At 41.5% G+C, this 71,818-nt stretch overlaps 3 protein-coding genes and 1 long non-coding RNA gene across 7 annotated transcripts in view; 1 reads left to right on the forward strand and 3 right to left on the reverse strand.

Moving 5' to 3' along the window:
- Nucleotides 1-1,276, reverse strand: part of LOC128609325 (protein NYNRIN-like) — a 2,145-nt gene extending 869 nt beyond the window's left edge. The window contains exons 1-2 of the mRNA XM_053627858.1: nucleotides 967-1,276; nucleotides 1-858 (exon numbers count right to left, since the gene is read on the reverse strand). The exon at nucleotides 1-858 is cut by the window's left edge and continues 869 nt beyond it. Coding sequence (XP_053483833.1) covers nucleotides 1-858; nucleotides 967-970 — 862 coding nt within the window. The 5' untranslated portion in view covers nucleotides 971-1,276. The remainder of the gene's footprint in view (nucleotides 859-966) is intronic.
- An 18,262-nt stretch (nucleotides 1,277-19,538) lies between these two features.
- Nucleotides 19,539-28,231, forward strand: LOC128608438 (uncharacterized). Of its 4 annotated transcripts, XR_008386071.1 has the most exons (5): nucleotides 19,539-19,690; nucleotides 24,076-24,211; nucleotides 24,654-24,992; nucleotides 25,137-25,556; nucleotides 27,069-28,231. It is a non-coding gene; the product is annotated as an uncharacterized LOC128608438 (long non-coding RNA). The 4 variants fall into 4 exon arrangements; XR_008386070.1 differs by having other exon boundaries at nucleotides 24,076-24,347; nucleotides 24,654-25,556; XR_008386069.1 differs by having other exon boundaries at nucleotides 24,654-25,556.
- A 138-nt stretch (nucleotides 28,232-28,369) lies between these two features.
- On the reverse strand, nucleotides 28,370-48,720 carry dars1 (aspartyl-tRNA synthetase 1). The gene is made up of 18 exons (XM_053626131.1): nucleotides 48,579-48,720; nucleotides 46,699-46,810; nucleotides 46,198-46,227; nucleotides 46,023-46,080; nucleotides 45,602-45,694; nucleotides 43,652-43,754; nucleotides 39,708-39,810; nucleotides 37,458-37,538; nucleotides 37,211-37,270; nucleotides 34,955-35,066; nucleotides 33,669-33,803; nucleotides 31,858-32,005; nucleotides 31,196-31,342; nucleotides 31,076-31,118; nucleotides 30,727-30,807; nucleotides 30,522-30,633; nucleotides 30,184-30,255; nucleotides 28,370-29,222 (listed from the first exon to the last, which is right to left on the reverse strand). The coding sequence occupies exons 1-18, from the start codon at nucleotides 48,599-48,601 to the stop codon at nucleotides 29,131-29,133; spliced, it is 1,605 nt and encodes a 534-aa protein (XP_053482106.1). The 5' UTR covers nucleotides 48,602-48,720; the 3' UTR covers nucleotides 28,370-29,130.
- An 8,132-nt stretch (nucleotides 48,721-56,852) lies between these two features.
- cxcr4b (chemokine (C-X-C motif), receptor 4b) lies at nucleotides 56,853-59,198 on the reverse strand. The gene is made up of 2 exons (XM_053626133.1): nucleotides 59,105-59,198; nucleotides 56,853-58,744 (listed from the first exon to the last, which is right to left on the reverse strand). Exons 1-2 carry the CDS (start codon nucleotides 59,117-59,119, stop codon nucleotides 57,686-57,688), a joined length of 1,074 nt encoding a protein of 357 aa, XP_053482108.1. The 5' UTR covers nucleotides 59,120-59,198; the 3' UTR covers nucleotides 56,853-57,685.
- Between the last annotated feature and the right edge of the window lie 12,620 nt (nucleotides 59,199-71,818).

Below are 71,818 nucleotides of genomic sequence, written 5' to 3' on the forward strand. Positions count from 1 at the left end.
AGTGCGTCATACGATTGGTCTGTGATCGTATCTTCATCAATGCCAGTGGTAAGGCTTGGACCCAGTTTAGGTGTGAGTCATCGCATATTTTTGCCAATTTATTAGTTAGGGTGCGGTACCCTTGATCCATCGTGCTTTGGGACTCAGGATGATATACACATCCTAGCTTATGATCAATCTTCAAGACCGATGCAACATTCTTGCGGACGTTATTTACGAAGTGGATGCCATTGTCTGAACTCAAAAAATCAGGGATACCGAATCGAGGTATGAACTCACAACATAAAAATTTAGCTGCGGACTCCGCATCCTCCTCAGAAGTAGCAGTCGCCTCCACCCACCGGCTGAAGCGGTCCACTATCACCAGAAGGTAGCGTTTCCCATCTACCTGGAAGTCCACTCCCATGTCTATATGACTCATCATTAGATGCCGAAACGGTCCCGTCGGCGGGGAAATATGTCCTAAGGGGGTAGTAAGGTTCTTTCGCACGTTGTGGTTGATGCACACAGCACATGCGTTCAACACTTCGTCCACCTGAGAGGCCAGCTGAGGGGACCACCACTCCTGACGGATTTTCCGGATCATTTCGGCCTTATTGACATGATCCACGCCATTGGCTTCTTTGATCAAGCGTGGGAGGAGGCTGACTGGGGCTATACACAACCCTTCTACACTGCACCATATCCCCGTACCCACCTCTTTTTGAGCCCCCCGTTTTATCCAGGTTAAAATTTCACTTACTCCTGCAGAGTTTTGCATCTCTTTCACGCGGGCTCCATTGTGTCCCTGTGGATGCCGCAGCCGGCTGCTTTCCCCGTCCTGAGTTGGGGACCTCACCTGTGCAGGCCTTGTGGCAGCTTTCGCAAAAAACAGTATATTATTATTGTCATTTTTGGGGCTTTTACCTAGACATCACATTAGTAATTTATAGAATAAAAATAAAAGGTCCAAATGGACTAACTCACTCATTTCTCAATAATGGCCCGACAATATACACTTTTCTCCCACCTTCAGTTTTCCTGTTCCTGGATCACACAATCTGGGGATATGTTGTTATATATTACAGGTCTAGTAATTCCTATTTACTAATGGGCAGTCAGACAGATGTCTAAAATATTTACCATGTTCATGCATGCTCCCCAATTTTTTTTAAAACACTCATACAGCAGTTATTGATACCAAATTAATTATAACACACACAGTCTCGCCGACTCACCGAAAGTATGTACCGGATTCAAAACATTCGAAGACCGCAAGATATCTCACAATGCCCTGCATTACCAAGCTCACTCTGAAGAGCACACACACACAGAATTGTCTTTCTTGCATTATTTTATTTATTTTTTCCCTTTTTTTCTTTTTTTTTTCCTTTTCCCTTTTCCTTCCTCCCTACTTCCACACAGACGCACAGATAAGAACAGACAGGAACACACACACATACACCCCTTTCTATCAACAACGCCGGCAAGCTCACATACACACATTGTATTCCACATTATTACACTATTTCACCTATGTATTTTATTACATAAAATAAAGCACCTCCACACCAACTCCGTATGTCTGAAGCTTACAGTCATACAAATTAAACCCAACTCTCCCCGACACTAATTTTTGTTTTAAGCTTATCCAACACACATATCTCTTTAGGTATGGAGCTCATGTTCAGAGCACTAATAAAATTTTTCCCTGTCTCCAAAACTTACACGCTCTCACACCGCTCTCATATTATAAGCACTCATATTATAAGCACACACATTTGTTAGTACACATTCCATTCACACACCGGGCACGCTGTATTGCGCGACCCGGACCTGGGCCCCAGGATTTATTTCCCCTGGAGATATCCAGCCCTGGAATCTATCTATCTATCTATCTTTTACCTATCTTTTTCCAGCGGTATAGGGGTCCGCACCAATGCAGCCGCCACTACTCTGCTAGTCTAGTCTAGTAGCCGGTATCTGGGGTCTGAGGCCTCATTTTCCACCTGCTTTCTATCCCAGCCCTGGAGTATTTCTCTTCTCTTTTTTCTACCTTTTTTCCCTTCCTCCAGCGGTACTGCAGGACTTTCACTCACACAACACATATACAATTTCATTACACAGTCTTATGAACCTTATACAATTACAAAATGTACAATCTTCTACAATCTACACTTCTCTTACCTCTTCTCACTCACTCAAGGTTCTTTTGGAGACCCACTTAGTCTTTCTTCCCACCCCGGGGCTTCCCAATCGTAACAACAGACCACTAAAACAGAGCTTTGAAATAACAGGCGTCTGCAATGCCTTCTTCCTACACGGCCTGTCTGTTGCTTAGAGAGCGAAGTCCCACGGGAGAGATTCCAGACATATAGATCTTAGCCCAGTCCCATCTGGGGTGCCAAATGTTGGCTCAAATTTAGCCTATTACCCAAAAACATTTAAAATTCAACTTAGAAGCCAATACTCACATCTACCTCTGAGCCCAGTTGGAGATAGAAAAAAATACACCAGCCGTGAGTGAGAAGAAGCAAGGGTCCAGCTTTATTGTTCCGTTCCACCACACGAGATCCACACTGATGAGAATTCTCAGAGGTGATCCCAATACCCTGAGCTTAAGCTCCAGTATTTATACTGTACTTACACACTAAATAACCCATATGTTTCAAGAAGACTATGATTTCACTACCAATAGGGTTAAAAAAGAGCTCATTTACCTTACTCTTATGTTCCAGAAAAGGGCTATTTCACTTACACATAGAATTGAAACCAGGGGTTTTAATTTACACATAAAATCAGAACCCAGGCATTTCTAATAACCCAGAAAATAAAAACCCAGAGTTTTGAATTACACAGAGAATCAGAAACCAGAGTTTTGAATTACACAGAGAATCAGAAACCAGAGTTTTGAATTACCCAGAGAATCGAAACCAGAGAATTTGAATAACCCGTAAAATAGAAAGTGGACAAGACTAAACAATCTAGAGTGACCTTGGTCTTATTGTTATCTCGCGGGGGGGCAGCTTGACTCAGCCACCCTTATAAATGGCTCCTCATGGTTCTTTCTTAAAATTAAGGCCTTCCTTGCGAGACAAGAACCTTCATCATTTGAGTCATGAGTAAGTTTACATTTTCCTGTATTTCTAGTTTATAATTTATTTTCATATTTGCTCTATATTTCTTATTTTATATATATATTTATACTACTTGAAAAGCGGTTTACTGTACTTCCGACTTCTTAATATCATTACAGTTCTACTGTCCTGCATATCCTACTATTCTGTTTTGTTATAGAGAATTTCTCTATTACTATAAGATATTATAATATCTTATTACTCCTTTTTCATTATTCTTATAAAGTTATTCATGTGTGTGTATGAGAAAGAGAGAGTGTGTGTGTATGCTGTGTCTACTTGCCCGCCCTTGACTGTACGAGTGTGTGTGTGTGTGTGTGTGTGTGAGTGTATTAGCACTCCTCAGCTCAGCTCGTATACCTCTTTTTGACTTTTTTGACTACTACTGCTCTTAAAGATCTTTAAAGTGTAATTCCAATTTGTCAATGTCCGCCTAATACCGCTTCTATGTGTCTAGGTGCCCGTCGTCAGTCCTTCCTCACCCCTTTGCTGGATGCTAGGTCTCCCTTATGTTTATTTTATGACATTTTTTATCCACAACAGTACTATTAGCAGTAGTAGTAGTAGTTGTAGTAGTAGTATTGGTGGTGGTGGTAGAGGTAGTAGTAGTGGTGGTGACAGTGGTAGTAGTTCTGATGGTGGTGGTAGTAGTAGTGGTGGCAGTAGTGGTAGTAGTAGTGGTGGCGGTGGTGGTAGTAGTAGTGATGGTAGTAGTAGTAGTTTGGTGGTGGTAGTAGTGGTGTTCGTAGTAGTGGTGTTTGTAGTAGTAGTAGTAGCAGTGGTGGTAAGCAGTAGTAGTAGTGTTGGTGGGGCGGTAGTTGTAGTGGTGGTTGTAGTGGCAGTTGTGTTTGTGGTGGAGTTAGTAGTGGTGGTGGTAGTATTAGTAGTGGGGTGGTGGTAGTAGTAGCAGTGGTAGTAGTAGTAGTGGTGGTACTGGTAGAATTAGTAGTGGTGGTGGTGGTGGTACAAGTAGTAGTAGTGGTGGTAGAAGTAGTAGTAGTGGTGGTGGTAGTGGTAGTAGTGGTGGTAGTAGTAATAGTGGTGGTGGTGGTAGTAGTAATTGTAGTAGTGGTAGTGGTGCTGGTAGTAGTGGTAATGGTGGCGGTGGTGGTAGTAGTGGTGGTGGTAGTAGAAGTAGTGGTGGTAGTAGTAGTAGTGGAAGTAGTAGTACAGGTAGTGGTGGTGGTAGTAGTAGTAGCAGTGGTAGTGGTAATAGTGGTAGTGATGGCGGTGGTGGTTGTGGTAGTTGTACTATTAGTAGTAGTAGTAGTAGTGGTAGAGAAAGTCTTATTTGTGGTGGTAGTAGTAGTAGTAGTAGTAGAAGTAGTAGTAACAAAGGTGGTTATAGTATTAGAGGAGGTAGTGGTAGTAGTAGTAGTGGTGGCGGAGGTGGTTGTAGTTGTAGTGGTAGTGGTGGTGGTGATAGTGGTGGTGGTAGTAGTAGTGGCAGTAGTGGTAGTAGAAGAAGTAGTGTTAATGGTGGTGGTGGTAGTGGTAGTAGTAATGGTAGTAGTGGTGGTAGGAGTGGTGGTGGTGGAGGTAGTAGTAGTGGTGGTTGTAGTGGTTGTAGTGCTGATGGGGCTGGTAGCAGTAGTGATGTTGGTAGTGGTTGTAGTAGTGGTGGTAGTAGTGTTGGTGGGCCTGGTAGTAGTAGTGGTGGTGGTAGTAGTAGTAGTGGTGGCGGTGGTGGTAGGAGGAGTGGTGGTGGTAGTAGTAGTGGAGTGGTGGCAGTAGTGGTGTTCGTAGTAGTAGTAGTAGTAGTGGTGGCGGTGGTGGTAGGAGGAGTGGTAGTAGTAGTAGTAGTGGTAGTGGTGGTCGTGGTAGTAGTAGTAGTAGTAGTAGTAGGGGGTGTTGGTGGTAGAAGTAGAAGTAGTAGTGGTGTTGGTGGTAGTGGTCGTAGTAGTGGTGTTATTAGTAGTAGTTGTGGTGGTGGTAGTAGTAGTAGACGTGGTAGTGGGAGTAGTAGTGGTGGTGGTTTTAGTGGTAATAGTAGTAGTGGTGGCAGTGGTGGTACTAGTAGTGGTGGTAGTAGTAATGGTGGTGGTGGTAGTAGTAGTAGTAGTAGTAGAGGTGGTGATATTGGTGGTAGTAGTAGAAGTTATGTTGCTGGGGCTGGTAGTAGTAGTGGTGGTGGTGTTGGTAGTAGTAGTGGTGGTAGTAGTAGTAGTGGGGTGGTGGTAGTAGTGGTGGTGGTACTAGTAGTAGTAGTAGTGGTAACAGTGGTGGTAGTAGTAGTGGTGGTAGAAGTTGTAGAGGAGGTGGTGCTTGTAGTTGTACTGGTGGTAGTGGTAGTAGTATTGGTGATGCTAGTCGTAGTAGAAGTGGTGATGGTGGTAGTAGTAGTGGTGGTGGTGGTAGTAGTAGTGGTAGTAGTAGTGGTAGTGGGGTGGTGGTAGTAGTGGTATTAGTAGTAGTAGTGTTGGTGGGGCTGGTAGTAGTAGTGGTGGGGGTAGTAGTAGTGGTAGTGGTGGTAGTAGTAGTGGTGGTGGTCATAGTAGTAGGGTTAGTAGTAGTGGTGGTGGTGGTACTGGAAGAAGTGGTAGTAGTAGTGGTAGTAGTATTGGTGGTGGTGGGAGTTGTAGTAGCAGTGCTGTTGGGGCTGTTAGTAGTAGTGGTGGTGGTATTGTAGTAGTAGTGGTGGTGGTGGTAGTAGTAGTAGTGGGATGTTGGTAGTAGTAGTAGTGGGATGTTGGTAGTAGTCATGGTTGTAGTAGTGGTAGTAGAGGTTGTAGTAGTGGTGGTGGTTGTGGTGGAACTAGTACTACTAGTAGTAGTAGTAGTAGTGATGGTGGTAGTGGTAGTGCTGGTATTAGTAGTGGTAGTGGTAGTGGTGGTGGTAGTAGTTGTAGTAGTAGTGGTGGTGGTGGTGGTAGTGGTAGTAGTAGCAGTGGTGGTGGTGGCAGTAGTAGTAGTAGTGGTGGTGGTATTGTAGTAGCAGTGGTGGTGGTTGTAGTAGTAGTGGTGTTAGTAGTAGTAGTGTGGTCGTGGTGGTGGTAGTAGTAGTAGTAGTGGTAGTGGTTGTGGTGGAGGTAGTAGTGGTGGTGGTCGTAGTTGTGGTATTATCAGTAGTAGTGGTGGTGGTGGTAGTAGTAGTAGTAGTGGTGGTATTAGTAGCAGGGGTGGTGGTGGTAGTAGTAGTGGTAGTGGTGGTGGTAGGAGTGGTGGTGATGAAGGTAGTAGCAGTGGTGGTTGTGGTGATAGAAATAGTTGTAGTGCTGGTGGGGCTGGTAGTAGTAGTGGTGGTGGTAGTAGTAGTAGTAGTGGTGGTGGTGGTGGTGGTAGTAGTAGTGGTGGTGGTAGTAGTGGTGGCGGTGGTGGAAGTAGTAGTGGTGGCATTCGTAGTAGTGGTAGTAGTAGTAGTAGAAGTGTTGGTGGGGCTGGTAGTAGTAGTTGTGGTGGTATTGGTAGTGGTGGTGATGTTAGTGTAGTAGTAGTAGTGAAAGCGATGGTGGTGGTGATAGTAGAAGTGGTGGTAGTATTACTAGTGATGTTGGTAGTAGTAGTAGAAGTAGTAGTAGTGGTGGTGGTGGTAGTAGTAGTGGTAGCAGTAGTGGTGGTGGTAGCAGTGGTAGTATTAGTGCTTGTGTTGGTAATGGTAGTAGTAGTAGTGGTGGTGGTAGTGGTGGTGGTGGCGGTAGTAGTTGTGGTGGTGGTGGTGGCGGTGGTGGTAGTAGTAGTGGTGGTGGTGGTGGTGGTAGAAGTAGTAGTGTTAGTGGGGCTGGTAGTAGTAGTGGTGGTGGTAGTGGTAGTAGTGGTGGTGGTGGTGGTAGCAGTAGTGGTGGTAGTAGTAGTAGTGGTGTTGGTGGGGCTGGTAGTTGTAATGGTGGTGGAAGTGGTAGTAGTACTGGTGGTGGTAGTGGTAGTAGTAGTAGTGGTGGCAGTGGTGCTACTAGTAGTTGTAGTAGTAGTAGTGGTGGTAGTAGTAGTAGTGTTGGTCATTCAAATCATTTGAAGCAGAGTCGAATCACTTGACTCACGTTTATAGCTGCTATACATTTCACACATTAATCTTAATAATGTCAGAAAAACAAAATAGAGTTCTCCATAGTGTGTGTGTGTGAGAGAGAGAGAGAGAGATTACCAATCCCGTGATGAAGTGCTCTCTCTGTGAGCAACTGAGTGTCGTGGACTCTCTGAGCTCCAGATAGGATCTCCTCTCCCCTCATAAACATGTCGTATGAGTTGGAGTATTTCTGACACACACACACACACACACACACATTAGCCATGCTGTAGAGGATCAGATAAGCAGTGTAAAGTAGACAGAGACTCACCGGGTTGTGGGGATCGGGCATGGTGTAGAACGGCCTCACCTTCAGAGGATATTTATCCAGGACGTGGAAATCTGTATCATACTGCAGCACACGTGAACACATCGACACGTTACCGTATTCTGCACAATATACAACAGCCCACACTCCACACTCAACACCCAACACCCAAAACTCCACACTCAACACCCAACACTCCACACCCAACACCCCACACTCCACACCCAACACCCAACACCCCTCACCCCACACTCCACATCCAACACCCAACACTCCACACCCCACACTCCACACCCAACACTCCAGTGGTGGTGATGGTATTAGTAGTGGTGGTAGTAGTAGAGGTGGTGGTAGAAGTGATGGTGGTAGGAGTAGTAGTAGTAGTGGTGGTGGGGGTAGTGGTAGTAGTCTTGTTGATGCAAGTAGTAGTGGTAGTAGAAGTGGTGGTGGTGATAGTAGTAGTGGTGGTAGTAGTGTGGTGGTCGTAGTGGTACTAGTAGTAGTGGTGGTGGTGGTGGTAGTAGTAGTGTTGGTGTGGCTGGTAGTAGTAGTGGTGGTAGTAGTAGTAGTGGTAGTAGTAATGGTGGTGGTGGTAGTGGTAGTAGTAGTAGAGGAGGTAGTGATGGTAATAGTAATAGTAGTGTTGGTAGTAGTACAAGTAGTGTTGGAGGGGCTGGTAGTAGAAGTGGTAGTGGTAGTGGTGGAAGTAGTAGTCGTAGTAGTAGTGGTGGTGTTGGTAGTATTGGTGGTGGTGGTAGTGGTAGTAGAAGTGGTTGGGGTGGTAGTAGTAGTTGTGGTAGTAGAAGTGGTTTGGGTGGTGGTAGTACTTTTGGAAGTAGAAGTAATGGTGGTGGTGGTGGTACTAGTAGTAGTACTAGTAGAAGTAGCAGTAGTGGTGGCAGTGGTGGTCGTAGTATTCGTGGTAGTAGCAGTAGTGGTGGTGGTGGTTGTGGAAGTAGTAGTAGTGGTGGTATTGGTAGTAATAATAGTTGTGGTACTAGTAGTAGTAGTGGTGGTGCTAGTGGTAGAAGTAGTAGTGGTGGTGGTGGTGATACAAGTAGTAGTAGTGGTGGTAGTAGAAGTAGTGGTGATGATGGCATTAGTAGTTATAGTAGTGGTAGTGGTGGTGGTGGAAGTGGTAGTAGTAGTAGTAGTAGTGGTGGTGGTGATATTGGTACTAGTAGTTGTTGTAGTGGTGGTGGTAGTAGTGGCAGTGGTGGCGGTGGTGCTAATAATAGAGGTGGTATTAGTAGTAGTTGTGGTGGTGGTGGTGGTAATGGTAGTGGTCGTGGTGGTGGTGGTAGTTGTAGTAGTGGTGGTGGTTGTAGTAGTAGTGTTGGAGGGGCTGGTAGTAGTAGTTGTGGTTGTATTGGTAGTAGTAGTGGTGGTGTTAGTGGTAGTAGTGGTGGTGGTAGTAGTAGTGGTCGTAGTAGTAGTAGTAGTGGGGGTAGTATTAGTAGTAGAGGTGGTGGTGGTAGTAGTAGTGGGGTGGAGGTGGTAGTAGTAGAAGTAGTAGAAGTGGTAGTGATGGTAGTCGTAGTAGTAGTAGTAGAATTGGTGAAGTAGTAGTAGTAGTAGTTGGAGGTGGTGCTAGTAGTAGTAATAATAGTAGTGGTGGAAGTTGTGGTAGTAGTAGTGGTGGTAGTAGTGGTAGTGGTGGTGGTAGTATTAGTGGAGGTAGTAGAAGTAGTGTTGGTGGTGGTAGAAGTAGTAGTGGTGGTGGTTGTAGTAGTAGTAGTGGTTGTGGTGGTAGTACTAGTAGTGGTTGAGGGAGTAGTAGTAGTAGTGATGGTAGGGCTGGTAGTAGTAGTTGTGGTGGTATGGGTTGCAGTAGTGGTGGTGGTAGTGGTGGAAGTAGTTGTGGTAGTAGTAGTGGTGGTGGTGGTAGTGGAGATGGTGGTGGTAGTAGTAGTAGTAGTGTTTGTTGGGCTGGTAGTAGGAGTGGTGGTGATAGTCGTAGTAGTAGTGTTGGTGGTGGTAGTAGTAGTGGTAGTAGTAGTGGTGGTGGTAGTAGTAGTGGTGATACTAGTAGTAGAAGTGGTGTTGGTCATGGTGGTACAAGTAGAAGAAGTCGTGGAAGTAGTAGTATTGGTGGTGGTGGTGGTAGTGGTAGTGGTGGTGGTAGTGGTATTAGCAGTTGTTGAAGTAGTGGTGGTGTTTGTAGTGGTAGTGGTGGTGGTGGAAGTAGTGGAGGTAGTGTAGTAGTATTGGTGATGGTAGTGGTAGTAGTAGTAGTAGTAGTGTTGCTTGAAGTAATAGTGTTGGTGTGGCTGGTTGAAGTAGTGGTGATGGTAGAGGTAGTAGTATTAGTGATGGTGGTAGTAGTAGTGGAAGCAGTAATGGTGGTGGTGGTAGTAGTAGTGGTAGTAGTAGTGGTGGGGTTGGAATGGTAGTAGTGGTAATGGTGGCGGTGGTGGTAGTAGAAGTGATGGTAGTAGTAATAGTGGTGGTGTTGGTGGTTTTAGTAGTAGTAGTAGTAGTTCGGGTGGCGGTTGTGGTAGTGGTAGTAGTGGTAGTAGTGTTGGTGGGGCTGGAAGTAGTAGTGATGGTCGTAGTGGTAATAGTAGTGGTGGTGGCAGTGGTAGTAGTGGTGGTGGTGGTAATAGTAGTGGCGGTAGTAGTAGTAGTGGGGTGGTGGTGGTAGGAGTAGTAGCAGTGGTCGCAGTGGTGGTGGTAGTAGTAGTAGTAGTGGTGCTGATGATGATGGTGGTAGTAGTAGTAGTAGTGGTGGTAGTAGTAGTAGTGGTTGCTGTGGAAGTAGTAATGGTGGTAGTAGAAGTGATGGAGGTAGTGGTAATAATACTATTAGTGGAGATAGTAGTGGTGGTGGTGGTAGTGGTAGTAGTAGTGTTGATGGGGCTGGTAGAAGTAGTGGTGGTGGTAGTGGTATTAGTAGTGGTGGTGATGGTAGTAGTAGTGGTGGTAGTAGCAAAAGTAGTAGTGGTGGTGGTACTAATAGTAGTAGTAGTAATAGTAGTAGTAGTAGTGGTGGAAGTGGTGGTAGTAGTAGTGTTTGTAGTAGTAGTAGTGGTGTCAGTCTTGGTAGTAGTAGTGGTGGTGGGGGTAGAAGTAGTAATAGTAGTAGTGGTGGTAGTGGTGGTAGTAGTGGTGTTGGTGTTAGTAGTATAGTGTTAGTAGTAGTGGTCGTGGTAGTGGTAGTAGTAGTGGTGGTGGTAGTGGTGGTTCTAGTGGTGGTGGTAGTAGTAGTAGTGGGGTGGTGGTAGTAGTAGTGTTCGTAGTAATAGTAGTAGTAGTGGTGGAAGTAGTAGTAGTAGTAGTAGTAGTAGAAGTTGTCGCGGTGGTGGTAGTTGTAGAGGTGGTATTAGTAGTAGTGGTGGTGGTGGTAGTATTAGTAGTGGTGGTGGTAGTAGTAATATTGGTGGTAGTTGTAGTAATAGTAGTAGTGGTGGTGGTAGTGGTAGTAGTAGTGGTGGTGGTGTTAGTAGTAGTAGTGGTGATGGTGGTAGTAGTAGTAGTAGTGTTGGTGGTGCTGTCCGTAGTAGTGGTGGTGGTAGTGGTAGTAGTAGTGGTGGTGGTGGTAGTAGTAGTGGAGGTAGTAGTAGTAGTAGTGTTGGAGGGGCTGGTTGTAGAAGTGGTAGTAATAGTGATAGTAGTAGTGATGGAAGTAGTAGTAGTAGAGTTGTTGGTGCTCGTAGTAGAATTGGTGGTGGTAGTTGTTGTAGAAGTAGTGGTAGTAGTAGTGGTGGTGGTGGTGGTAGTGGTAGTAGTAGTAGTAGTGGTTGTGGTGGTAGTGGTAGTAGTAGCAGTGGTGGTGGTGGTGGTAGTAGTAGTAGTAGCAGTGGTGGTGGTGTTGGTAGTAGTAGTAGTAGTTTTTTAGAAGTTTTAGTAGTGTTGTTGGGGGTGGTAGTAGTAGTCGTGGTAGAAGTAGTAGTGAGGTGGTGGCAGTAGTGGTGTTGTCATAGTAGTTGTCATAGTAGTGGTGTAGGTGGTAGTAATAGTGGTAGTAGTAGTAGTGGTGGAGGAGGTGGTAGTAATAGTGGTGGTGGTAGTAGTATTGTTGGTGGTAGTATTGGTGGTGGTACTAGTAGTGGTAGTAGGGGTGGTGGTAGTAGCAGTGCTGGTGGTGGTAGTAGTAGTGGTGGTGGTGGTAGTAGTAGTGGTGGCGGTGGTGGTAGCAGCAGTGGTGGTAGTAGTAGTGGTGGTGGTACTAGGTGTAGTAGTACTGGTGGTGGTAGTAGTGGTGGCGGTATTAGTAGTAATGTTGATGGTGGTTGTAGTGGTGGTGGTGGTGATGGTAGTAGTAGTAGTGGTGGTGGTAGTAGTAGTGTTGGTGGGGCTGGTAGTAGTAGTTGGGGTGGTATTGGTAGTAGTAGTAGTTGTTGCGGTGGTGGAGGTAGTAGTAGTGGTGGTGGTGGTGGTAGTAGTAGTAATAGTGCTGGTGGTAGTAGTAATGGTAGTGGTAGTAGTAGTAGTGTTGGTGGTGGTGGTGGTAGTAGTAGTTGTCGTAGTAGTGGTGTAGGTGGTAGTAGTAGTGGTAGTAGTAGTGGTGGCGGAGCTGGTAGTAATCGTGGTGGTAGTAGTAGTAGTGGGGTGGTGGAAGAAGTGGTGTTCGTAGTAGTGGTGGAAGTGGTGGTAGTAGTAGTAGTGGTGGTGGTGGTGGTAGTAGAAGTAGTGGTGGTGGAAGTAGTAGTGGTGGTGGTGGTGGTGGTAGTAGTAGAGGTGGTGGTGGTAGTAGTAGTGGTGGTGGTGGTAGTGGTAGTAGTAGTGCTGGTTGTGGTAGTAGTATTGGTGGTGGTGGTAGTGGTAGTAGTATTGTTGGTGGTAGTATTGGTGGTGGTACTAGTAGTGGTAGTAGTGGTGGTGGTAGTGGTAGTAGTAGTGCTGGTGGTGGTAGTAGTAGAGGTGTTGGTGGTGTTAGTGGTAGTAGTAATAGTGGTGGCGGTGGTGGTAGCAGTAGTGGTGGTAGTAGTAGTGGTGGTGGTACTAGGTGTAGTAGTACTGGTGGTGGTAGTAGTGGTGGCGGTATTAGTAGTAATGTTGATGGTGGTTGTAGTGGTGGTGGTGGTGATGGTAGTAGTAGTAGTGGTGGTGGTAGTAGTAGTAGTAGTAGTGGTGGTGGTAGTAGTAGTGTTGGTGGGGCTGGTAGTAGTAGTTGGGGTGGTATTGGTAGTAGTAGTGGTGGTGGTAGTGGTAGTAGTAGTAGTTGTTGCGGTGGTGGAGGTGGTAGTAGTAGTGGTGGTGGTGGTGGTAGTAGTAGTAATAGTGGTCGTGGTAGTAGTAATGGTAGTGGTAGTAGTTGTTGTGGTGGTGGTAGTAGTAGTAGTGGTGGTAGTGTTGGTGGTGGTGGTGGTAGTAGTAGTTGTCGTAGTAGTGGTGTAGGTGGTAGTAGTAGTGGTGGCGGAGCTGGTAGTAATCGTGGTGGTAGTAGTAGTAGTGGGGTGGCGGAAGAAGTGGTGTTCGTAGTAGTGGTGGAAGTGGTGGTAGTAGTAGTAGTGGTGGTGGTGGTGGTAGTAGAAGTAGTGGTGGTGGAAGTAGTAGTGTTGGTGGTGGTAGTAGTAGAGGTGGTGGTGGTAGTAGTAGTGGTGGTGGTGGTAGTGCTAGTAGTAGTGCTGTTTGTGGTAGTAGTAGTGGTGGTGGTGGTAGTGGTAGTAGTATTGTTGGTGGTACTAGTAGTGGTAGTAGTTGTGGTGGTAGTGGTAGTAGTAGTGCTGGTGGTGGTAGTAGTAGTGGTGGCGGTGGTGGTAGTAGAAGTGGTGGTGGTACTAGGTGTAGTAGTACTGGTGGTGGTAGTAGTGCTGGCGGTATTAGTAGTAATGTTGGTGGTGGTTGTAGTGGTGGTGGTGGTGATGGTAGTAGTAGTAGTGGTGGTGGTAGTAGTAGTAGTGTTGGTGGGGCTGGTAGTAGTAGTTGGGGTGGTATTGGTTGTGGTAGTGGTAGTTGTGGTTGTAGTAGTGGTAGTGGTGGTGGTGGAAGTTGTAGTAGTAGCGTTGGTAGCAGTAGTGGTGTTGGTATTAGTAGTAGCAGTGATGGTGGTGGTAGTGGTAGTGGTAGTAGTAGTGGTGGTGGTGGCAGTAGTAGTGGTGGTAGTAGTAATGGTGGTTGTGCTGGTGGTAGTAGTACAAGTGGTGGTGGTGGTGGTAGTAGTAATAGTAGTGGTGGTGGTAGTAGTAGTAGTAGTAGTGTTAGTGGGGCTGGTAGTAGTAGTGGTGATGGTAGTGGTATTAATAGTGGTGATGGTGGTAGTAGTAGTGGTAGTAGAGGTGTTGGTGGTGTTAGTGGTAGTAGTAGTAGTGGTGGTGGTGGTGGTTGTGGTAGTAGTAGTGGTGGTAGTAGTAGAAGTTGTGTTAGTGGGGCTGGTAGTAGTAGTGGTGGTGGTAGTGGTAGTAGTAGTGGTGGTGGTGGTAGTGGTAGTAGTGGTGGTGGTGGTACCAGTAGTAGTAGTAGTAGTGGTGGCAGTAGTAGTAGTAGTTGTGGCAGTAGTAGTAGTTGTAGTGGTGGTGGTAGTAGTAGTAGTAGTGTTGGTGGGGCTGGTAGTAGTGGTGGTGGTAATAGTAGTGGTGGTAGTAGTAGTAGTAGTACTGGAAGTGGTGGTAGTGGAAGTGGTAGTAATAGTAGTAGTGGTGGTGGTGGTAGTATTAGTAGTAGTGGTGGCGGTAGCAGTGGTGGTAGTAGTAGTGGTGGTAGTAGTAGTGGTGGTGGTAGTTGTGGTGGTGGTTGTAGTAGTGGTGGTGGTAGTAGTAGAAGTGGTAGTAGTAGTGGTGGTATTAGTAGTAGTAGTAGTTTTAGTGGTAGTGGTGGTGGTGGTAGTAGTTGTGGTGGTGGAAGTAGTAGTGGTGTTGTTGGTGGTAGAAGTGGTAGTAGTAGTTGTGGTGGTAGTAGTAGTGGTGCTGGTGGTAGTGGTAGTGGTGTAGTAGTAGTGTTAGTAGTAGTGGTGCCGGTGGTGGTAGTAGTAGTGGTGGTGGTAGTGGTAGTAGTAGTAGTGTTGGTGGGGCTGGTAGAAGTAGTGGTGGTGGTAGTGGTAGTAGTAGTGGTGGTGGTGGTATTAGCAGTGGTAGTAGTAGTGGTGGTAGTGGTAGTAGAAATGGTAGTAGTAGTGGTGGTGTTGGTAGTGGTAGTAGTAGTAGTTTTAGTGGTAGTGGTGGTGGTGGTAGTAGTTGTGGTGGTGGAAGTAGTAGTGGTGTTGTTGGTGGTAGAAGTGGTAGTAGTAGTTGTGGTGGTAATAGTAGTGGTGCTGGTGGTAGTGGTAGTGGTGTAGTAGTAGTGTTAGTAGTAGTGGTGCCGGTGGTGGTAGTAGTAGTAGTGGTGGTAGTGGTAGTAGTAGTAGTGTTGGTGGGGCTGGTAGAAGTAGTGGTGGTGGTAGTGGTAGTAGTAGTGGTGGTGGTGGTATTAGCAGTGGTAGTAGTAGTGGTGGTAGTGGTAGTAGAAATGGTAGTAGTAGTGGTGGTGGTGGTAATGGTAGTAGTAGCAGTGGTGGCGGTGGTTGTAGTCGTAGTAGTGGTGGTAGTGGTAGTAGTAGTAGTAGTAGTAGTGGTGGTGGTCGTAGTTGTGGTAGTATCAGTAGTAGTGGTGGTGGTAGTAGTTGTGGTCGTGGTGATAGTAGTAGTGGTGGTACCAGAAGTGGTAGTATTGGTAGTGGTTGTTGTGGTGCTAGTAGTGGTGGTGGTCGTAGTTGTGGTATTATCAGTAGTAGTGGTGGTGGTGGTAGTAGTAATGGTGGTGGTGGTGGTAGTAGTAGTGGTAGTATTGGTAGTGGTGGAGGTAGAAGTGGTAGTATCGGTAGTTCTGCTAGTATCAGTAGTGGTGGTGGTAGTTGTGGTAGTATCAGTAGAAGTAGTAGTATGCTTTACCCTTTGGATGTGCAGCTCTACATCCTGCTGAGAACAGCTCTCAATCTTCTTCTCCACCTTCTGTAACATGGCCTCCATGTCCACTATGCTCTCCTTTGTAATACTGAGAGCAAGAGAGATACAGTCAGAGACACAGAGAGAGAGAGAGAGTCAGACAGAGAGAGACTGAGAGAGAGAGGCAGATGTAAACTGACAGTAATTTTACATTTCTTTCACCAAATGTGGCTGAATCCCAAATGACTAACTCTTCACTGTGCTCACTGCACAGGGTGTGGAATAAAAACATTATAGCCCCTACCTAGGGCCCTACATAAACCACAAGAAAATCTTTGGAATTCAGCCACAGAAAACAAGCAACTAGTATTTTTATTGTCAGTTGATAACAATGCATACACTCGGTTAATGTTCAATGGGTGTGAAAATTTTAGCACCCTCGGTTTTGTTTGGATCACAAGCTCATGCCTTGAGGGAAAACGTCTCTCACTCGCTCCCTCACTTTCTCTCTCACTCACTCACACACACTAAAAGAACTATGTGGCACGGTTAGGTGACAGAAATTAGAAGCAGCTACTCGTTATTAGCGAGTGTTTTTAACACAGCCAGCCACTTCAGAAAGGTCAGGCTCTATTTTGACATGTATGTTGCGACACAACAGTGAGGATACACTCGATAGAAACCCTGAGCTCACTCTGTGGTGTAACTCCACCTTGGTCCTGCTCTCCATCTTATTTACATAGGGTTTTTCTTTAACGTTACTGCGCAATTCCTGTATTTAACCCCTGCAGTGGTTTGCTAACCACACGCACTTTCACTGTACCTGCTTTCTACACACTGCGAGCATCTCGAGACCACAAGACCAAAAATAACAGCGGATACGCTTTCCTCACCACACACCATGCCACAGAGAAACACACACACAAGTATCATCCAGTGTCTTGTTGAACTCTTCACGTGTGAAGTAATAAACGGTTACTTGCTGCCGAGCTTCCTTTTTTCTGCTTTATATCCACACAAACACGTGCTGCAATCCTAGCTGAACAGTGTTGCAAAAACGAGCTTTAGTTACCATAATAATAATAATAATAATAATAACAATAATAAACCTCAGGGTGTAAGAGTGACTTGTTACCATTTATCGCCAAGATATCAAATAAAAAAGAATAATACAATTTCTGGGGAAACGTATCTGAAATAAAGAACGATAGCACGTGAGCATAACAGCGTAATACCCATCTCTGTTTTGATCGTACACAGAGTAGTTTATTGATAATTATCAGCCACGTGATGCCAAGAAAACCAGAAAAACCAGTAGTAACCTGAACGCCACTGCTGAATAAAAACTGGACCAGGGCCTCGCTTTTAGTGCGTGGATTACCGAGCTGGATTGGATTGTTCGTGGATTCATCCGTTCTTTGAACCTGTTGCCATGACAACAAGCCAGTTAACTACTCGGTTACTAGTGCTATTACTACTTACTCATCTCTGCATTGGCAGACTTTTTAAATTAAAAGTTGTAGTATGGGTGGCAAAGGCACAATTCATTAAGGTTTAGTGAAGATATATTTAATTTATATTTCTATTATCAATCTTGCATGCATGCTTTATATATATATATATATATATATATATATATATATATATATATATATATATATATATATATATATATATATATATATATTTGAAAAGGAGCTAAGCGGGCAAAAAATTGGGATGGTATTTAAAATGCAAAAAAAAATTAATAATAAAAATCCTTTGAAAATTCAGTTCACCCTGTACAATATTGAAAACACATTATTAACATGTTGTTTGATCTTTTACTTTATATTTGAAAATATACACTCATTTAAATCTGATGACTGCAACACACTCCAAAAAAGTTTGCCAACACTAACACCCAAAAGGTCCAAGAGGGGGTTGAGGCATGAACGATTATAAAATACAGCCTTCGAACATCTTTGTTTTCCAGTATGTTTTCACCAAACTCATTTGGCTTTAGGACTCATCGGGCACCACACTATATCTTCGATGGCAAAATCACGAAATCCTTGAGGGACTGTTCTCCCTTAGACAGAATTTCAGCACATTTGTATTTCACATGAGACTAGATTAGGGTTAGACATTCGGTTTGACGGTCAAAAATTCGAACAAGTTGATCTCCCGTAATATCAGACACCGTATTTGTGAGGGTGGGACTTAGGTTTAATCCAGCGGTATTTGATCAGCTAATGTATAGCCGGCATCTTGACATGTCTTTGGTGATCTTTATATCATTTTCGAGGATTACAGCGATGTTGCTAAACCTAAGAGGCCGTTTTCGAGTTGGTAAACATCACTGCACTTTTTCGTCAGAAATTTTTTTCTGCTTCTCTATTGTGTTTCTCTGAGCTGAAGCCTGAAGGCTGAAACAGATCCACACTCACAATCACTCAGAACCGGGGAGCTGAGAACCTGGGCCTCGACATGTGATGACACGGAGGAATCTGCTTTAGTGTGTGTGTGTGTGTTATAGCTGAGGACGCAGAGAATCATCATCCTCCCACACATTCCTTCACATTTACACCCGTAACGGGATAAAAACACCCAACCAGGATCACGGTCAGCTTGTTTAAAGGTGTAATATTTTTCATCCCTCCTGATATTTTAGCACTTCTGGTTCCATCGTCCCAAAGTCAACGGGTTTTGGGATAAGTTCTCTGGTTAACGTTTTACTCTACGACATAAAATACATCAGTAATACCCCACTCGCGATTTTTTAAAGCTTTTACGTGTCTTCAATATACAATCAGCCAATCAGGTGCATCACAGTGTATAAAATCATGCAGAGGAGAACAAACAGACTGCAATAATCACTCTGTACAACCGGGGTGAGCAGAAAAGCATCTCAGAACATACAAACCTTGAGAATTCCACATCGGCTTCCACTCCTGTCAGCCAAGAGATGATGATGATAGGGGGTGTTTCCTGTAAACCTGCAGTGTTGATGTGGCTTCAGTGTAGCCACATGATCACCTATTATATCTCCATACTTTCATCTCCACCCACTCCACCTGTCTGATACTCACCACATCTCATTAGAGCGCTGAGAATGGGAGACAAACCCAGTGTACCTGGGAACACACACACACAGGCAACAACAAGAAACAGTACACAGGGGAACTCATTTACATCAGAATGAAGCAGATAATTGGCCTAATTACAGCACACACACACACACGCACACACGCACACACACACACACGCACGCACACGTTCTCTCTCTCTCGCTCTATATATATATATATATATATATATATATGTGAGATAGGCTTAAATATGCAACTTAAAATAGAATGTAATAAAATTTTGTGACTGTTTGAAAACTGAATGAGATTATGTAGAAAAATCCAATAAAAAATGTAAAAAAAAAAAAATTACATTTTAAAAGCTGAAAATTAAAGTCAATCCACCCCGTATTATCCAGTCTCAAAAAAATTATACACAAACAAAACCTGATGTACATAAAACATGTTTTCACAAAGAATACATTTTTAAAAACATGTTGTAAAATATGCATCCGTTTACATCGATATAAAAGTTAAAAAAGGATGAAAAATACAACTGAAAACATGCATAAAATATTCACTTTCATCAGGTTTTATGAAAAGAAAATCTACTTCAAAATAGTAAAAAAGAAAGGAATTATTTATCAACTTAAATCCTTAAAAACCAAAAAAAAAAAAAAAAAAAATAGAGAAACAGCAGATAAATGAAAAAGTAACATATGTAACATATATTTACACAAAAAAGAATGAATCCATAATATTTTACAAAAATATTATTCATTTATTCATCTGTAAAATAAATAAAATGTAAAGAATATAATATATAAAAGAAACAAAGCATATAATAATAAATAAAACAATTTTTTAAAATACAAATACAATAAAAAAAATATGCAGACACATATTTTCATATTTCATATTTCTCCAACGGAAAGTCACTCAGAGAGTCATTCAGAGATTCACAAACGAATATCTGAATGACGCTCTGAGTGATTCAGTGTAATAACCAACTTTTTGGACGACTCACTTAAACACATTAAAAGAGTCATGAAAGCGTTTCTGAGAGTCTTTTATTCACCCAGAGAGTCACACAGTTCAGTTCGATAACTAAAATGACTCTTTGAACGACTCTATGAATAAATTAAACGACTCTTTTAATGTCTGCATAACAAATAATTCACTGTATGACTATCTGAATGGATTAAATTAAAGACTCTCTGTATGACTCGCTGAATACTGTAATTCAAGAGACTCTTTTAATTCATTTGCGTAACAAACGATTCAATGAATGATAATCTGAATAATGTAAACGACTCACTGAATAGTCCTCTGAACTAAATGACTCTCTTAATGATTCTCTGAATCGCTGAAGAAAGGCTTACAGGCTAAAGAAAACGTTCGTTAGCATGTTGTTAACGATAACGCTTTGGCTAATCCTCAACTAATCCTTGGTAAGTACTTCCTGTTTGGGTATTTAGCATGAATTTAGTGACTTAGTAAAAGCTTTTAGACCTCGTTATGACACAAATACACAATGACAGTCCTTTATATCAGCAGAGACACTAACAATATTAGCCTAGCTCACTCTTTAGGGTTAATTGGATAGTCCCTAATGCTTATGTTTAAGAGCACTGCAGAGAAGTGTTCTTAATTAGATACTGCGGAACAAAACATTTAGCTATTGTTGCCTTCTCGGTAGCTAAGAGCCTGCATGCTAATCTGCTCATTAGCGATTCACAAGAGCCCCACAGAGGACACGGGAACAAATCTTAAATCCTAAGCGTGACGCTGAAGTTTCTCAATACGGTGGAACAAACAGGAGTTAGCAGTTTATGCTAAGTGTAACCGAAGCATCATATTAGCCACCGTGAGCCTTTTTTCACAAATTTACCAACACATCTGAGGGAAATGTTTACATTTCCAACATTTCTGTTCCAATACTCTTTTGCCAGTTGCTTAGCAACGGCCTTCTCAGTCAACTTTGTGTTTTTATTGTTCTTTGTTAACCCGTCTATCCTGAATTGCTAGCTAGCTAACTCGTGCATGATAAACAGTATAAAACACATCTGTAAAATATAGTTATGTCTAATCCAGACTTTATAGGACCTAAACATTAATTTAAAAACATCTTGCATGTTAGCCACGAATTAGCTTTATTTATTTATTTATTTATTAAAGAATTAGCTATCCGCTCTGCTTGCTAACCTGTCCGAGTAGTTTACTAGCGAGTTTGCGACTACCATTATGTAGTTATACGGTCTAATCCAGGCTTTATAGTGTCGATTTTTAATTTTACACCTCAGAGGTTGCCAGATATTTCAAAGTCTAGCGACTAAACAATTGCCTTTAAACCTGCAGATGATTCTTTAATAACGTTTAAACATCTGATTCTGAATATGAGGAACTTTCCCTGTATGCCTCTCAAGCCGGCAATTCCGAATACAGCCTCGAGCCTGCATTTTTAATTTAAATATACTATATATCAGCATTCAGGAAAGTTTCCTGGTTCTGTCATGCTAATCTCCAGAAGAAGTCTGTGTATTTTCCCCATTCAGGAACCGTCACGTGTGTTTTCTACACGTGTAACGGATGAGGGAAGAGCAATTAAAATTCACACGTTGTACTATGAGAGAGAGTGTGTGGGCGCTCACATAACAGGAAGTTGGCGTTTGAGAGAATGTACTGCATCTGCCCGGCCTCAGTGTCCTGAAATGGCTTTAGAAGAGAAAAAAAATAATAATCAGAGGTGGCATGTGAAATGGAGATAGCGAACCTCCGACGGAGAAATTTATGTCGCCACCGAGGGCCAGAAGAAACCGCAGCTCAGGGGCTCATTATTGGGTTATTTTTTTTATTTTATTTTTTTCCGAAAGGGAAGAATGTTTGTAGCTAACTTCATGATAAGTTCTGCGCTCTCGTTCCTCCTTCAGTCCGGTTCTTCTACTACTACTTCTTTTTGTTTTAATGGTGGTTGGCAAACCAGCTAAAGGTGAATTACCGCCACCTACTGGACTGGAGTGTGGGCAGTAGATTGGCAGAAAAATAAAATAAAATGGATAATAATAATAATAATAATAATAATAATAATAATAATAATAATAATAATAACAATACCAAAACAGTACTACATAAATAAAAGAAAATAAAGAGATAAATAATTATATACTAGATATTCCTACTAGATTACTAAAGTCTCTCACTTATCCCAGTATTTTTAAATAGTTCATTAGGGGGCGGTGCATTTTCCCAGATGTTTTCCCCAGCAAGTTCTCTAGTGTCATGTTTTGTTGTCCAATCTGCATCTCTAGCTCAGTTCTTTCCTCCTCATACCTTTTGCAGTCTAACAGAATGTGTTTCACTGTCTCTTGTGTACTGCAATGTGTGCAGAGTCCAGTGGGGTGTTTTCCTATTCTGTTTAATGCTAGATTTAAGCCAACATGACCTATTCTAAGACGAGTAATTATCGTCTCTACCTTTGGGTTTCTGCCCTGCCTCACACTCATGCCCACTTGTTTTTGTATAATATATAGATGTCGTCCGGTGTCAGCTATGTCCCAGTATTCCTGCCATATTTTATGTGTGTGTCCCTTTATAATGGTTTTGATCTCTGCTCTACTTAATGGTATTTGTATATCAACCGTTTCATGTTCTATCGATCTTTTTGCCAGTACATCCACAGTTTCATTTCCTTCTACCCCTACATGTGCAGGAACCCAGAAGAAGGAAACATTCAGCCCCTTATCATGAAGTATGAGAAGCAGATAAAGTATTTAGTAGACAATGTCTTGTCTGCATGATGTTTTCCCAGACTGTATGCTTGAAATTGCATATAGACCGTCGGAAGCTATAGCGACATCTTGGTTCTGATGATTTTTTTTTCTGGCTGCAGTGCCAATAGAACTCCTAATAATTCTACAGTGTACACTGATAAATGAACGGTTGCTCGTTTTTTTGATTTCTACTTCATACCGAGGAATCGGGCTGTTTTGACCCATCTGTATGTATGAGTAATTTTCCTGATACTGGTCCATATAGTTTTGAATTATTATCCCTTGTGGTGATATTTTAGAATTCTCTTTTAATAGTTGTTGTAATCTTGTATCTACAGATGGTTTTATGAATCTCCAGGGTGGTACAGTTGGTATCGCCACAATGGGGCTTACTTGTAGCTGACTGAGACCTGCATTTTGTGCCTTTGTATTTCCTAACCATCCGAAGATATTAAAGTTAGTCCTATAAAACTCTGAGCATTCTTGTAAGATGGCTTTCATGGGGTGCACCCTGCTATGCCCTTGTAGATTTACCCAATATGCCAGCATGATCTTAACCCTCCTGCAGTGTCAGAGGCACCTCCTCACGATGAGGCGGCCCAGCCTACGCCACTCCATCCGAACCTGTCGGAACTGAGCCACCAACCCCCGCCGAACTATGCTCCAGCCGTCCTATCCTCACCTGTGGCGTTACACACGAGATCCCAAGTGAAGGGACCAAAACGTTGCTGCCTGAGGGCTTCAGACCAACAAAATCGGACAGAGAAGGGACAGTGCACGAAGTGGCCAGGGAAGGAGGCCCTATGCTACTTCACAGACCCTGGACATTGGAAGACATCAGGATGACGCATCTGCTGGTGCTCCGCGAAGCAGGAGGACGAAAGTTTGGGGATGAACTTCAGATATTCCGCAGAGAATTCAGACCCACCACTCATGAACTACGACGACTGCTCATGGCAAACCCCTAGAGACACACCCACAAATGAAGAAGGTGCCTCTCGGGCTGTGGGCCCAAGGGAAACATGATGTAGGCCTGATTAGAAGTGCACTACCAGTCGTGATCACGCCCAAATCTGACTTTAGGCCCAGACAATCTCAATACCCTTTTAAATCAGAAGCTTTTGAGGGCATTGGACCAGATTTCTATTCATTATTGAAGACAGGGGTCATTGTTCGCTGTCCTGATTAGTCAGTGCGCACTCCAATATTTAAACTCCAATATTTAAACAGAGAGCTCCAGACGTGCCAAATCCTTACACTATATTACACCAGGTTCCAGCAAATAGCGAATGGTTTTCAGTCATAGATTTAGCTAATGCATTTTTTAAAGTATATCTCTTGAAAAAATACAATCAGTTTGCATTCATATTTGACGGACATCCTTACACTTTCACTCGCTTGTGTTAAGGGTATTGAGAGTCACTAACGATATACAACCAAATGCTAAAGGACAGCTTAGCACCTCTACCACTCTCTCCAGGGCACAGTGTGAAACTGACACCATTAAATTGTTGCAGCATCTTGCCAAAGAGGGACATAAAGTTAGTCTCGCCAAATTATAGTATGAACAACAAGAAGTGAGATTTCTTGGGTCATGACATTTTTGCAAAGGGAAAGAAACTCTCCGCTGAAAGAGTATCTGCAATCCAGAAGATTCCCAAGCCTCTGACGAAGAACAAGTTCTCTCTATGCTAGGTATGTGTTCGTATTGAAGAACCTTCGTTCGAAACTATACCGTTCTAGAAGCACCGCTCAGAGAGATGGCATATGCGACAGGTTGGACAGCTCGTTCTCAGGTAAGTTGGATCCAGTCGCCACAGAGTTTCCCCCGTGTGTACGTGCAGTAGCAGCAGCTGAGAAAGCTGTGGTGGCATCCAGAGACCTGGTAGGTTACTCAGAATTGATCCTCTTGGTTCCACGTGAGGTGTTGTTACTCCTACTTGAAAAGAAAACCTCACATCTGTCCACCCAACAGTGGCTGCACCATAACACTATACTACTAGACATGCCGAAGGTCACTATAAAATGATGTACTGTCCTTAACCCTGCTACTCTTCTTCCAACAGAGGGAGACGGAGAACCACATGATTGTGTTGTACTGACTAACGAACTCTGCTAGAGTCGACCTGAAGGATGTTCCATTGGAAAACCCAGATCGGATCCCCTTCGTGGACAGGTCAGCGTCACGTGACCCAGAGACAGGTAAAAATCGCGTGGGCTATGCAGTAGTGACCGCACACGAGACGGTCTATCAGGAAGTCTCCCCTCAAACCTTTCAGCACAAGCAGCTGAACTGTACACCCTCATAGAGGCATGAAGACATGCTGAGGGACAGTAGGTAAATATCTTTTCAGACAGTTGATATGCCTTTGAGGTAGTACATGATTTGGGGACAATTTGGAAACACCGGAACTTCCTGACGAGTTCAGGAACACACATAGCCCACCACAAACTTGTCTCCGAACTGCTGGACGCAGTCCTACTCCCCAAAATGATTGCAGTATGCAAATGTGATGCACACACTAACAAATTAGACCCTATTTTCCTAGGAAACGCTTGAGCGGACAGTGCAGCAAAGTAAACAGCTGCATCTATGGTCCCAAAACTCAAAAGAAAATAATCACTCCTTCTTTACATCTTTCAGACCTCCAAGCACGGGCTACGGTGGAGGAAAAGGCTGTGTGGCGCAAAGCAGGCCGCACGGTTGTTGACGGAGTTTGGCGATGCCCCCAGGGCTGTCCTTGTCTTCAAAGTTGACGCATGGCAGGGACCATGCGTCAAAAAGGGGGGAATGGATAGCTGTGATAAAGCATTGGTTTCTCTAATTACTCTAAAATAATAATAATAATTTTGTTTATGCTGTTTGCGCAACTCATAACGTGGGTTGAGGTTTGAAGGTAGAGAAGGCCACGTCCCTACGTCCAAACAGGACTCGGATGCGGTAGTGATAATGATAATCTCCAGTGATAATGGCACATCTTTTGTGAGTCATGCCATTAAGTAGATGGGTGAATAATTGGGTATTGAATTAAAGCAGCACTGTGCATATCATCAAGCTAGTAAGGTTTGGTAGAGAGAGAAAATGGGACACAAAAAAACAGATTGAGCAAATGCTGTTCTGAAACAGGCTTAGGATGGCCTCAGCCTCTTTGGGATACTGTTTGGGAGACCTCCACACACAGGAATTGGACCTGCCACAGCTCCTCTTCCCGATGCTGCAGCATGTGATGAGGTAATGTTAAATTACTGTGCAACCCTGTCGTCTGCTCTGCACTCTATCCACAAGCAGGTAAAGGCGGCATTTCCAGATCTAGCCACGGTTCCGCTGCGTGATCTGAAGCCCGGAGAGTGGATCGTGATCAAGGACTTCCGCAGGACCAGGTGGAACAAGCCACAGTGGTCGGGGCCTTTCTAGATCCTTTTCATCACTCGCTCCGTGGTGAAAGTCAACCAGAGAGCCACATGGATGCATGTGAGCCAGTGCAGGAGAGTACCAGAGCCAAGCACTGAGCTGGAGAAGACGGGACTGCAATAGGAGAACTAGACCGTAATTCTCTTTCAAGAGGCCTCTAGGAGGACCGACACTCACGAGCAACAATCTGCATATACACACCCACACACATGACACACTACACTCAAACACACATTCTCACACCAAGTGGTATCTAGTAGCCTGTGAAATCATGGACATGTAGTTTTTGGAGAAAATGTTGACGACTCAAACTGTATTCTTAGGAGGACTGAACTTCATTAGTGCGTAATATATAGCCACGTGACCAGGACAGAGGTTAGATGACGTGACTTTGCTACCGTACCTCTTACTCCCCAAAGCTTCCTGACCACAGACTACTGTTGAGGACTAGACACAAATCATTAGATGTTGACCTGCACATCCGCTCATACATACAAACCTATTCCTAATCATACATCCTTCTCCTGGTATAGGTGGTATCTGTGAGTAAGCCCCGTCATAGAAATAAACTCACAAATCACTCGGACCTTTCCCGACAACACTGAGGGTCCGGGGTAGACCCTTAAGCTGGAAAGATAAACCAAAGCACGATATTGAAGTTTATTGGGTGGAAGACTTAATGATCAATCACGCCAATCACATCGTTGCAGCAGAAAGAGTGCATGACGCACACACTTTTACCCAAATTTGGTATTTAGCTGATCGTGGTGATGGGACTAAGTACCTAAGGCGACGTGATTTCAATAGGTCCCACATCAGCCCGCAAAGTTCTTTAGTAGACTATTACTGCAGATTGGACTACAATTAGTAGTTAAAAGCCCGTATGCCAAGATATTGGCCGCCTCTGTAAACCGTTCTGTATCGCCTTTCGTCAGAAGAATCATTGCCAACAGTGCTACCCACACGTCGTCACACGTCCGCTCGTCACGCAGACACATAACAATTATTCTATCATTGAACACGTGCGGTCCGCGATACGCAACCCTCCACAGACTAGCGAGACGGGGTTTGATTGGCTGAACTCGGTACTTGGGGGATGGGGCTCCTGGATATTAACCGTCTGTCTACCAATAGGTGCAGTGATTCTTCTCGTCTTGCTCATTTTGCCTTGTATTGTTTCTCTCGTTCGGAGCAGTCTGTCACGCTCGTTGAAATCACTAATGACCAAACGCTGATGTTGACAAAGACTGATTACGATCCCTATGATGACCAACCTGACTTGTATCCTAAACCTGACTGGGAACTAGATCCTCCCAGCGACACTGACGATGACGACCCATTGACATCCATTTCACACCTATTGTAAATATTCCTTTGACCATGACGATTCTCATTTCACCCTAAATGAGCTTGCTCGATGGCAGGATACTTTATATCCATAAAAACAGCCTTAGCACCTTCATTATGTCTGTTTTATGATGAATTCAGTTGAACCGTGAAAGGATTCTGAAGTTCTGATGTATTCACAGCATTGTAATTTCTGTTAATTTTAGTTATCATATTTTGTGATGATAAAATGGGGGAAATGTGAGGGAAACGACTCTTTTACTTTGTAATAGTTTTATTCTTGTTCTATTTCATTCTTAGGTGAGGATAACGCCTAAGAAGGCCACGTCATGTCAGTGAGATCAGTACAGGATGTTTATCTGCTTACGCAGACACAAACATGTTCTTCTGTTCAAGGCTCGTCTAAACAACTTCCAAGATCCTAAAACAAAGCCTGTTTGACCTGCCTCAATTATGTCATGCTCTGTGTTTCACATATATAGTAGTGGTTTAGTACAAGGGCTTCAGAGCGCTCTCATTATTCTATCCTGTATTAACCATCTTTCTGTAATAAACCTTTTTACCTTCAGAAGACGAGTCTGCGATAATTGTAAAAAAAAGTTTCTCTCCTTCATTACGTTGTATTTTAAGGGCCAAGCACCTTAGCGGATTTGGACGTTATGTAAAATCAGAACACTTCCACCAGTGTGTATGAAGTTCTAATGTACACCACTCCAGCACTATAGCACCACCTTCAGGCCAAATATGGAAACGTTTACTATAATAACAATACAACATCGTAGAAACTCGATTCCCAAGATTCTTCAGGTCAAGCCGAGTTTAAAGTAGCTTCTGCAAATTGGATTTCCCACCATTGTGAATTAAAAAAAAAAAAATTTGTCCAATCATCAGCAAAGTTGGATCACTGCATCGTGAGGCCAATCACACAAAACTAACGTGACAGTGAAGTCCCCGAACAGGAAGTGAACGTGTCTCAACAGTGTGGTTTATTCAGACCAAGCTTTATAGTGACTAAGTGACGTGAAGTTTTGTCCAAATTCACCTCTAGAGGGAGCTGTACTCCACACAGCCATATATAACACGCATTTCTCCCTTCCCTTATTTCTCCATCACTTCTGTTTAGATTTGATCTTTCCTCCCTTATTTTTCTGTTTTTCATTTATTTATCTTCACTTACATTCTTTTTGTTTTACTGCTTTCTGTTTCCGTGTCTGATGAACAGAGATTTCTTCCGTTTTCCTTTCATTACATTGCTTTTAAACATTCATTTTCTTTACACATTTGTCCTCTCTTCATTGTTTTTCTTTCTTTACAAGCTTTTAAATATTTTAGTTTTTATTTTACTCTCTTTTCCCCCTTAATTACAATAAAGTACATCTATTTATCTATCGGTCTATCCACCCATCAGTCCATCCTCTTTTTTTGTTCCTTACCTTCATTCTTTTTTTCACTGCTGCACGTGAGCAGTTGTGATTCATCATCTTTCTTCTTTCACCTTTCACTCTTTTTGTTTCACTCCCTTGTCATATTTTTTCCTTCCTTTTCCCCTCATTTTCCTTTGAAGTTTTCTTCTTGAGTAAATAAAAAGTCGCACACGTGTGTGTTAGAGTAATGAGAATCTGTTCTTTAATTCATTAGTAATGTCTTTATTTATTTATTAAACTGCTCTGATGTTTAAAACTCGTCCTCCTCCGCACTCAGGCAGTAAACATGATTTCTGTAGAAAACAACTACCTGAACTCAAAGTTTATCTTAGTCAGTATAAGACCTGGGCCACGTCCCAATCCACACCCTAGTACACTGCAGTGTGCGAGTGTGTCAAAACTTTTACCTCAGACAGTGTACGACTCGGGCTGCGTCCCAAACCACATGATTAAATACACAAAACATCATAATCAGGACGTTTAGTACACTAGTATTTAGTGGCATGTTATTAAGCACACTATTTTTAAGTCCTGGGCTACGTCCTAAATCACATACTAGCGTAGTAAACGCTACATCAATATGTATTACTTGACTTTACCAAAAATTACAGACTGTAGAACTGTCAAAAACACTGCCATAATACTTTCACACGATTTAGTGCAGTATTGTGTGGTTTGAGACATGGCCTGACCCACCCCTTTACCACCATTAGAGCACAGATTCCCTTTATACAGATTGAAGTACACTTGTTTAATGTTCACTCTGTCCCTTCACCAGTCAGGACTGACCTCATCGTACACATCAGTATCAAATGTTAAAAAATGAGCTGGTTTTAATTTATTATCGTCGTTTAATCACGGAGAGATCCCATAACCTCTGTGTGTGTGTGTGTGTGTGTGTGTTAGTGAGGTCAGCCAGGAAGTGCCACCGTTGACCTTTAGGGTGTCAGGCGCTTGGGGTCACGGGGGAACATGGAGGTCTGACGCACGTTGTGTAGCCCGAGGTACAGCATGGTGACTCGCTCCAAACCTGACAGAGGACACACACACACACATACAGATCGGGCTGTGTTCCAAGTCACACAGCACTACACTAAACAGCACATCAAAACAGTGGCCAATTAAATCATCAGGGTATACTAGAGCTCAGACACGGGCCGTGTCCCAAATCACAGAGTAGTGCACACTAAGTATTGTGTTAAAATTGACCTCACACAATATAAGACCTTGGGCTGTATCCCAAATCAGAAACCATTTTAATTATGCTATTGAGTAGTACATTAGTATTTAGACTTGGGTTGTTTAGAATTTGGTTGCCCCAAATTACAAGCCAATATTATGCTACAGAGCTAGCACACCGTTAATTAGGCTTGGGCTGTTTTCCAAATCACATACTACTGTACACTAATTTCCTAATAGTGTACTCAGTCAAAGTCATGATGGTATTTGGGAAACTACTCTTGTAAACGTTAAACAAAGTCACATACTAGTGTACTTAATAACAAGAGACAATACTTGACTCTAGGGCAACAGTACATATACTGGGACAGTACACACATTTGGGACATGGCTTATGTTGTTGGAGGTACGTTTTCGCACACTATTTAGCATGCTAGTATTTTTAAACTTGGGTTATGTATCACATCGCATAACAGTGCGTGAACATTTCCCACAAACAGGAGAGAACTCGGGCCACGTCCCAAACCATACTCTAGTGAAATATGGTTAAGACTTGCTATAAATACTTTCTGCACTTTGGGTGTGTCCCAAATCTTACTGTAGTGTGCTAAAGAGTATATGTAAAGTTATCTCAACCCAAGAGTTCGGTTACGTCCCAACAGCACACAGTACTACTGCACACTACAAAGTCCAGATAGCACACTACTATTTAACTAAGTGAGTAACATTTAGAACATAAGACTCGGGCTACGTCCTAAATCACAATCAAGTGTGCTAAGTAGTGAAGAAAGAAACAGAGGATAGTCTCTTACCGATTCCTCCTCCAGCGTGGGGCGGAGCTCCGTAACGGAACGAGTCGATGTAGGATTTAATCTTCTCCAAGTCTAAACACACACACACACGTTTGATCAGTTACAATCCAAATTAAAGAGCAGTGACTTCACACTGTATCAGTACTGATTCACAACTGAATCAAATCATTTGAATCACTGAGTCGAATCACTTGACTCACGTTTATAGCTGTTATACATTTCACACATTAATCTTAAAAATGTCAGAAAAACAAAATATAGTTCTGCAGAGTGTGTGTGTGTGTGTGTGAGTGAGAGAGAGATAGAGAGAGAGAGAGAGAGAGAGAGCGAGAGATTACCGATGCCGTGATGAAGTGCTCTCTCTGTGAGCAGCTGAGCGTCGTGGACTCTCTGAGCTCCAGACAGGATCTCCTCTCCCCTCATAAACATGTCGTATGAGTTGGAGTATTTCTGACACACACACACACACACACATATACACACACACACATTAGCCATGCTGTAGAGGATCAGATGAGCAGTGTAAAGCAGACAGAGACTCACCGGGTTGTGGGGATCGGGCATGGTGTAGAACGGCCTCACCGCCAGAGGATATTTATCCAGGACGTAGAAATCTGTATCATACTGCAGCACACGAACACATCGATACGTTACCATATTCTGCACAATATACAACAGCCCACACTCCACACCCCACACTCCACACCCAACACTCCACACCCAACACTCCACACAGCAAATAAAAAAAAATCTTTTCCAAATCCAATTCTAATCGGTGTCCTTTAAAGGATCCGTTACAGGATCAGACTGAATTAGATATTTTCCTCCAAAGTAGAATAAAATGTAAATAAAACCAGTTCATTATTATTATTATTATTATTATTATTATTACCTTTTCTTTGACGAGCCGGCCGAGCAGCTTCTCATTAGGAGTGCTGAGGAAGTCAAATATTTAAATAAATTTATTAATAACTAAAACTGGGTACAAACAGAATGTGTGTGTGTGTGTTACCTGAGATCCTCCTCATCCCCCATCTCCACTCCAGCTGAGCGCAGCAGAGTGACGGCTTCCGTAAACTCCAACCTCAACGTCGGCTCCAGGAACTTAAACGGCTCGCTGGGGTACTGCTTACACACCGTCTGGATCTCCGACTGGAAACTGGAGCGCGCGCGCGCGCGCACACACACACACACACACACACACACACACACACACACACAGAGAGAGAGAGAGATTGAAATTGAGTCAGTTATTTACTCTGTTTGGCCACTAGATGGCAGCAATAGCCTTTACACTACGATCTACAGTATTGAAGAGCCGAGACTTTCACAGAGTCAGCAGCTTTTGATATTGAACACTACAGATGATCTAACAGCTACAGAGCACCATCACGTACTGCTCTCTCACCATATCGAAGCAGTAAAGTTAGTACACAGACAATACTCCCCAAAACAAACAGTTCCAGAGAACACACACAGCTGGGGGTTTTTCCTCTCGGTTCTAGAGAACAAACTTCTCTCAACCATCAACATTTTGGGGAAACACTTTCCCTATTCGTCTCTGAACACATGATGATACATAAATCATATTTCCTCCGAAAATCACGGGACCCTGCACTGTGTAAAAACCTGCTGAACAGTTTATTATTACACGTGTGTGTGTGTGTGTCTCACTTGTCCCTGAGTCCTTTGAAGATCTGCACCATGGTGTCGGTGATGGAGTCGATGACCTCGTGGTAGTGATAATTAAACGCCATCTCAATATCCAGACCAACAAACTCCGTCAGGTGACGATGAGTGTTCGAGTCCTCAGCTCTGAACACTGAGAGAGAGAGAGAGAGAGAGAGAGAGAGAGAGAGAGAGAGAGAGAGAGAGACACAGAGAGAGACAGAAAGAGAGACAGAGAGAGACAGACAGAGAGAGCAACAGAGAGAGAGACAGAGAAAGAGACAGAGAGAGACAGACAGAGAGAGAGCGAGAGAGAGAGACACAGAAAGAGAGACACAGAGTGAGAGAGAGGGAGAGACAGAGGGAGAGAGAGAGAGAGAGAGACAGAGAGAGAGAGAGAGAGAGAGAGGGAGAGAGAGGGAGGTATATTAGTAATACAGATCATTAAGTCTGCTGTACTGAAGAACTCTGTGGTCTGGGGTTTTCTGTACAAGGGGGATTCCCTGAGATCGAGAACCCAGGGGAACCCCAAAACCGCTGGTGTGTGAGAGAGTGTGAGTCACCGTCCTACAAACACACACACACACACACATACCTGTAAAAAGAGTTCCGTAAAAGAGGAACATCTCTGATTTCTCTTAACACCAGTGTTATATCTTTTGTGTAAATAATACATTTAAATGTCATATAATAAAGTTTTGGGGAAAGGAGATGTCTCTGCCAGACATACGATACACACCCACACACACACACACACACACACACACACACACACACACACACACACACACACAAACACACACACACCAAACCCAGTGAGTTTATATTATTATTACTACTCATTATTCTTGTTTTTGCTCTGGAGACACATCAGGGTTTCACCTGTACGGTCATGTGACCACTAGAGGATGCCAACGAGCCGGTCTTCTTCCTCTGCTGCGTTTAAATGACTTTTCACAAGTTCACTGAGAAACAGAGCAGTCCCAAACCACCACATGCTGACAAAAACATCACACGGCTTATCGCTAAACTCCTTTCAGTCCATTTCTTCTCTCGGAACTCGCGCGCTTCATTTTCCAAGAAGAATAACGCAATAAACTTTCAATCAGTACAGCTGTTAAATACTGACAGAGACCAGATCTACATCACCTCCGTCAGCTGTCAGAGAGAAACGGACCAAGATACCTGGAGAGAGCTCATCTAGAACCGGGCCTTTATATCCAGAACAGCTCTAATACCAGAGGGAGAAGAGGAGAGAGAGAGAGAGAGAGAGAGAAAAGAGGAGAGGAGAAGAGGGGAGAGAGAGAGAAAAGAGGAGAGGAGAAGAGGGGAGAGAGAGAGAGAGAGAGAGAGAGAGAGAGAGAGAAGGGGAGAGGAGAAGAGGAGAGAGAGAAAAGAGGAGAGGAGAAGAGGGGGGAGAGAGAAGAGGAGAGAAGAGAAGAGAGAGAGAGAGAGAGAAGAGCTCTCCTGATCCAGGCCGTGATTCCAGTCTGACCTTCACCTCCTCTTCACACACCTCCGTCTTCACCTTTATTTCACCTTATTCCGCTTTTATCCAGAGTCCCACGCTCCTGTCTTCCTGTTATTCTTTACTGTGTTTCAGCGCATCAGAGCATCTGCTTCATCGTCCTGAACTCATCACTACACAGAGCACACACAGCTATCACACACACCTCATACTGACCACACAGACAGGTGGGCAGACAGACAGATAGACCGGCAGGGAGAGAGAGCGGGCGACAGAGAGAGAGAGACAGAGAGAGAGAGAGAGAAAGAGAGAGTGTGTGAGTGAGTGTGTGTGAGTCTGTGTACTCTACCTGGTCCGACACAGAAGACCTTGTCGAAGTCAGCACAGATACACATCTGCTTGTAGAGCTGAGGAGACTGAGCCAGGTACGCACTCGTCTTAAAGTAGGACACGGTGAAGACGTTCGCACCTCCTTCACTCGCAGCTACACACACACACACACGATGTTATATTATATTACCAGGACATTTTAAAACTGACTGGAGCTGTAACAGTTCTCTCCAAGACCTACACGTCCATGTGTGCGTTTTTAATCTGTGTACTAATGCACTACAGGAAGTGATGTCATACATAAACACAGCTAAAAACATGAGATGTGAGAGTTGTCTAATTTTTGTATCATAATTATTATGATGATGATGATGATGTTTTTGTGAATATGGAGCTTCTCAGGTAAAATCAGTGCTCTTCCCCTGGAGCCACGCTGCTGCTGCTGCTGCAGGATAAACACGGCTAAATCTAGCACATGAAACAACAGGAAGTCGTTTCACGTGTGTCATTCAGGTATCCAAAGGTGACCTGCTTCTACGTGCTTGTTTACATCAGGGCTCATTTTCACTTTCGGAGCGGAACGTAATCGGCGATCAAACACCTGATCACTGCGTTATTTCACTGGCGTTTAACCGATTAGCTTTAGAAGGGGGTGCGGTTGTGTGTGTAGAGGGGTGCCAAAACATTATGCTTCACAAAAGATAAGCTTCAGAATTTAAATATTACACCTACGTTTGTCAGCCTCACCATAGCAACAAGACCCACTGATGCTTTCGATAAGGATCGAAAGTACATTTCACACGTATGTGGTCAAAAAGGACAGTGTGTTCTACTCTGCGTGTGTGTGTGTGTCACCGGATGTGGTTTTTCATCAGAACAATGTGTTTCTTTTTCCAACCACAGGTGGCACACCCGAAAAGAGCGCCAATTTCGAATCCAAACGCTGCGCTCTGATTGGCCGGCGGCAAGCATGGGGAAGTGAAAGCGATCGTTATTTTTTTTTCTCTTCTTTCTCACTGGATAGGGCGTAACAAAAACCGCAGAACTACACAAGTGTCACCAGTCAGAAGACTCCACAGATCTGATTGGTGGAACTAAAAAAGGGGACTATAAAAGATAAAGTGTGTGAGAGAGAGAGACATGGTGTGACATGATGCTCGTGATACAACACACAGACACACACACTCCATTAAGGCATTGCAGTTCTGCATGTTTCTGTGGGATGTGGGTGCAGAAATGGACACTGTGCACGTACGCGCGTGTGTGTGTGTGTGTGTACGTGTGAGTACGTGTGTATGTGTGTACCCGAGATGATTTTAGGCGTCTGGATCTCGACGAAGCCCTTCTTGGTGAGTGTGTCTCTGAAAAGCTGACACACTCCTGACTGCAGACGGAAAATCGCCTGACTCGTCGTCGTCTACGAGGAGAGACAAAAAAATAACCAGCAACCATAAATAACTGGGAATCATGAACACACAGACACACACACACACACACACCTGATAGATTGGCTCATATAGTGCACCATTCATGTTAACATGATGTTACATTAATGTTGTTATTGTAACCATGACAACATAATCAATTAGTCAGCTGCAATGTCTAAGATAACACGCACATAATGATCTGCTCACTAACCATCGGATTCGCACCCAAACTGCTTCCTGCTCCCATTTAATGTGTGTGTTCTGATTGGTTACAGTGACACTGGAGATAGAAACTGTGCTCTGATTGGTTACAGTGACGCTGAGGAAGGAATCTGTATTCTGATTGGTTGCAGTGGAAACTGGGATAAGAAACTCTGCTCTGATTGGTTACAGTGGCTTCATATTTAAACCTAACATGTTGAAAGAGAAAACAGATGACAGCAAAACCTTACTATGCTCAGGTGTGTGTGTGTGTGTGTGTGTGTGTGTGTGTGTGTGTGTGTAAAAGGTGTAGAGTACGAGCAGAAAACAGCTACAGTCAAAGTCTTGACATTGAGTCACAAAACAATTTTAAAAAGTATTGTCACGGTCATTGTTCTTTCTTCGTCTCGTTCATTCTCTCTCACGGTTAAGGGCACAGGTTCTCTACAGGAAGACAAAAAACTTCAAATCTAAAAATCAAAGGCACGCGGGGAGGCCAGTGCAGTTCTTCCTGTTTGTGTTACACACGTTTCACACTTATTCTACTTGTCAGAATTTATTCACGCTTTAAGAGAAAGGAATCCGTTTCAGACAAAAACCTGCAGCGCAGGTGCTGTGTTGACACCTGTCCCACAGCCCATGACAACAGGAGAGAGTGTGAAAAACACCACACTCGAGTGAAGACCCAACTTCCCGTTCAACAGTTGACGCTCTGCTCGTGGCACGCTCGTGCATGGCATCTCTCTCTCTCACACACACACACACACACACACACACACACACCCCTCCACTGGAAAAAGTGCAGAGTACAAACCAAACCATGTTCAGCATCCTGTGGTTAATTATACCGCGTGTTCAAATGTACTATAGACCTTCAGCACTGTAAGAAAATAAATATCTCCACACATGTTTAAGAAAAGTCTGAAACACCACGCTTCATAAATCCAAGCAGCAGGAAGACAAATGTTATCCTGGATAAATATCATGCCATCCTGCATATAAACTAATGCTAGTCAGGAAATTAGCATGACCTTACACAAGACAAACATAAACCCACATCCAGGTTAATAATTTGATGTGATCCAGGATTAAAGTGACATCACACAGGATAATCACCTGATATCATCAGAGTTAGTAATATAACGTCAACCAAGGTTAACCTGAAGTTATCTAGGACAGTAAAATTATTCAAGAGGAATAAAGTGTGATGTTATCCAGGATAGTGAAGTGGCAACATCCAGGATTAACATAATCTAGGATTAATATTATCCAGGATAGTAATGTTATATCACCCAGGATTAAAATTATCCAGGATAGTAATGTTACATAATCCAGGATTAAAATTATCCAGGATAGTAATGTTACATAATCCAGGACTAATATTATCCAGGACAGTAATGTTACATAATCCAGGACTAATATTATCCAGGACAGTAATGTTACATCATCCAGGATTAAAATTATCCAGGACAGTGAAGTTGTGATAAAAGTTATCCAGGACAGTAATCTCTCATCATCAGGGATGTTATTGTGATGCTAATGCTGCAGTATTTCCCCGTTTACATGCTCTGCCACCCGCTCTGATGTAGCTGCACCATGAATGAGTGCGTAACCGTGGTTACGCTCCTCTGCCTCCATGTTAATTTTTATCTGCTGCATGCCAAGACATAGTACTGAATGTTCTGTACAATAGCAGCCAGCGTACTTCTTGTTTACCAACCAGAGAGAAGAAAGTGGCAGCACAGCCACAGCATAAGTGTGAGAGTGAGTGAGTGTGTGTGAGAGCATGCATGGGATTGTGTGTTAGTGTGCGTTTAAACTCAACCATAATGTGGGTTTCATTATGACTCAACGTGACCTATGACTAGAGTTCACGTAAGAGAAAAAAAAAAACAAAATGGAGAAGGAAGAGGAGAAAAAGCCCCGTACTTACCCTCAGGTCGATGACACGGTTATCCAGTCTGGTGTCCTGGTTCACCGTGGCTCTGCCCTCCTGCATGAAAAAAACCACACACGCAAATATAAAATGGTAAACACGACCCACTACAGTTCATACGCAGGTGAAATTCAAGCATTTACTGCTCTGAAATAAAGATAAATAAAATAACGGTAAAAATAGTGGAATTTATTTAGCTGAATTCCAGACAGGTGTAGCTGAGTGTGTGTGTGAGGGTTCCTACCTCCTCACCCTCTACTTCAGGCCTCACAGCATCCTCCAACTGCAGAGGCAACCGAGGCTCAGCCTGACTCACCACAAACAGCTGCGAGACAGACAGAGAGTCAGAGACAGACAGTAGTACTAATAACATTAACAATAGTAGTAATTCAGTAGTAGATGTAGTGGTGGTAGTGGTAGTATCAGTAGTTGTGGTGGTAGTAGTGGTTGTATTAGTAGTGGTGGTGGTAGTATCAGTAGTTGTGGTATTATCGGTAGTTTTGGTAGGAGTAGTGGTGGTGGTAGTAGTAATAATGGTGGTGGTAGTGGAAGTAGTAGTAGTAGTAGTAGTAGTGGTGGTGGTGGTAGTGGTAGTAGTAGTAGTGGTGGTGGTGGTAGTGGAAATAGTAGTAGTTGTAGTGGTGGTAATGGAAGTGGTAGTAGTAGTAGTGGTGGTGGTAGGAGTAGTAGTGGTGGTGGTAGTGATAGTAGTAGTAGTGGTGGTAGTAGTTGTAGTGGTGGTGGGAGTGGGAATAGTAGTAGTAGTAGTAGTGGTGGTGGTGGTAGTGGAAGTGGTAGTAGTTGTAGTGGTAGTGGTAGTAGTAGTGGTGGTGGTGGTAGTAGTGGTAGTGGTGGTGGTGGTAGGAGTAGTAGTAGTAGTAGTGGTGGTGGTAGTAGTGGTAGTAGTAGTGGTAGTAGTAGTAGTGGTGGTGGTAGTAGTAGTAGTGGTGGTAGTAGTTGTAGTGGTGGTGGTAGTAGTAGCAGCAGTAGTAGTAGTAGTGGTGGTGGAAGTAGCAGTAGTAGTAGTGGTGGTGGTGGAAGTAGCAGTAGTAGTAGTGGTGGTGGTGGAAGTAGCAGTAGTAGTAGTAGTAGTGGTGGTGGAGGTAGTGGAAGTGGTAGTAGTGGTAGAAGTAGCAGTAGTGGTGGTGGTGGTGGTGGTGGTAGTAGTAGCAGCAGCAGTAGTAGTAGTAGTAGTGGTGGAAGTAGCAGTAGTAGTAGTGGTGGTGGTGGTAGTGGTGGTGGTGGTAGTAGTAGTAGCAGCAGTAGTAGAAGTAGTGGTGGTGGTGGTAGAAGTCGTAGTAGTAGCAGTAGTAGTGGTGGTGGAAGTAGCAGTAGTAGCAGTGGTGGTGATAGTGGTAGTAGCAGCAGTAGTAGTAGTAGTAGTGGTGGTGGAAGTAGCAGTAGTAGCAGTGGTGGTGATAGTGGTAGTAGCAGCAGTAGTAGTAGTAGTAGTGGTGGTGGAGGTAGTGGAAGTGGTAGTAGTTGTAGTGGTGGTGGTGGTGGTAGGAGTAGTAGTAGTAGTAGTAGTGGTGGTAGTAGTGGTGGTAGTAGTGGTGGTGGTGGTAGTAGCAGTAGCAGCAGTGGTAGTAGTAGTGGTGGTGGTGGTGGTAGTAGTAGTAGTTGTGGTGGTAGTAGTAGTAGTAGCAGTAGTAGTAGTGGTGGTGGTAGTAGTAGTAGTAGTGGTGGTGGTGGTAGTAGTGGTGGTGGTAGTTGTAGTAGCAGCAGTAGTAGTAGTAGTGGTGGTGGAAGTAGCAGTAGTAGTAGTGGTGGTGGTGGTAGTAGTAGTAGCAGCTGTAGTAGTAGTAGTGGTGGAAGTAGTAGAAGTAGTGGTGGTGGTGGTGGAAGTAGTAGTAGTAGTAGTAGTGGTGGTAGTGGTAGTAGTGGTGGTGGTAGTAGTAGCAGCAGTAGTAGTAGTGGTGGTGGTGGTGGTAGTGGTAGTAGCAGCAGTAGTAGTAGTAGTGGTGGTGGTGGTGGAGGTAGTAGTAGTAGTAGTGGTGGTGGTAGTGGAAGTCGTAGTGGTGGTGGTAGTGGTATTGGTAGTAGTAGTAGTGGTGGTGGTGGTAGTGGAAGTAGTAGTGGTGGTGGTGGTAGTGGAAGTAGTAGTGGTGGTGGTAGTGGTATTGGTAGTAGTAGTAGTGGTGGTGGTAGTGGAAGTAGTAGTGGTGGTGGTAGTAGTAGTGGTATCGATAGTGGTGCTGGTGGAGGTAGTAGTGTTGGTGGTGGTAGTATCGGTGGTGGTGGAGGTAGTAGTGTTGGTGGTGGTAGTATTAGTGGTAGTATCGGAAGTTGTGGTAGTATCAGTAGTAGTGGTGGTGGTGGTAGTATTGGTGGTAGTATCAGTAGTTGTGGTACTATCAGTAGTGGTGGTGGTGGTGGTAGTAGTAGTGGTAATATCGGTAGTTGTGGTAGTGTCAGTAGTGGTGGTGGTGGTAGTAGTGTTGGTGGTGGTGGAGGTAGTAGTGGTAGTATCTGTAGTTGCGGTAGTATGCTTTACCCTCTGGATGTGCAGCTCTACATCCTGCTGAGAACAGCTCTCAATCTTCTGCTCCACCTTCTGCACCACGGCCTCCACGTCCACTATGCTCTCCTTTGTAATACTGAGAGCGAGAGAGAGAGAGAGAGAGAGAGGCAGATGTAAACTGACAGTAGTTTTACATTTCTTTCACCAAATGAGGCTGAATCCCAAATGACTAACCCTTCACTGTGCTCACTACACAGGGTGCGGAATAAAAACATTATAGCCCCTACCCAGGGCCCTACATACACCAAAAAGAAAAGCTTTGGAATTCAGCCACAGAAAACAAGCAACTAGTATTTTTACTGTCAGTTGATAAAATTGCATACACTCAGTTAATGTTCAATGGGTGTGAAAATTTTAGCACCCTTGGCTTTGTTTGGATCACAAGCTCACGCCTTGAGGGAAAACGTCTCTGTCACTCGCTCGCTCGCTCACGCACCCACTCACACACACTAAAAGAACTATGTGGCACGGTTAGGTGACAGGAAATAGAAGCAGGTACTCGTTATTAGCGAGTGTTTTTAACACAGCCAGTCACTTCAGAAAGGTCAGGGTCTATTTTGACATGTATGTTGCGACACAACAGTGAGGAAACACTCGATAGAAACCCTGAGCTCACTCTGTGGTGTAACTCCACCTTGGTCCTGCTCTCCATCTTATTTACGTGGGTTTTTTTTAAGGTGACTGCGCAATTCCTGTATTTATCCCCTGCAGTGGTTTGCATTGATAACCACACACACTTTCACTGTAGATGCTTTCTATACACTGCGCGCATCTCGAGACCACCAGACCAAAAATAACAGCGGATACGCTTTCCTCACCACACACCACGCCACAGAGAAACACACACACACACACACAAGTATTATCCAGTGTGTTGTTGAACTCCTTAAAATGTGAAGTAATAAACGGTCAGTTGAAGCCGAGCTTCCTTTTTTCTGCTATATATCCACACAAACACATGCTGCAATCCTAGCTGAATAACCGTGTTGCGAAAACGAGCTTTAGTTACCATAATAATAATAAATTATATATATACATATATTTAAGAGCGAATCGGGTGAAAAATTGGGACGTATTTAAAATGCAAAAAGAAAAAAAAATAATAATAATCATTTGAAAATTCATTTCACCCTGTACTATATTGAAAACCCATTATTAACATGTTGTTTGATGTTTTACTTTATATTTGAAAATATACACTCATTTAAATCTTATGACTGCAACACACTCCAAAAAAGTTGGGACAGTTGGCTGTTTAGCGCTGTGTAACATCAGCTTTTCTTTTAATAACACTTAAGTGTTTGGATGCTGAGTGAAGACACCAGTTTATTATGTTTAGCGAGCAGAATTTTCCCTGTTCATTCATTATGCATTTCTTCAGCTGTGTAACTGTACGAGGACGTCATCGCCTTATTTTGCACTTCATAACGTGCCACACGTTCTCAATCGGAGACGGGTCAGGACTGCAGCAGGCCATGCTCGCTACAGCGCTCTCTGCTTACACAACCATGTAATCTGGGCAGAATGTGGTGTGGCGTTGTCCTGCTCTGGATAGTAGCGTATGTTGATCCAAAATGTGTACATATCTTTCTGCATGAATGTTGTCCTCACAGATGTGCAAGTTACCCATGCTGTGGGCACTGACACGCCCCCATACCATGTGCACTGACACGCCCACATAACCATGTGCACTGACACGCCCCCATAACCATGGGCACTGACACGCCCCCATAGCCATGGGCACTGACACGCCCCCATGCCATGGGCACTGACACGCCCCCATGCCATGGGCACTGACACGCCCCCACGCCATGACAGACGCTGACTTTTGGACCTGACACTGATAACAGCTCGGACGGTCCTTTTCCTCTTTGGCCCGGAGAACACGACGGCTGTTTTGTCCGAAAATTATTTGAAATGTCGAACCACAAAACACGTCGGACCACAAAACACGATTCCACTGTTCTACTGTCCTTCTCAGATGAGACTGAGCCTAGAGAAGTGGGCGGAGCTTCTGGACCGTGTCGATGTACGGCTTCTGCTTTGCATAGTAAAGCCTTAACTTGCATCTGTGGATACAGCGGCGAATGGTGTCGACTTACAAAGGTTTACCAAAGTATTCCCGAGCCCATTTCAGGATCTCCATTACAGACTCATGAGGGTTTTTAAGACAGTGACGTCTGAGGGATCGGAGATCACGCGCATTCAGAAGCGGTTTTCGGCCTCGCCCTTTACACACAGAGATTTGATCGGATTCCTCGAATCTTTTAATTATATTGTGCACTGTAGAGGGTGAAATACCTTGGCCCGTCCCAACTTTTTTGGAACGTGTTGCATGCATCAATTTCAAAATGAACATTTATCTTCAGAAAACTATGCAGCTGATTAGTTAAAACATCAAATACCTAGTCTTTATACGTTTTTTATTAAGTCAACGTACATTTCCACATCACGCCTCTTTGTATTTATTAGCATTTTCCGAACTCTTTGCTGCGTAATGGAAGGAAACATATCTAAAATAATCTAAAGACATAAACTGGATTAATCAAAACCACTCTAAACCTGAAACACTCTCACACACGCTGCCTGTTTTTGAACACGAGTTGCACTTCACTCCCACACACACCATCAAAAGGTTTTTCAGAGAACCAGGTCGAGCGTGTGTTTGTGCCGCGCTCGTGTGTGTGTGTGTGTGTGTGTGTGTGTGTGTGTGTGTGTTTGTGTGGAGACGGTCGCTGGTTGCGTCACTCCTTATTTCACACTTTCATAGAGGTGCAATACGCTTCAACTGCCATGCTAACCACAAAACCTTACTAAAAATCAGAGACACTGCGCAACACGTACACACACACACACCCACACACACACACCTCTCAAGGCTCCAACCCGAACTACACACTGCACACATTTCATTTATACACTTTACACCACAGCGCTCCTGAATCCTGGATTCTGATTGGTCGTTGGGTGTTGATTAATCCTCTGACAGTAGCGCAGCAGCACATCACAGGTTTACATTAACGCGCTCGTTTCTATAGTAACGTCTCGTCCACACCGAGGATTCAATTCGATCCATGTAAACGGATTTTAAAACGAGTGTGAACGTTGCTATGGTGACGTTCTCTTAAAGTAAGGAGAAACATAACAATAAGTCAGTCACCACAGTTTCCTATAAAAGCAACAAACACACACACACACACACACACACACACTGGTTTATTCATTACATCTAGTTTCATTTACCGTGCGTGTGTGTAAATGTTTCATGTAAAGGTAAAATTCCCCTTAGTCTTTCTCTCTTAACTAACCCAGTTTTGCTTTCAGTTTGCTTTAATAAACAGCTCATTACAAGCAGCGAGAGAGGTCAGAGGTCAGACTGGAGGAAGCTAAAGTAGAAAAGCGAAATGGAAGTCAACAGAAAGGGAAAAATCATTCGCTCTGAGCTCATATTCCACTGGAACACATATAAATCACACGGCACTCACACTTCCGCTGTATGGGAACAAACACACGGCACTAAACGTCTGATCTTCCACTGGAACGCATAAACATGTGGAGAAAGAGTCTACACACCCCTGTGAAAACGTTAAACGTGTGAAGTCACAGCATATTTAACACAATTTTGTCAAATCTGTGAGTTAAAATGTGTTCATATTGTGATGTTACTGGGTTAATACTGGACATGTAAAGTGTGTGTGTGTGTGTGTGTGTGTTCATGGCACCGAGGCTTTTAAACCCGTCCCTCCGATCGCTCAGCGTTTTTTTTTGGTTAAAGCGATACGAGTCTTTTGTCCTGGAGAGAACCCCCTTATCGATTCAGAGAGAAACTCCGGTGAAAATAGAGATGGAAGTTCAGAGCGTTATTATTTTTTTCCCACCATTGTTCCGCAGGACAGGAAGTGGCTTTCTGTACTCACTTAGCGGCGAATTTCACCATCTGCTTGCTGGCTCGCTCTCCCACGGCTACCAGAGCCTGGACATTAAACTGCTGCTGACGCAGGACCAAGAAACACTGCTTCCCTGAGACACAGACACACACACACACACACACACACACACACACACAATCAGCTGACAAACTTCAAAATCTAGACTAGTTCAATGATGTATTATAATTAGCCAAAGGTTTTTCTACATTTGGCTAACTACATGCAACATTAGCTAGCTTTGTTTTTTCAGCTAAAACTGTCTAGGTACTTATGACATTGCCTAATTTTATTTATTTATTTATTTTACATAAGCTAGCTTAAATTTTTATTAAATTGGCCATTAGTTTATTTTTATTACTAAAATTGGCTATCCATACACAACATTATCTAACTCTATAGTAAAACTGATTAGCTACAAACAACATTAGCTAACTCTATGCTAAATCTGGTCAGGTATTTACGAAATTAGCGAGGATTTGACTAAAATTAGCTAGGTACTTACAACCTTAGCTAAGTTTTCACTAACGCATTAGCTAGCTGTTTACTAAAACCTGCAAGGTGTTAACATCGAATACCTACCGCTGTTCAGGTAGCATTAGCTAAGCTAGCCAGTAAGCTAAAAAGTTTAGATAGCTGGTTATTTTAGCTAACTTTACTGAAATATTTTATATATCTAGCTAAAACTGGTACTTTTTATGCTAAATAAAGACTCGTTGTGATGGTATATGATTAAGTTTGTGATTGGATGATTTTATTTAAATAAATGTAATAAATGTAAATTGTATACACTTCTGAATTTTTGGTGTTTGAGGCACTTTATTTCCCTTATATACAGTTATTATTTTGACTGGTTTAAATTGAATAAGTGCTATTCAATAGCTGGAAATGCTACAACGTTCATGCGAGTCAATTTATTTAGCTAAACTTTCTAGTCGACCGATTATCTGTATATGACTGTTGCTATGGTTACGTCTCAGAGAACGTTCTCACTTTGTTCTTGTTGAAGATTCATTTCTGCATAACTCCATGAGTTTTCTAACCTAGCAAGAAAATAAAAACTAGCAAACAAAAGCAACCCTAGTGCATGAAAGCTAACTTAGTGGCATCTCAGAGAGCTGTCAATCAAGTGTGCTCAATAGAATATTAGGCCACACCCACTAGCACAGCTCTGAGATCAGAGTGATCTGGGAGTTTAGCTGCAGCTTATTTGATATATAAACGTTTAATACACTCTGCTACCTGGGGCTATTAGCGGAAACTCGGACGCTCCGTATTGGACTCGACGTGAACATGCCGATAACACACCTGAGTAAACTGAGGAGTGTGTTTATGTTTTTTAGCAAGCTGAGATCAGAGAGCGCTCGGACTCCTTGATGCTCGGCTGTGAGGAAAAACCCAATCAGGATGTTATTCTGCTCTCAAGGACATCCCTCAGCTCGGAAAACGGGAAACAGGGTCAGCTGGGTGGCGACGTGGAAGCGGCCCGGGAAGGAAACAGAACCATGGACCGGATCCGATACTAAATTCCCAGCTGGGGAGCGCGGGTTTAAGATCTGCTCCGAGTCATAAACCACCTCATTTACTACTTTACATACAGATATACACCGTTACTCTGTACTGTCTGTCTCTCTCCATTTTTCTCTCTGCACCTGTTCATCCGTCTGTCTGTCTGCACCTGTTCATCCGTCTGTCTGTCTGCACCTGTTCATCCGTCTGTCTGTCTGCACCTTTTCACCTGTCTATTTGTCTCTCTGTCTGTCTATCTCTCTGCACCCATATCATCTGTCCGTCTGTCTCTCTGTACCTGTTCATCTGTCTCTCTCTCTCTCTGTCTAGACAGACAGAAGTCTCTCTGCACATCTGTATACATATAACTATATACCATTTGGTCTGTCAGACAGACAGTTTACACATACAGACAGACGGACAGACACTTACCTTTAGCTCTGCTGGTGTGAATCCTGGCACGCACCCACACCATCTGTCCTGCTTTATCAGGAGACAGCTCACACACTCTCACCAGAGACCTGTCTGTCTCACAGCGAGAGAGAAACACACACACATATATACACACACATATACACACACATATACACACACATATACACACACATATACACACACATATACACACACACAGAGTGAGGTCATGTCACTCACTTAAGCATGAGTAGCTGGACTCTACATCAGGGCCGGGTGTAGTGGGGGGTCTTTATCACTGTTATTACCCGAGTGGGGGGTCTTTAACTCTTATTGCCCTTTTATTGGGGCAATTTACAGTGAAGTGGCCCTCCACACACACACACGAGGTGTGAGCAGCTCTGTAGGTGGTCTGAGAGAGAAAGAGTGAAGCACTCACCCAGTTTCTCCTGCGACTGCAGCATCACACACACACCGTAACGATCCTGTGCAAAGTCCTGACACACACACACACACGTTATACACTTCATAGTTCAGATGCATATACATAAGGACAATGTAATGTCAGTAAATCTGTGTGTGAGATATTTTTGTAACAAAGTGATTGTACTCACATCTTCCTCAGTAGTCTGCTGATCAGCTGTCTGTAAACACACACACACACACACACACAGTGAGTGAAATATATGAGATGTTGTTTTAAGATCATTGACTTTAGGCCTGGTAGGACAGGGATTAGTTTTCCGGTCGTGTGTGTGTTACACTACTGTGTCTATGTGCCGTGTCTACATCTGCTTTCCATCCATGTATCTGTCTGTCTGTCTGTCTCTCTTCTCTTCGATCTGTCCTTTCAGCCATCCCTTTCTCTCTTCATCAATCTGTCTGTCCTTCTGTCTGGCTGATGTCATTTAGTTGGTACATTCATCGTTCTGTCACTCTAGACATCTTTCCTTCTGTCTGTCTGTCTGTCTATCTGGCTGTACTGTCTGACCTGTGAGTATGAACCCTAACAAAGTCACTACTTTTACACACTAGTGCTTAGGATGTGGCCGTGCCGTCAGTGAGCTTCAGCTTGTTTTTTTATTTGTACATAAACAGGTATCACACACACACACCAGCTTGGCCTGTTTCTCAGCCTTCTTGGCTGCTTTCTCCGCTTCCTTCTGCTGTTTCTTCAGCGCTTTCTTGGACTGGGCCGCCTGCTGCTCCTCCTCCTCGGCTGAGCTCCTGCGACAGGAAAAGGGCACAGAGGCGCAGTTTCAGCCTGATTGTTTCCACGCATAGCATCATGGGAATGTGGGGAATGTTGGGAGGCTGCAAGATAAGCCTGAAACCTTTCTACATTGTTCACACAAAAACCTGAGGAAAGAGCAAGCAGCGAGAGGACGTCCTTTCTTTAGGTATTTAAGCTCACACCTCAGCTCAGTCACGTACAGCCGGGCGAACAAACTCAAAAATCACCACTTTCTACTCGACCGTATACTTCCAGTGCATTATGGGTAATACACACGCCAAGACAAACATCATAGGAAATAACGACAGCTGGAAGGTTTTGGAAGAGCCGACTCAAAGCACTAGAACGTCTTCGGAGCAACTGATGAGTCACTGATTTCACTGGAGATTTTCTTTGATCTGGCATCTTCGATCTTTATAACCGTTCAAGATGCTACGAAATTTCAGCACAAAAGGTTTTACCGCAATAAATCCCATCATGTGTCAGGTGATCATGAACAGTTTGTGTAGACATCGTATTACATGACTATAAGGCTGGACCGCTTTACAGAGAGGACAATATCAGTAATTTTAATAAAGCTGTGAAGCATGGTGGCGGTAGCGTTATGGCCGGAAAAGCTTGAAACGTTCTCCTCTCCGTCGTACAAAGTCTGATCAGCAGCTATAGGAAACTCTTGACGAGGTTCGTGCAGTCAGCCATCATTTCCTGTCGAGTGATTTTTACACGTAATGATCTTACACCTGATAAAATTCTATTACAGCGTGAGATCAAAGTGCATCATCGTTGAAACGTGCGTCATTGAGAAAGTCTTCCGGCTGTGAATGCGGGTCAAAGGTCAACCCAAGAGCCTCGATCATGATTTAATAGAGAAACGTAAACGATATTCCTCTTAATCCAAGTGCGGTCACTGAGCTCTGAGGTATTTCTATAAACATTCATTACTAAAGACACTTCCTGGTTTTATTCGGTCTATTACATCAAGAATAAAACACTCGGCGTCGTGCTGTAACAGAAAGTACTGAAAGTTAAGACACCTCCCTTACAACAGCTGCAGAAACCCGAGCCGTTAAAACTCATAACTCTGTATTTATAGCAAACAGAAATTTTATTAACATTACAATAAATACAGGAGGACCGGATTAATAACAGACCCTAATAAGAGGAGGAATAAGAGTAAATGATATAGTGATCCTCTTTATGGGGCACTAAATAGGGTGTAAAAGATGGTGTTTAAACTTTATTATTATTATTATTATTATTATTATTATTAATATATAGGTATTTAAACCATTGATCAGTTTGTAGTTTAGTGCTGTGTTGGCTACAAACTTTAATCGTAGTGCTAAAATCACGCTACAATTGCTTACACAATAGCAAATTACTACGCAAAATGCTTCAAAACTAAAATTAAAACTCAATTTAAAAAGTTAAGGTCGCAATAATAAACACTGCAGTTATTATAAACGCTGATGCAATCAACTGCAACTGTTTTTTTCTTTTCCCAATCCCATTCCGAGACGCCCCGCTCCCTCTCTCTCTGATTGGTTCACAGTATCACGCCTTCTAGGCTACGGTTGGTCAGTACGGCTGTAACTTCAAAGCAGTCCAATCAGAACGCGTCTCTGAACAAATCCCGGAAGAAAATGCCGGAATGCACCGGAATGCAGGTGGGAAAATGGCGGAAACGCGTTTACACCGAACTAGCGAGGCTTTTAACGACAAGGACATGTCAGTGGAAAGTCTGTGAAGTGAATCACTCACCCTTTAACCTGTTCCTTCGTCATGGTGTAAACACACGGCGCTTGTTCAGTGCTGTAAGTGCAGAAACGGTTCAGTTCAGTGATATTGTGCAGACACACAGCAGGGCCGCAGGAAAACGTGCGGAAAAGGAAGGAGTGCTTTAACCTGCGCACCAGAACACGGGTCTAATACCGATCCGTGTGGAAACACAGGCGGAGATAAAGGTTCCGCCCGAACGTCAAATTCATGGTTAATGTCCTGAATAAAGTACTGCTGTAGTAAACAACTCATTAAACATCAGTGTAAAGTGTATACTGTTCTATTTAATTTAATAGTTATCATTCATAATCGCTATAATATCGTATATTATATAACTCATCAGTCTGTTTTCTTGTTTAAAATTAACATTTAATTTTCATGACTCATAAATCGAAGGTTTCCCCACAATTGAGGGCCCACTTATTTGATCATTTGGTTAATTGTTTATCTGTTTGTTTGTTTGTATAAAATGACAGTGGTCTCTATTTCTATCAACCTTGACATGTTCTTGTTATTTTGTTTGTTTATAACGTTACAAAGATCATGATCTCTATAAACCAGTATTAACGTTAGTTGATTAGTTCATTTATTTATTGGTTTGTTTATGTTACAGCGGTGTCAATTGTTTTCAATCAAACTTTCTTTCGTTCTGTATTTGTTTTGTTCGTTTATGATGTTACAGGGGTGGTGTTCTCTATCACTATTATAGTTAATCTTCATCAGTCCAATGTGGGTGACTATGTGTCCATGACAGCCTCCTGTTCTTGTTCTTATTACTGTTCTTGGCTGACAGGAGAGGAACCTGATGTGTTCTTCTACTGCTGTAACCCATCCACTTCAACGTTTGTTGTGTTGTGCGTTCTGAGATGCTTTTCTGCCCACCACGGTTGTACAGAGTGATTATATGAGTTATTATATCCTTCCTGTCAGCTCAGACCAGTCTTCTCATTCTCCCCTGATCTGTCTCATCAACAAGTTGTTTCAGCCTGCATATCCTCCGCTCACAGGATGTTTTTTTTTGTTGTTGTTGTTGTTGTTGTTGTTTTCTGCACCATTCTGTATAAACTTTAGAGACTGCTGTGTGTGAAAATCCCAAGAGATCAGTTTCAGTTTCTGAAAAACTCACAGCAGCACATCTGGCACCATCATCCATGTCACAGTTAAAGTCACACTTTACAGATCAGACTTTTTCTTGATTCTGATGTTTGATGTGAACATTAGCTGAAGCTCCGGACCTGTATCTGCATGGGTTTATGTATTGTGCTGCTGCTGCTACACGACTAGTTGATTGAATAACTGCATAAATGAGCAGGTGTACAGGTGTTCCTATTAAAGTAGACAGTGAGTGAAGTGTTATTGTATTCTATCTGTAAGTCATTATTCTACTGTATTACTTTATGTCTATTATATTATTGCCTATTTTACTCTTTTATTCCTGACTGCATTTTATTTGAGTGTCTTTCTCTCAGAGTGTGTTGTATATACATCATACTGTGTATATATCTGATGTAGCAGTGTGTGTGTGTGTGGGTGTATGTGTGTGTGTGTGTGTGTGTCAGAGCAGTGTAATGGATGGTGGAAAGTTGTGTGTTACATTCCCACAGTGTAGGGAGGTTTGTTGTGGCCTGGAGGAGGTTCTTATCTCAGCTCTGTGTCGGGGTTAGAGACACGTCCCAAGGGAAACAACACACAACTTCTACTGCATCAGCTCTGAGCTTCATCTTCATCTTCATCATCATCATCATCACCACTGGATGTCTGTTTTACTCTCTATACCAACTGTAGCTGCTGTTTCCATGGCAATGCTTATCTCGTCATTTTCTTAGAGTTATTTACTGGCTGATTAATAAATAATGTAGTGCTCATAAGTAATAAGTGCTCATTGTGTGTGTGTGTGTGTGTGTGTGTGTGTGTGTGTGTGCATGTGTGTGTGTGTGTTGGAGCGTCCCAGCCTCACAGACATCAGTGATCACAGGAAGTGGCTCTTGTTTCACCGAGTGGAAGTGTAGAGGTGAGGAAGGGTTTAGTGTTGTTCACCTGCTGAAAACAACCCCCAAAACAATAGAAACCATCACAGAAATTCTAATGGTTTCCACTACAAAATACCATTACAACCCATCAGCTAACCATTAAAACCATTACTATTATTGGTCCTTAATGGTATCCACTAGACATATCATGCCACCAAGAGAAGGCAACAAATTACCAGTAGAGACCCACAGGGACCATTAGCTTTTCCATTAAAACCAATACAATTCTTATTATAACCATTAAAACCATTACACATTCTATGAGGGTTTGTATTTTTTTTGGGGGGGGGGGGCGGGGGGGAGGTTCCGCAGGGCGTACTCTAAAGCTGTTATGTCATTCCCTGTGTGTAGTGCACACATCTGAGACTTTTCATTCAGTCCATTAACTTTACTGAGTTCGATATTTGTGTTATTAAAAAACACAGCATTCCACAACATCTCCGCTCCTTTTAGGATGTTTTCTGCCGTATTTCTTCATGACGGTGATCTGACCTGGTGTTAAACCAGCAGACGTCCTTTACAACAAAACACCGTTTGCAGTATTTGATCTACTTATTAAAACTTATCGCAGCTTCCTCCAGATGTTTATGTTCTGGTGTGTTTCTCAGTGGGATGTGTCTCAAGGTTCTCCAGGAGCAGAACATGGTGCTTCTTATCTCGGCTAGGTCACAGAGTACGCGTCTTACACATCTGACCGTTTGATAAACCCTCTACTGTGCCTAGTTATGCTGAATTCCAGAACAGTCTATTATTCTGTATATTATAGCTGATTTACTTTTTTTCTAGTGTTTTTGTTGAGTAAAGTTATAAAATACTGACAGTTTATTCCTGGAAAAAGATATACACAGCATTTAATAATAAAGTGTGTGTAAACATTTCTACTGTCTATATCTTAAAGCAGTGCTCACCAACGCTGTTCCTGGAGATGTTCCTTCCTGCAGGTTTCATCTTCAACCAAAATCTAACACACCTGGTTTAGATGATCAAGAACTTCTTAAGGCAGTGATTAGATGGTCAGACGGGTTGGAGCTAAAGTCTTCAGGAAGGTAGATCTCCAGGAACAGGGTTGGTGACCACCATCTTAAACAAAACAAAACAAAAACACAGACGAGTGGCACGTTTCTTTACTTTTACATACTTTACTTTTTTTCAGTGGAATAGTAGTTTGATTACAGTAACACAGTACAATAAAATCCCCTATTACAGTAAAATCCCCCAACTAACCCAGCCTCGATTGGGTAAACAGCCTGTGCTGGGCTTGGCCATATTGGATCCAGTGTTGGGAAGATAAATCACTTCTTATTACTTATTACTTACTACTACACCCAACACTGTACCTAGCTATTAACGTTAAGTCTCCGCTAGTTAAAAATTCTCACTTAATTCTACTGTAACAGTAGAATTAACGCTAATCCTGGGTTTGATATTCGTACACGGATATGACAGAGTTATTGAGTTATCACATTTTAATCCAGTGATGTTGCTTTCAAACTTCTTTTGTTTTGTAGAAGAAATGTGCTGCCTAAAGATTATTTTGTGCTGATATGAAAAAAAAAGTTTCTCACATGATGAGCACACTGGAGCTTAAACAGCTCGGGTGTTTACAGAGCAGCAGTGTAGACACTTTTACCCACAACACATGTTTGAAAAATCCCCCAACTAACCCAACCTCGATGGGGTAAACAGCCTGTGCTGGGGTCGGCCATATTGGATCCAGTGCTGGGAAGATAAATCACTTCTTAATACTACTAAATGGATTCAGAGTGCACTACATACTGTAGGATATTTAACACACTACTTAAAAAGTAGTATGGATACTAATCCCTAAATGACTCCCTAGAGTATAGAAGTCATTATGTTCAGTGCTGGGCATGACTATAAATGGATATAATGTTGTTCTTCTTTAATAAATGGAAAATTGTAATAGTTGAGGTGGTATAAGAGGAATGAAACACACTGGGAAATAACATTATATCACAGGAAATATCATGGATATTACTACACTGTTCCACCCTGCTGAAAAAACATGCAAAACCATAGAACCCATTATGGAAATTCTAATGGTTTCCAATACAAATACCCTTACAAACCATTAAAACCATTACCAAATGTCAAGGGTGTTCTGTTGGTTCTTAATGGTATCCACTAGACATAACATGCCACTAAAAGAAGGCAACAATTTACCAGTCGAGACCCACTGGGATGATTGCAGTTTCCATTAAAACCAATACAATTCCCATTAGAACCATTAAAAATTTTCTGCTGGGTTTTTTTTTTTCAGCAGGGTCACGACAGGTTTTTATACTTATGAGTATTTATTTATTTATTTATTTAAAACTGAACCCGACCCATCCCCGTTACTCAGTTCAGAGTGAGTACACAGATTGTAAACGCTGGTCATGTGATCAGGATTCGGTGTCAGGAAACCCCATAACAGATCTAATTAAATGAACACGCGGTGTTAACTGTCAAACACACTAACACAGTGTTTAACAATAAAACCCTCATTTAACCGCTTCTAACGCGCCATACACTTCAGAGACGAGAGGAAAGACAGGGAGAAGATACTGTAGACTACAGAGCTTTTACTCCATCGTCATGTCACGTCCATCATAATACTGTGTTTATATTATACACTTATCGTTTGATCAGGAACAGTGTGTAATTATTTCTCTTCTTATTTTATATATATATATATATATATATATATATATATATATATATATATATATACATATATGTGTGTGTGTGTATGTGTGTATTTATTTATTTTAAAATGGTATATATAGATATAATATTGTTTCATTTTACATCCTAAAAAATGAGGATATTTATTGAGTCTCTTTTTTGTGTATTAGGGTTAATATTAGGGTTATGGTTGGGGGTTTGGTTAGGGTTTGGGTTAGTATTAGGGTTGGGGGTGGGGTTAGGTTTTGGGTTAGTATTAGGGTTGGGGTGGGGTTAGTATTAGGGTTGGGGGTGGGGTTAGTATTAGGGTTGGGGTGGGGTTAGGATTTGGGTTAGTATTAGGGTTAGGGGGTGGGGTTATTATTAGGGTTGGGGATGGGGTTAGTATTAGGGTTGGGGTGGGGTTAGGGTTTGGGTTAGTATTAGGGTTGTGGGTGAGGTTAGGGTTTGGGTTAGTATCAGGGTTGGGGTGGGGTTAGTATTAGGGTTGGGGGTGCTGTTAGTATTAGGGTTGGGGATGGGGTTTAGGGTTTGGGTTAGTATTAGGGTTGGGGTGAGGTTAGTATTAGGGTTGGGGGTGGGGTTAGTATTAGGGTTGGGGTGGGGTTAGTATTAGGGTTGGGGGTGGGGTTTAGGGTTTGGGTTAGTATTAGGGTTGGGGTGGGGTTAGTATTAGGGTTGGGGGTGGGGTTTAGGGTTTGGGTTAGTATTAGGGTTGGGGTGGGGTTAGTATTAGGGTTGGGGTGGGGTTAGTATTAGGGTTGGGGGTGGGGTTTAGGGTTATTATCATCACACAAGTACTGTGAAATTTAGAAATTTGGTATTCGACTCTCAATAATTGGGAAAACATGCAAAACTCAACATATAGATAATATATGTGTGTATTTATTTTATTTCTAAAATAATCTGTGATAAATACGTAACTATATATATATATATATATATATATATATATATATATATATATATATATATATATATACATACAGCATACTGTATATTATTATCTAATATAACATAGCTATATTAGATTTGTTTATTTCTTATGTTTATATTATATTTTTGTTTTACTTTAATAGAGTATTGTTATGTAGAAATTCTTTCTTATTTCACATTTTGTTTATATTATATTCTTCTTCTTCTTATTATTATTGCTATTATTATTATGGTGCACTGGGTATGTATGAAAACATTAGACTGTGGGTTAAAGACTCTATTGCATTTTAATCAGGTTAAAAAAGATATTTTTCGAAAAATGTTAAATGTGGTGTGTTTTTGTTTGTTGTTCTTTACGCACATATGTTATAGACAGCAGCAGAGACAGACACAGCTCATCGCACACACACACACACACACACACACACACACACACACACACACACACACACACGTTCATGGTGATAGCAGGGTTGTTCCTCCACATTAGCAAGTGAAAACCCAGAGCAGGAGCCAGAGGACAGGAGATAAATCCCAGTCTGGACACCTGGACCCCTAAGTAGTGTTCACTACACTGCAGTGTCCCTAGATTGTGTAGGGATAGTGAGTGTGCTGTAAGTGGTGTTTGTAATTGTACACTTTTAGAAAAAAATAGGTTTTAGTGACAGAAAAAAAAAGGTTCTTCTTGGAAGCCTGTCTGATTGGGAGACACTGTGGTACGGTTCTACAGAGAACCTTTAAGAGAACGCTTACTGTAAGAGTGTAATGTCAGATTAGTGTTAGGAGAAGTGAGAAGATCTGATCATGTTTATATTATCCTTTTTTTACTGAAGAAAATCAGAGCAACTCACTCTGAAAGAGGATTATCCTAAATTTCATCTAACTTTGTGGTATTTCTATTTCATCCACATAAAAGTAAATAAAGACGAAGAAAGATGGGGTAGAGAGATGAAGGATGAGGTACAGAAGAGCGTGGAACAGAGAATGTGAGTGAAAATAATCAGACAATGAAAGCTTGCGTGCATTGAGGTGCTCATATTGAGGTGTGGCTGCAGACAGGGATGCCAGATTGGATCATTTCCCACTCTGTCTGTCGATTTGTTGAAATAAGGTGTCGATTATAATTATTAACTTTAAAATCCGCACACAAACGTCATATCATGTGATAGCTTAATTTTCAAAGTACTATAAATATATTTTTTTTGTTTATACAGTAATTATACGTTTATTAAACCTAATTTGTGACCTTTTTATTTATTAGTATTACTTTGAAATAATCCTATCGAGTGAAATTATTTCACTGTGCCTCATTTTACATCTTTTATCCGTTTTTCAGAAATTGCTTACACAAATGTGCGTGAAAGTATATAATCATGTGAGTGATTCGAAATGTGAAAAACTAAAAAACAAAAGAGTAAAAACGTCCAGAAATGGGATGAATATTATTATAATCATGTTATTATGAAGAATAAAACATCTTTAAAAATCTTCACAACAAAACTCTAGATGTATTAGATTATTTAAATCATAAAAGCTCTCCTTTTTTTAAATGAAAATGAAGCAGTAAACTAAAACTCTACAGCGATCTGAAGCCTCGGTGTGTTTGTTTTGGATGATCTAAATCATAAAATCGAATGGAAATGAAAAAGAAAAGCGTGATTTTAAAAGCTTTCTAAACACTTAGACGACTGAACTCCTCGATCACTTCACCACAGAGACGCGCTCTAAATCTGAAAATTTAAATCGAAGAGACGGAATATCTGACATTGAGGTGTTCCTGGTAAGGTGTGGGTTGCCAGATGTAATGTTGATGTAATGTTTTCACACACTCTATCTTGAATCAAGGATCTGGATAAAATATATACTACACACACACACACACACACACACACACACACACACACTCATACACTGAAGGATATGACTTTAAAATGGATTATTATGATGGTATACACAGTGTTAGTGTGTCTGGGAGAGCAAACTATAACAGATTTAAGGCTCATTGTGTGATTTAGATCATACAAGATCATTTAAAATCATAAAATTGCTGTTTGAATGAAAATGAAGTATAATTTTAAACATTTAGATGGTTGAAATCCTTCATGACAGCCCATTATGGGTGTTTATGCTAATCACACTTCACTTCACCATAGATTTTACCTCAGATATATATATATATATATATATATATATATATATATATATATATATATATATATATATATATATATATATATATGTGTGTGTGTGTGTGTGTGTGTGTGTGTGTAATCCAACACAGCCCCTCGAGACGCTGGTCTTCTCCTTCTGTCAGTAAGTTTAGGGTGTCTGGTGTCACTAGGTGCTTTAAAGATGTTAAGTGGGACAGATGTTCCTCAGATCAGGTGGAGCTTTTGTGTTTTTTGTGTTGCTAACTTGACAGACCTTTACTTCAGCCTCCTGCCCCCCACCCCCCTCCTCCTCCTCCTCCCCCGCCCTTCCCCCGCCCCAGCCACACCAGCAGTTAGGGTGTGTGTGTGTGTGTGTGAGAGAGAGAGAGAGAGAAAGGGGGAAGGGTCATGTCTTTGAGTTGCAAAATGACAGCCATTCAAAAACCATCACGTCCACATCAAGCCTTTTATTCTGAACAACATGCCACTTAAAAAACACCACAAAGCTAAAAGTTTCAGTGTGAGCTACTGGTTTGTTTTCCTTCAATAAATAGATCAAAAGCAAAAAAAAAAAAAAAAAATGAAGTGCATACACAAAATTAAACTATGTACAACATATTTACACAATAACGTTAAGAGAAAACCTTCATCCTGTCGTCATAGAAATGAAAAGAAAAAAAAAACAACAGGTTTATGTTTTAAGTGACGAAACATGAGGCGCTTGGAATCTAAAAAAAAACAAAAAACAATTATTTAGAAGATTTCACTGCAAGAAAATGATATATTAGCACGAAATTATTAGCATCTTGAATGCAACTTACAGCTAATCTTTGCTAATATGAAATGGTTAAAACACAATTATAAACACATTAATCCTAATGAGAAACATTTATGCTGAATGGTCTTATCAAGATAAATGAATTCACAGTGCCTCGTTCTTACAGAGAAAACGTATGTTTCCACAAATTTGCATGACATTATGATACGCATGATTTTATCACGATATTATCGAATATCAAATGCACTCACTGACATATGAGATGCTTTCGCTTGCTAACAATTCTTATTTTGGCAGATAAATATAACAAATAAAACAGCTTTTGAAAATTGTGTACATTTAGGTACGACAAATTTGTGTAGTTATTATTTTTTATATGCCTTTAAAAAAAAAGAGAAAAAACATGTTTAGTCCCTTTGGTGATGGAAGCGAGTGTCAACTTTTGAAGATGTTTTAAAACCAGTCCAAACAGTCTGATGGGAAAAAACCACCACGAGTTACTGCGTGCTAACTGGAGAGGACACTCGAGGACTCGGACTCAGTGGATACCGAAGACACGTGTCCTCGTTTCTTGGTGAGGAACTTTTGGCTGGACCTGCTGTTGACGCTCAGGGCACTCCGTGCTGATTTGCTGAAGCGGACCCCCAGGAAGGCGTAGAGGATGGGGTTGAGGCAGCAGTGGAAGTAGGCGAGAGCCTCGGTGATGAGGATCCACTTCTGCAAACCTCGCTCCAGTTTGCATCCGATGGAGACCAGATTGAGCGTGACCAGCGTGTCCACTAGGATGCCGGTGCAGTAGGGCAGCCAGCACACGAAGAAGCACAGCACCAGGATGATGGTGGTCTTCAGCGCCTTCCTCTTCAGAGCCTGACCCTTTGAGCCTTTCGAGAGCTTGGAGATGATGATGCAGTAGCAGATCAGGATGACCAAACCGGGCAGCACGAACCCCACCAGGATGTGCTGGAAATGGAACACCGCCTTCCACACCATGTTGCCTTCGTGCGGGTAGATCCGATCGCAGATGTTCTTAGTGCCGGTGCTCTGGACTTTAGCGAACACCAGATCAGGGATGGTCATGAGCATCGCTGGAAGCCAGACCCCTACGTAGATCACGCGCTCGGCCAGGAGCTTCCTCGTCGCCTGGCTGTTTGTAGCACGCACTACGGCTAGATATCGATCCAGGCTGATGAAGGCGAGGATGAGGACGCTGCTATACAGGTTCAGGGTGTAGATCATGTTCACGGCGACGCACATAAACTTCTCAAAGTACCACGAGCTCATGGCGTCCACAGCCCAGAACGGCAGCGTCAGCACGAACAACAGATCAGCCACTGAAAGATGCAGCCTGTATTTATCCGTCATGTTTTTGGTCTTCTTCTGAAATCCCATCACCAGCACCACCAGTCCGTTACCCATTATTCCTAAAAGGAAGATGATCCAGTAAACAGCGGGGAGGAAATATTTTTGGAAGTCCTGGCTGACCCGGAGATCACACGCCTCCGCCAGATCTTCTGGATCCATAGTCCCGGATCCTTCAGAGCTGTTTCCATCGTAGTCAAACACGATCTGTGGGGATAATGTAGAAAAAAACACAGGTTAGTTACTGTCAGTGAAAGCAGAGGATAATACGAGTGTGTTCAGAATAAATGAATGAAAAAACATCTTTACAAAAAAAACAAGTCTTGTCTTGCATACAGAGAACTTTCTGGGTTTTTTTTTTAAACACAAATGAGCAGGAACTTATGGACATTATAACTTATACACACACACACACACACACACACACACAAATAAAAAACAAAGTTCTTAAACACCAAATATAATGAATAAAATCTGATCCTGTTGTTTATCTAGTACACACATTTGAATAAGTGAGAAATCAGAAATAAGTAAATTATAAATCTATTAAAAACTGTTCACACTCACTTTGTAGAAAGCCATGATGTTCACACACTGATCTATCCTCTGTGCATAACCTTACACACACTCACACACACTCTCAGCTCCTCAAACTGAACCTGACAGGAGGTGCTTCTCCAGCACGTTTATATACACTCACCAGGCCACGCCCACATAATGTAATGTGCATATTAAATATGGTGGGCGGAGTCAGCGCTGAACCTCTACAGGAGAGCGAGAGAGAGAGGATCATATTGTAATGATGCAAACAAGATGCACAGATTGTGGAGAGAAGAAAAAAACATTTATATAATTCTATTTACATATAAGTATCTCTATAAAAAACACATGGCCTAATTTAATGTTATTTAAGGTGTTTTTTTTTTTAAATATATAAATAAATAAAAATCATGTATATGGTCATGTAAAGGTGTGTTTGTATAATGTATACATGCATGCAGAAATGTATGCATAATAGATATATCACGATTCAAATATCATGATTTATGAAAACATACACAAATAAAAAATAAATGAAAGGAATTAATAATGTATAATATGAGATTGGATTTCTCCCCCTTCATTTTGGGGGTAAAAGAAATGACTTTTCGAAGCACAGTGTGTGAAAAAGGTGATGATGAGGATAATACAGTACAGGCTTTCGCTCAGTAAGGTGTGGCCGCACGCAGGGTTGCCAGATTGGTCCTGTTTCATCACTGCTGTTAGAAATGGATTAGAGTAAATATTATCATTTGGGTATTTTTTGTTTAAAGACAGCAGTTATATTACAGTTTAATGATAAACACATTCTTCTTCTGCAGGGTGTAAAAACTTTCCATCAGTAAGGAAAATAGTCTTTGGGTTCTTCTCTAGGTTGCCAGATTTAGGAATAGTTGCACCCATTCTGAAAACCCCTTCTTTTTCTTTAATGGTGCATGTAAACTGTCCTCAGATTGTTTTTTTTAAATATGACAGACAATATATTTTATGTTGTTTAATAATAAAAATGAAATGCACGTGCAGTTTGTAAAATCACTTCTTATCGTGAACTATTAATTCGGTTCTGAGGCGTTCACTGTGGGTTGCCAGGGTTGCGCAATGTATCCGCAAATAGACATTTGGATCATTTTAATCTTTGAATTTAGAATTCTTTTCATTTTATTTGAACACATCATGCACTAAGATGCACTAAGTCTAAACTCAGTACTCTTTATATTGGGACAAAATCAAGATCAGACTGCTTTACTTTACAGAGTGTTTACATTAAAGATGATAAGAAGGAACTAAAAGACACCCACATACCTCGTGTGCCAGATTTGCCTTTTTACACTTTGATGGTTTACAGTGTGTATCATAAAATCAGATAAAAGTATACGTTTTACTTTAGGTTGCCAGATTGGGAAGTCTTTTTGTTACAGAGAAAAAGTGTGTGTGTGTGTGTGTGTGTGTGTGTTAATGTGGTTGAAATATTTCAACACACTTCAGTATTTACGCAAAGGTATGCTGTGGAAAATAAGGTTGCCAAATAATGATTAATAAAGCTCATTTGGATAATTTATAGAAACAACAATACGTGGACAAAATGAGGTGTGTGTGTGTGTGTGTGTGTGTGTGTGTGTGTGTGTGTGTTCGTTATATAAGTGAAAGCCTTAACACAATGATCCAGTTTTCCATTTACTCTGGGTTGCCAGGTATCATTTTCTTCCACTTTTATTAGTGGTGATTAAATTTTTATTAAAAGAAAACATTGATAATTGACATTGCTTTAATATCATCTAAAAGCTAAATGTCCTGATTCTCCATACCGGGAAATATTTGTTTAAAACAAACAATTTGTGTATGAATACATCACTAAGACACACCTCAGGATATATTTTAGATTTTAAATCATCATGATTGAAGCTGTTTTGCATTTATTGTATTTATTTAAAGTGTGTTTATCTTCTTTTTCTGCTCAGATCTATTCAGGGTTGAATTTTGTGAGCGTTTAAAGTGAGTTCAATTAAACCAGAGCACTTTAGCGTGTGTGAGTTATAAATGCGGTGTTCACTGAAAGTCCAAAGCCTCCACATGCTGCATGACAATACAGGCATTAATGGACTATCCGTACTTAACAATGGTGCATTTAAGAAAAATAGCCCCAATGCCTCATTTGCATATCAGTCTTTGCAATAGGACAGACTGCTGCAGGTGTGAAAAGCCTCCTGAGCTCTGTAATACAGCTGTTCTTACTCTCACACTGATATTACATTTATAAATCTATACGTAAAGTCAAGGTAAAAGTCTTTATAAACACAGCTAAAGGTTCCTTCATAACAAACCCCTGTGCATGTTTCAGATACATCCATTAAAGTACAAATAAACAAGCCGTCCCAACCTACACAACACTTTACCTCCAAATATAATCATTCAAATACTTCAAAATATTATTATTATTATTATTATTATTATTATTATTATTATTATTATTACTTTCATGTGTTTAATCCATTTAACTTTAGCCCAGGAACTTTATCCTTGAAATTTTAGCCAAACAACAAGACCATAAGTCCAAGAACTTTAGCCCTGGAGGTTTAACTCAAGAGCTTTAGTCCAGGAACTTTATTCCAAGAAACATTATTCCAGAAAATTTCGCACAAGAAATTCAGTCTATGGATTTTCACTCAGCAGCTTTAGCACAATAAATTTAGGTACAGATCTTGATTCAGGAACTTTGTTCCAAGGAACATCATTCCAACAAAAATAGCAAAAGTATTTGATTCCAGGAACTTTAGCACAAGAACTTTAAGTCAAGAACTTTAGTCCAAGAATTTTGTCAACAACAACAAAAGAAATTTATTCTACAGCTCAGGAACTTTATTCACTAACCCAGGAGCTTTATTCTCTAGCTCAGCCCAGGAACTTTATTCTCCAGCTCACCTCAAGAATGTTATTCTCTATCCCAGGAACTTTATTCTATAGCTCAGGAACTTTATTCTCTAGCCAGGGAACTTTATTCTATAGCACAGGAACATTATCTTCTAGCTCAGGAACTTTATTCTCCAGCTCAGGAACTTTACTCTCTAGCTCAGCTCAAGAACGTTATTTTCCAGCTCAGGAGCTTTATTCCAAGAACTTTATTTTCAAAATGTCTGTCCAAATCTAAGCAGTGAGGACTATAAAGTAAGCTCTTTGAAAGAGCCTGGTGTGATGTCATGTTTGTGACTGTTGTAGTCCATTTTTTTCTGATATCTGTGTTAATTCTGTAACACTACAAAACGGAATATTTTTTCCATCATTTTGTATTGTCTGGGATGGAACACCCCAAAGTTGTGTGCTGTTCAATCTGGCAACCTGGAGTGCTGATGCTTTCAGTCTACCTCCTCATTTCCATTACTGTTTATACTGAGATGAAAATACGATACAGCGAGGGCTGTGAAAGTAAACAGTGCAGTTATGTTGGTGTGAAATGTTAAGATCTGCCTCCCCGGGGGACAAACACAAGAACACAGAAGGGTACTAAGTAGTGAACACTACATCAGTATTAATGATCTCCATCGCGGTGACAGGACAGACACGAGGCCGGGGGCGTCTGGGGGTCTTTGATATCCGAGCCGTCTGGTGTGGATGAGTTAGCCGCGTTAGCCGATCTGTCGTCCTGCTCCACTCCCAGCGCTGATGTACACGAGAGGACACGAAGAGCTGAGATACTCCTCCACCTCCTCCTTCATCTCATGCTTCTCTATTGTGTTTCTCTGAGTTGAAGCCTGAAGGCTGAAACAGATCCAGACTCACAATCACTCAGAACCGGAGAGCTGAGAACTTGGGCCTCGACACGTGATGACACGGAGGAATCTGCTTTAATGTGTGTGTGTGTGTGTGTGTGTGTGTGTTATAGCTGAGGACGCAGAGAGTCATCATCCTCCCACACATTCCTTCACATTTACACCCGTAACGGGATAAAAACACCCAACCAGGATCACGGTCAGCTTGTTTAAAGGTGTAATATTTTTCATCCCTCCTGATTTTTTAGCACTTCTGGTTCCATCGTCCCAAAGTCAATGGGTTTTGGGATAAGTTCTGTGGTTAACGTTTTACTCTATGACATAAAATACATCAGTAATACCCCACTCGCGATTTTTTTTTAAAGCTTTTACGTGTCTTCAATATACAACCAGCCAATCAGGTGAATCACAGTGTATAAAATCATGCAGAGGAGAACAAACAGACTGCAATAATCACTCTGTACAACCGGGGTGAGCAGAAAAGCATCTCAGAACATACAAAAATTCCACATCGGCTTCCACTCCTGTCAGCCAAGAGATGATGATGATGATGATGATGATGATGATGACGACGATGACGATAGGGGGTGTTTCCTGTAAACCTGCAGTGTTGATGTGGCTTCAGTGTAGTCACATGATCACCTATTATCTCTCCATACTTTCATCTCCACCCACTCCACCTGTCTGATACTCACCACATCTCATTAGAGCGCTGAGAATGGGAGACAAACCCAGTGTACCTGGGAACACACACACACACACACACACACACACACACACACAGGCAACAACAACAACAACAAGAAAACAGTACACAGGGGAACTCATTTACATCCGAATGAAGCAGATAATTTGCCTCATTATAGCACACACACACACACTCATTCTCTCTCTTTCTCTCTCTCTCTCTCTCTTTGTGTATATATATATATATATATATATATATATATATATATATATATATATATATATATATATATATATACACATGAGTTAGGCTTAAATATGCGACATAAATTAGAATATAATAAAATTTTGTGAATGTTTGAAAACTGAATGAGATTATGTAGAAAAATGCAATAAAATATGTAAAAAAGTTGAAAATTAAAGTCAGTCCACCCCTGTATTATCCAGTCTCAAAAACATTATACACAAACAAAACCTGATCTACATTTACATTTACATTTATTCATTTAGCGGACGCTTTTATCCAAAGCGACTTACAAATGAGAAAATACAAGCAAAGCGATATATCAAGCAGAGAACAATACAAGTAGTGCTACCGTACAAGATCCATTAATTGAGTTCCAGAAGAAGCAAAGTGCGCAGAGTCGAGGTATATATACCAGAATACTTTATTTATTTATTTATTTATTTATTTATTTTATGGGTTGGTTAAGTGTTCATGGAAGAGATGGGTCTTTAGCTGTTTTTTGAATATAGTGACAGATTCTGTGGTCCGGATTGAGGTTGGAAGTTCATTCCACCACTGAGGAACAGTTAGTGTGAATGCTCTTGAAAGGGACCTAGAGCCACGCTGAATAGGTACTACTAAGCATCGGTCGCTAATCGATCACAGATTGCCTGAGGGAATGTAAGCCTTCAGGAGAGAGTTGAGGTAGGAGGGTGCTGTTCCAGACAAGGTCTTGTAGGTGAGCATCAAGGCCTTGAATTTGATGCGGGCGGCTACAGGAAGCCAGTGGAGGGAGATGAAGAGGGGTGTGACATGGGTTCTCTTGGGCTGGTTGAAGACAAGGCGTGCTGCTGCATTCTGAATCATCTGAAGCGGTTTGATGGAGCTGCCGGGAGGCCCGAGAGTAGTGAGTTGCAGTAGTCCAGTTTTGAGATAACAAGATCCTGGACTAGTATCTGTGTAGTCTGTTCGGTGAGGTAGGGTTGGATTTTCTTGATGTTGTACAGGATGAACCTACAGGACCGTGCAGTTGTTGAGATGTGGTCTGTAAAGGTCAAGCTGTCATCAAGAATGAAACGCTGATCTACATGAAACATGTTTTCACCAAAAATACATTTTTAAAAACATATTGTAAAAATATGCATCCGTTTACACTGATATAAAAGTTAAAAAAGGAAAAATACAACTAAAAACATGCATAAAATATTCACTTTCATCAGCTTTTATGAAAAGAAAATCCACTTCAAAATAGTAAAAAAGAAAGGAATTATTTATCAACTTAAATCCTTAAAAGCCAACCAACAAAAATTTAAATAAAAATTAGAAACACAGCAGATAAATAAAAAAGTAACATATGTAACATTTATTTAGACTTTTTGTAAAAAAAAAAAAAAAAGAAGAATGAATCCATAATATTTTACAAAAATATGATTCATCTACTCATCTGTAAAATAAATAAAATGTAATGAATATAATATATAAAATAAACAAAGAATATAATAATAAATATATATATTTTAAATGCAAATACAATAAAAATACTATTCCAGTAAAAAAATTATCTATCAAAAACATTTCAAATTAAATTAATGATAAAAAATTCTGTTAAAGAAAAACGTTCTACATAAATAATAAATATTATAATCAATCTTTATTATAATAAAATAAACATTTGAAAAAATCCACATAAAAATTAAGTGAATAAACAATTACTGTAATACAGGATTTAAATTTTTTTTAAGTTTATATTATTTTGTAAACAAAGTTCCTAAGGCTCCTCTGGTCTTAATCACACACACACACACACACACACACACACACACACACACACACTGCTTATTATGTAGTGTGAACTGCATGCAAATAACCAGATAGAGACGATATGATTCTAATCTCGTCTCCTCTGTACATTCCTTCTCTCAACTTTCTCTCTCTCTCTCTCTCTCTCTCTCTCTCTCTCTCTCTCTCTCTGTCAGGGTGAACTACTGCACACGAGACACTGCAAGTTTGTTTAAATGTTGGCAACCCAAATAAAGCCAGGGTGCCAATACTTTTATCGGCTCAAAAATGAATACAACAGGACGTCCACACTTAGCCAGGCTGAAATCTCAGATAGCTTTCTAGATATTATTATTATTATGATGATGATGATGATGTTGCAGTGCTATTACGTTACTCCCTATGTAATGAGCATACGTAGTGAACAGGATGGCGTTTGTGATTCAGCATCACGGCTAGCTAACTCAGCTAGCGTTAGGGAACTATTATATTGTGTGATTAAAACAGTGGGCAGGTTCAGTAGAGAGCTCGCTGACATTAACTCCAGTAGACAGTTATGCTAGCAGTAATGTTAGCTTTAGTGTAATAGATTATTTTCTCATTTCCATGCAAATTAAATAATAGGCTGTAAAGAAGCCACAAAAAGTCCAAACGATCAGCTCGAACGATACGTGTGTGGCCCAATATTTCTTTGGTTCTCCACTCACGAGGTTACTTAATACCTGCAATAAGTTCCTGCAAAAACATAAGAAAATGATATAGGACATTAGGACATTAGGAAGAAAAATAAAGCTTGGAAGGAAGGAAGCAGCGGAGATCATTGGTGTGTCTAATGAGTGTATGTACAGTAGCTAGTACAGTTATCTCACTTTGCTAATCTAATCTGAGAACGAAGCAGAGCGTGCGACGTTTAAATGAAAGTTAAATACAAGCGACTTGAGCAAAGCGTCACCTGCTAGTGTGAGTGCAGGCTTATAATAAACTTTAATAAAAAATTTCATTTAAAAAAAACATGGTTAAAGGAGCAGGTTGGCTAAATATCTTTCTGTGTGTGTGTGTGTGTGTGTGTGTGTGTGTGTGTGTGTGTCAGTCGGAGTAACACTGGTGGACAACCATCGCTTTCTTACAGTTCAACCACAAAGTGTGATGCTGCAGGAATGCAGCTGTGTTTGGACTTGATCAGTGAGAAATAAATACATGTAAGTATGTGATGTTAGTCACGAATCACACACGCAGACACATTTTTTCATATTTCACACTCAGTACAGCTCAATGTGTGTGTGTGTGTGTGTGTGTGTGTGTGTGTGTGTGTGTGTGTGTGTGGCTAAACAAAACAGTACAGCTCTTGAACATGTGTATAACTGAGTTCTGTAAACAGAACACTAAGAGATTCAGAGATTCTTTTTATTTATTTATTTATCTTTTAATTTATTTATTCATTTTCATGTGATTCATTTTCATGTGATTCATATTCATGTGATTCATTTACATGTGATTCATTTTCATGTGATTCATTTACATGTGATTCATTTTCATGTGATTCATTTACATGTGATTCATTTTCATGTGATTCCTTTACTGATTTGCTTCTCTTTAAATCCAGTTTTAGACTGTGATATTACAAAGGTCTTTCCAGATTATTACTTGCCACACTCTATGAGATAACCCCAGTAAAACTGCTTGAATTCTATAATATAATTTGTTCACCATGTTAGATTTAAATCCTCTAAAAACAGATTCGCAATTGACTAACATTACTCCGTTCCAGTTCACATCCTTCAAAGCAGTGGCATGTTTTGTTTACTCACAATCCCCCAAAACACACACACACACCCAAAGTCTCCATAAAAAATATGAGACAGCAGTGTTTCCCACAATAACCAAAAGTCGTCCACAATGTGAAAACAACTCAGAGATTCATTTAATTGTTCAGAGAGTCCCTCAGTTAACTGACTCTCTGTATGAACACTAAATACTAAATTGTTTATATGACTCTGAATAACTGTAATGACTCTTTCAGTAACAAACGATTCGCAAACGAATATCTGAATGACTCTCTGAGTGACATTTTGGACGACTCACTGAAACGACACATTAAAAGAGTCATTAACGTAAGTCAGAGAGTTATTTAAGAGTTTCTGCGAGTACTTCAGAGAATCATTTATTCACCCAGAGAGTCACAAAGTCCAATAACTAAAATTAAACGACGCTTTTAATGTGTCTGCATAACAAATTATTCACTGTATGGCTATCTGACTGGATTAAATTAAAGACTCTCTGTATGACTCACTGAATACTGTAAATCAAGTGACTCTTTTAATGCGTTTGCATAACAAACGATTCACTAAATGAAAATCTGAATAATGTAAACAACTCACTGAATAGTCCTCTGAACTAAATGACTCTATAAATGACTCTCTTAATGATTCTCTGAATTGCTTAAATTATTTAGACTCTACATGAATCGCTGAAGAAAGCCTTACAGGCTAAAGAAAATGTTCGTTAGCATGTTGTTAACGATAACGCTTTGGCTAATCCTCAGCTAATCCTTGGTGTTGTTCCTTGATAAGTACTTCCTGTTTGGGTATTTAGCATGAACTTAGTGACTTAGTAAAAGATTTTAGACCTCGTTATGACACAAATACACACTGACAGTCCTTTATATCAGCAGAGACACTTACAATATTAGCCTAGCTCACTCTTTAGGGCTAATTGGATAGTCCCTAATGCTTATGTTTAAGAGCACTGGAGAGAAGTGTTCTTAATTAGATACTGCGGAACAAAACATTTAGCTATTGTTGCCTTCTCGGTAGCTAAGAGCCTGCATGCTAATCTGCTCATTAGCAATTCACAAGAGCCTCACAGAGGACACGGGAACAAATCCTAAATCCTAAGCATGACGCTGATGTTTCTCAATACGGTGGAACAAACAGGAGTTAGCAGTTTATGCTAAGTGTAACTGAAGTGTCATATTAGCCACCGTGAGCCTTTTTTCACAAATTTACCAACACATCTGAGGGAAATGTTGACATTTCCAACATTTCTGTTCTAATACTCTTTTGCCAGTTGCTTAGCAACGGCCTTCTCAGTCAACTTTGTGTTTTTATTGTTCTTTGCTAACCCGTCTATCCTGAATTGCTAGCTAGCTAACTCGTGCATGATAAACAGTATAAAACACATCTGTAAAATATAGTTATGTCTAATCCAGACTTTATAGGACCTAAACATTAATTATAAAAACGTCTTGCATGTTAGCCACGAATTAGCATTATTATTATTTATTTATTTATTTATTTATTTTTAAAAGAATTAGCTATACGCTCTGCTTGCTAACCTGTCTGAGTAGTTTATTAGCGAGTTTGCGACTACCATTATGTAGTTATACGGTCTAATCCAGGCTTTATAGTGTCGATTTTTAATTTTACACCTCAGAGGTTGCCAGATATTTCAAAGTCTATTGACTAGACAACTGCCTTTAAACCTGCAGATGATTCTTTAATAACGTTTAAACATCTGATTCTGAATATGAGGAACTTTCCCTGTATACTTCTCAAGCCGGCAATTCTGAATACAGCCTCGATCCTGCATTTTTAATTTAAAAATACAAATATACTATATATCAGCATTCAGGAAAGTTTCCTGGTTCTGTCATGCTAATCTCCAGAGGAAGTCTGTGTATTTTCGCATTCAGGAACCGTCACGTGTGTTTTCTACACGTGTAACGGATGAGGGAAGAGAAATTAAAAGTCACACGTTGTACTATGAGAGTGAGTGTGTGGGCGCTCACATAACAGGAAGTTGGCGTTTGAGAGAACGTACTGCATCTGCCCGGCCTCAGTGTCCTGAAATAGCTTTAGAAGAGAAAAAAATAATAAGAGGTGGCATGTGAAACGGAGATAGCGAACCTCCAACGGAGAAATTTATGTCGCCCCTGAGGGCCAGAAGAAACCGCAGCTCAGGGGATCATTATTGGGTTTTTTTTTTCGAAAGGGAAGAATGTTTGTAGCTAACTTCATGATAAGTTCTGCGCTCTCGTTCCTCCTTCAGTCCGGTTCTAACGGCTACACTGTGGTTTTAATGACCTGAGCGCGGTCAGGGTTCACAACTCGTCTGTATGAGAGAGACGCTATTGAAACTCTGCGGAATATCGCTGACGGTTTTTACTTCCCCTTCAGCGTTAGTGTCTCAGCGTGTACAAATTTTATTATGTATCTTCTACGCAGTATGTCAGCCTTTAACTGTCTATTATTTATTTATTAGGTAGTTCACGTCTCACGTCAGGTTGCCAGAATGTTCTTAAAAATGCGTTTAAAATAATAATAATAATAAAAAAATAGTGTCTAGTCCAGGGGTGTCCAGTCTTATCTGGAAACGGCCAGTGTGGTGCAGGTTTTCATCCAACCAAGCAGAAGCCACACCTGAGTCTATCGAAAGCCAAGATCAACTGATTAAACAGGTGGAATCAGGTGTGACGTCTGCTTGGTTGGAATGAAGACCTGCACACACACCGACCCCTTGCAGATAAGATCGGACACCCCTGCTCTAGACCAATTTAACAACGGACACCCGGATGATTTCACTGAGTTTTATTTTTTTGTGCATTTGTTTTGCGGAAAACTACTTGAATTGCAATCACAAAATAGTTTTGCGTGGTCTTTCACGGCGATGTTTGTTGGTAAACGAGACCTTTTAACTGTACTCGTGTTCAATACTCATGAATCTGCGAGGGCTCTGGCTGAATGCTCGTTCTGACGACGTCACATGACGCCTCTCGGCCCGAATCTGCGGAAAATCTGCAGTAATTTTTAAAAATTCCAATCTTCTCCGAATATTACGGAGTTTCCTTGATTTCGCGTTCATTTCTTCGCTTGGAAAACAACTAAATCTCAGAGTGACTGAAATTTACAGAGAATTACAGAGAATCAGTTCGACTGTGATGTAATAAGAACATGAATCACACTTTCCAGGTGTTTTGTAGAGAGAAACCGTTTTCATTTTGTAAAAGACCTTAAATGAAAGAAGCTTCTCTTAAGAACAGCAGCACTAATTTGTTGATCAAACTCTATTGTTTATGTGTATTTGAGGAAAGAGGACCTAACCGGACATGATGAAGGAAAGTCATGGAGACTGCGGAGCGAACGCCGGACCCAAACTCCCAGAATGCAATGCATCTGTACAAAGCAAAGACTCGGATGTATTTATTAGCTGAAGCTTTGGAAGCTGATGTGTTTGAGCAGAGTGTACAAATGAGGAGGTGAGAGAGATGGACAGAATAAAGGACTAAAGCGCCGCCGCATCGCTCTCTTTAGTTAGAGATGAACCGATGGTCATAACATTTATTTTAACTTTATTAGAATAAATAAATAAAATAATATAAAGCATGGATGGATGAGGTGGTAAGTCTCAAAAGCTTTAACTGCTCGGGCTGAAGTGTGTGTGTGTGTGTGTGTGTGTGTGTGTGTGTGTGTGTGTGTGTGTGTTGTTGATCTGTTTAACTGAGTGAAATTCCAGCAGATGTTGTACATTTGGTTAAAAAGGACTTTCTGGTGATGAAATATTAGATCCTGGGAAACTCCGGTCCATCTCCTCCGTGCTGGTTAAGTGACTCAACTCTACACTCGCTCTCGACCTGTCTTCATTGTGTGTGTGTGTGTGTGTGTGTGTGTGTGTGTGTGTGTATGTGTGTGTACCCTAGGAGATCTCAGTGACAGAAGGTCTGAAAGAGCTCCAACCTCTCACCCCATCTTTCAAATCTTCCCTTCCGTAAATCCCTCCATATGGCCCAAAACACACACACACACACACACACACACACACACACACACACACACACACGGAAATAAAACTCAAATTAGCACAGATTATCTCCAACTGGGAGATCTCCAACTACAATTTCATTTGTATATATTTTTAATTTTAGATTTATATTACTTATCTTACATATACTGCATAATTAGACATTTTTGTTTATTATCTAATCAGAAACACACACACACACACACACACACACACACTTTAACTTATTAGTATTACTTTACTTTAATAAAAATATAAGAAACAGGGCGTTTAATTTAAAGCAACCTTCAAGAGTTTAAATAAAATAAAAAACAGTATGAGGAAAAAAATCTAATAATAATTTCAATAATTAAATAAACCAATAAGAAAAATAAATATAATTAGTAAAAATCCGTAGTTCTGGAGGCTAATATATTTTACTTTAATTTTTGTAAAGTTTGTTTTTCAGCTCTATTTTAATTACATTTGTATTTTTTTTAAATAATATGC

Source organism: Ictalurus furcatus, chromosome 6, assembly GCF_023375685.1.
Source record: "Ictalurus furcatus strain D&B chromosome 6, Billie_1.0, whole genome shotgun sequence".
Classification (NCBI taxonomy): domain Eukaryota; kingdom Metazoa; phylum Chordata; class Actinopteri; order Siluriformes; family Ictaluridae; genus Ictalurus; species Ictalurus furcatus.

Excerpts from the sequence above, each read along its gene's own strand:
- dars1 (XM_053626131.1), bottom strand. The coding sequence starts at position 48,601 with ATGACGAAGGAACAGGTTAAAGG. Across the intron at positions 46,811-48,578 it reads ACGAAGGAACAGGTTAAAGG|GAGCTCAGCCGAGGAGGAGG; the intron begins GTGAGTGATTCA and ends TTCCTGTCGCAG. Across the intron at positions 46,081-46,197 it reads AGCAGACTACTGAGGAAGAT|GACTTTGCACAGGATCGTTA; the intron begins GTGAGTACAATC and ends TGTGTGTGTCAG.